The 72,089-nt window shown below is 36.9% G+C and overlaps 3 protein-coding genes across 3 annotated transcripts; 1 reads left to right on the forward strand and 2 right to left on the reverse strand.

Moving 5' to 3' along the window:
* The first annotated feature begins 5,408 nt into the window (after positions 1-5,408).
* Positions 5,409-13,799, forward strand: LOC109241127 (oxysterol-binding protein-related protein 1D). The gene is made up of 8 exons (XM_019407850.1): positions 5,409-6,519; positions 7,436-7,792; positions 8,704-8,788; positions 9,867-10,342; positions 11,143-11,298; positions 11,441-11,749; positions 12,158-12,502; positions 13,329-13,799. The coding sequence occupies exons 1-8, from the start codon at positions 6,004-6,006 to the stop codon at positions 13,512-13,514; spliced, it is 2,430 nt and encodes an 809-aa protein (XP_019263395.1). The 5' UTR covers positions 5,409-6,003; the 3' UTR covers positions 13,515-13,799.
* A 4,767-nt stretch (positions 13,800-18,566) lies between these two features.
* On the reverse strand, positions 18,567-48,645 carry LOC109241121 (probable LRR receptor-like serine/threonine-protein kinase At4g36180). The gene is made up of 4 exons (XM_019407843.1): positions 48,439-48,645; positions 22,601-22,651; positions 22,371-22,490; positions 18,567-18,944 (listed from the first exon to the last, which is right to left on the reverse strand). The coding sequence occupies exons 1-4, from the start codon at positions 48,643-48,645 to the stop codon at positions 18,567-18,569; spliced, it is 756 nt and encodes a 251-aa protein (XP_019263388.1).
* A 1,039-nt stretch (positions 48,646-49,684) lies between these two features.
* On the reverse strand, positions 49,685-57,677 carry LOC109241128 (2,3-dimethylmalate lyase). The gene is made up of 8 exons (XM_019407851.1): positions 57,236-57,677; positions 55,400-55,611; positions 53,466-53,747; positions 53,110-53,232; positions 52,058-52,208; positions 51,705-51,934; positions 50,234-50,270; positions 49,685-50,144 (listed from the first exon to the last, which is right to left on the reverse strand). The coding sequence occupies exons 1-8, from the start codon at positions 57,603-57,605 to the stop codon at positions 50,026-50,028; spliced, it is 1,524 nt and encodes a 507-aa protein (XP_019263396.1). The 5' UTR covers positions 57,606-57,677; the 3' UTR covers positions 49,685-50,025.
* Positions 57,678-72,089: the final 14,412 nt, after the last annotated feature.

A 72,089-nucleotide genomic window follows, 5' to 3' on the forward strand; every position in this document is an offset into this window, starting at 1 on the left:
TATAGACATATTTTTGATCTGGTTAAACAATAAAATTATGTCAAATATTAAAGGCACGGTAATAGAGCACTAGGAAGAAATATTAGGGGCGATTGAATTGAATGGCCTGCAAAGGAAAGACACTGTGCTTAACTGAAATGAGTACACTACAAATCACGGATATGCAAATCCAAAGCTGTCCATCTTTTTCACCGGTAAACTACAAAATTGTAGTTGAAAGAGAAAAACTATAAATTACAAAAGCATCCCCAAGTGGCCATCGCCGTCAACTTTCACTAAAACGAACACCTGCAAGGCCAACACTGTCATTTTCACTTACCTCTTCAGACCATCAAAAGGTTCACCCATCATAATTTTTGTCCACTATATCATTGTTTACGGCACAAATGTGTCTTTTATCCCTTTATCTTTCTTGTAACGGGTTTATCGAAAATGTCATCTCTATCTTCTTAATTGTCTTCTTAATGGTGAGCTTAAGACATGCGTACATAGTACACTCCTTAGACTTTACTTGTGGGACTACACTTGGTATGTTGTTGTTGTTGTTGTAAATATGTCTTTTATAAAACTTAATAACGACATAATAAGTTTAATTCAAAATAAAAAATGATCCAATATAAAATTTTCCACATTTTTTGCGATTATATGACGCATTTTTCAATTTTATTTATTTTTAGTTATCAACACTTAGTCCGTTTTTGTTTTTCTTGGCGAAGGACGCATTGACACGACACATTCAAGGGGAGGTGCCATGGTGTATGTTATTTGCAGATGATATAGTTCTGATTGACGAGACACGAGGAGGTGTTGACGACAGACTAGACGTTTGGACACAAACTCTTGAGTCTAAAGGTTTTGAGCTGAGCAGGACCAAGATAGGGTATTTGGAGTGCAAGTTCAGTGAAGTTACCTAGGAAGCGGACATGGGTGTAAGTCTTGATATACAAGAGAAAGTTTCAAGTACCTTGGATCTATAATAGAAGTTGACGGGAAGATTGATTAGGATGTCACACATCGTAACGGAGCAGGTTGGATGCATTGGATGCTCGCTTCCGATGTCTTTATCATAAGGAGCAAAGGATATGCGAGAGAGAGTTCAAATTTCTATTTGGAAAAAGATACGACAAAACGATCTAGCCCTCGATGTTGAAAAGAAAAGTGATTAGGTTACGGGTTTGTAGCTTACCATCAATTTTAGCAATTTACAATTTAAGTTGTCACTTTATGTTGCCTAAGAAAGTCCATACTTCTGTCTCAATGCAAGAAATTCTACATGGGCTAATTAATATGAAACATACTATTCTTAAAATATTAGTGTCAATCGTTTATATGATCTGAGACCGTTATAAGTGACATAATAAGAATGTCATTTAACTGATTGATGAAAGAGTAAAATGTAATGATCCAATAAAGATATAAGAACAACAATGCGGAGAGGATATCAAGAAAAATACATGTACGAAAAAACAATTTTCTTTATTTATGGAAAGATATTATAAGAGAGATGACAGATAAAATATAAATTATGATTTTCTTATTTCAGAAATTATTTAACATCTATTTAATTATTAATCATATCACAACACAGATAAGCTATCAAATGAGATAGAAAAGTACAAATACATACGCGGGCACTTTGACTTATGCGAATTTTTCATTTAGACACTTAAACTTCAGCTAATATCAATTGAACACCAAAACTCTTTCAAAAGTATTTCAATTGGACACATTTTGCTGAAATGGCAAAGTGTGTATTTCTCACTCTCTTAAAGCGAGTTTAGTATCTCAAAAAGCACCAAATTCATTTTTTTCTTTTTTCTTCCTCGTTCTCTTTTTTCATATATTTTTTCTTTTACTCTAGTTTTGCCTGAAGGCCGGCGTACCTTACCAGAAACTTTCATGGCCGGCAGTAAGCTCGCTTCTCCCTTCTCCACCAAGAACACTCCGAAAAAAGTTCAGATCTGGTTTTTCCAATCCCACCCAATTATAACACCACCATAACCAGCTACAGTTTTCCTTGTAAATTTGATAATAGAAAACCAGTGTCAAAAATCAATTGCTAGATATGTGTATTGAAATCAAAATTTTTTATTTGTTATGAGAGTTGGTGAGTCGATTAAGGTAACGAAAACTTAAAGATTTGAATTTGTCAAGCAGAAACTTATTTGAAATTCGGGACAGCTAAGTAGAGACATTTTTCTTATTTGTCTATCCTCTTTACTGATTTTATAAGCATTATTTTTCTTTGTTAATGGAGTTTCCACCTGGGTCAGTGGTGATTGCATCAAGATCTCCTCTATATCAATTCTAGTTCCCAATTCTGCTCAAGAACCCCGTTTTGACAATACAACTTTTTCATGTTTTAAGCTCATTGGTTTGTTTTGCCAGGTCAACCGTATTTGAAATGCACGTACTTTATTTTTTGGCTATCTCAACAAAATTAATAGACATTTGGAGGACTTTAGGTGTTCAATAGGTACTAGCCCGAGTTTAAGTGTTTAAATGAAAAACTCGGACAAATTTAGGTGTCCGCGTATGCATTTGGCCAAGTAAATATAAAGGAGTTCTCCATTTATTCCAATTTATAAACTCCACCATTCTATTTTGTTTGATATTTTTTTATTAGTCCGTTTCAAAAAGAATAAAATATTTTCATATTTTTATAATAAATTTATTTTTAACAACACATAATTTTTTTTATGCTTAAGGTTATAAGTTTTATAAGCACACAGATATTATATTATATTTAAGCTCATAAATTTTATAAATTTTTATTTTTATCCGTAAGTTATGTGCCAACTCAAACTGTGCCGAACAAATTAAAAGAAAAAGAGTAATACTTTTTAATCTTGTGACTTATCTTAAGTTAATTTATTTTGATACAAATTTCATATTTTAGATTTGACCAAATTGAAACAGTTAGAGAAATATTTTTTTATTTTATGACGTTTTATAATGGAGCTTTTTATTTATTTATCCCTCAAAACTCTTTTTTCCTAATTATTTGGGACCAAATTCCAGGTGTCTCTGTCTCATTGGTTTGTTTTGCCAGGTCAACCGCATTTGAAATGCACGTACTTTATTTTTTGGCTATCTCAGCAAAATGTGTCTAATTAATACACACTAGTATTAGTACCCGCGCGATGCGCGGACACAATTCATATCAAATTGTGATGTATGTTGTTTGAATCAAGTGTAGATAATCTTAAACTAAACCTCTCAGATAAAAATTATACAATCTTTAGATATTAATTAAGAAGCAGGATAAGAAATTATCGTTCAAATATCGCAGTCGACAACCTATTTTTCCTATATCTATAGCAACCTAACCCCTTGATTCAAGTATTTGTATTTCGTTTGCCTATCACTATTAAAGAATACAAACATATCATGTTGTGATCTATTTTGTTTGAGCACATAAGAACATATTATTTTAACAAAATTCTTACTATCACTTTGTTTTTATCTGAAAGTCAAATAAGTCTTATTCATCACATTATTTTTACGTAATTTTTTTTTTCTTTTTGTTCTTTACTTATAGTTATTGTATTATTTATTATTTAATATTATTATACTATTATATAATCTTTTATTAGCTTAACAGTTAACCTAATATCTTGCTTATTATCCTTTTAATAATCTTTAATAAATATAATTTTTTTATTCTTGGAATTTAATATATTTTATGCTTGTATCCTCTTACTCGGAATTCTCTAATCATTTAAATCTATCAATAATATTTTAAAGATAATTAGTTATTTAATTTATTTATTTTTAAATTAATTTAAAGTATAAGTCTATTATTTTTTTATTTATTCTCTTCCCTGCTATAAATTTAATTAGTTTTTATATTAATGTTTTACCTAACCAAAATAATATCATATTTTTATTTAAATTATAACTTTAAATTAATCTAAAAAATTGATACATAAGTTCTTTGATTATTATATTTTCACTGTCATTTTATTTCTTTACGTAATATTTCCAAAAATAAAAAAATTATGAAATAAAAAAAATCTCATCCCAAATTCAAATAATTCTTATCATTATATTTTCTAAATTAGACTGCATTTTTAAAGAATTATGTTATGCTTTCAAACTCAAACTAACTACACTCATTTAAATATAAATCATAGAAAATATTTATTTAATTGTTTGAAAAAATTATTCTAAGTGCTGTAGTAATATTTTCATTGTCATTTTTTTTGTTTATGTAAATTTTATTTCCTTTTTAATTTAAGATACAAATTTAATTTTTAATTTTTATTAGTAAAATTACCTATATTTGAATTTACTGTATTTCTAAAATTTAATTTCTTATAAGTTTTTTATATTTCATAAATAAGACTTCAATTTGTGGTATTATCCATAGTTTGAGCATTCTCATCATAATTTTAAGAACTTTCAAATCTCAAATTCAAATAGTCCTTCCCTTTCATTTCTAATAGTAACTTTTTAATAATTTTCTTTAATTTTGCTATTATTATCTAGTATATAGTCTTATTACGTTTTATATGACGTTTTATAATGGAGATTTTTATTTATTTATCCCTCAAAACTCTTTTTTCCTAATTATTTGGGACCAAATTTCAGGTGTCTCTGTCTCATTGGTTTGTTTTGTCAGGTCAACCGCATTTGAAATGCACGTACTTTATTTTTTGGCTATCTCAGCAAAATGTGTCTAATTAATACATATTTGGAGGACTTTATGTGTTAAATAGTTACTAGCCCGAGTTTAAGTGTTTAAATGAAAAACTCGGACAAATTTAGGTGCCCGCGTATGTATTTGGCCAAGTAAATATAAAGGAATTCTCCATTTATTCCAATTTATAAACTCCACCATTTTATTTTGTTTGATATTTTTTTATTAGTCCGTTTCAAAAAGTCATATTTTTATAACAAATTTTTTTTTAACAACACATAATTTTTTTTATGCTTAAGGTGATAAGTTTTATAAGCACAGAAAGATTATAATATATTTAAGTTCATAAATTTTATAAAATTTTATTTTTATCCGTAAGTTATGTGTCAACTCAAACTGCGCCGAATAAATTAAAAAAAAAGAGTAATACTTTTAAATCTTGTGACTTATCTTAAGTTAGTTTATTTTGATACAAATATTATATTTTAGATTTGACCAAATTGAAACGGTCAGAGAAATATTTTTTTATTTTATGACGTTTTATAGTATTTGAAATTAATTTTTTAAAAATAAAATTTCATACTTTATATTTGACTTGACACTACCTTTTCAATAATAATTTCAATATTTTCTTTAACACGTCCAATATTGTTTTATTCAAATCAACATACCATAATCTGTTCCTAGCCACGCCACACATAAGCATAAATGATACAGAAGAATAATAACATTGGCAGAAGATACTAGGGGGGAATTAAAATTGGGGCCCCGGTAATGTTACCACTGCGCATGTTAGCTGTCTTCACAATCATTACATCTACACTAAGCAGTCCAAAAACAAAAAGCCCCCCATGCATTTAAATCCTATCACTGCACACTCTGCTTAACCTACGCACCCCCACTCTCCCCCCTCCCCTACACTGTGCTTGCTTGTACTCTTCCCACTGACATTAATGGATCTGTTAAAAGCTAGCTCTTCAGCTATATACCTCCTTTATATCTATAGCTGCTTCACCTATACATATTTATAAATAAATATTATACACAATATTTGACAAATATATAGTATTAATTAATAATTCAAAAAAAGGACTATATTTGCTGTTACGTATCGGTTTTCGATCTTATGTCATATCATAACTGTTCCGGTTGTATCACCGATTCGATCTCCGATCGGTTGCTCTGCATCTCGTTTTCAAATAAGGAAGAGAATCAGATCGGCGATTTTCTTTCTCTGAATCGCCGATTTTTTGAGAGATCGTCGTTGTATTGTTCAGCATTGATGGATTTGCAATATGTGAGATGAATTGAGATATTTTTTTTCCTGTTTTTGAGTTTTATTTTTTGTTTTTTTTGAGGAGATGAATCCACTGTGTTGCATTGCACCGGTGTCGATCGATCGCGATAAAGGAAATCCGGCGGTGGTAAAGTCACAGTCCGTGACTCAAAGTCAGCTAGGGTTTGATAACAATGCGGCTGTGAAGCCATTGAGTTTCAGCTCGAGACAAAGCTTTTCTAATGCTCAGGTGAATGCTGATTCGGATTCGGGTTTGGCTCATGAAATCGAAGACAACTGGAATGATTCGAGAGAATGTAGTAATAAAGGTTACAGCTGTGGAAATGGAAGTGTTAGTGTAGCTGGAGTGTTATATAAATGGGTGAATTATGGGAAAGGATGGCGTGCGAGATGGTTTGTGCTTGAAGATGGGGTATTGTCCTATTATAAGGTTCATGGACCGGATAAAATTGCTATGAGTCCAGGGAAAGAAAAGGGGTTAAAGGTTATCGGGGATGAGTCTTGGAGGTATATGAGGAAGGCTAACAATCGACCGTATGGATCCAACAAGTGGAAACCATTTGGGGAAATACATTTGAAGGTAGGTGTGTGTATATGTGTGTGTGTGTGTGTGTGTGTTTGTGTTTGTGTGCACCACAAATACATACAGTGAATAAGTTAAAAACTACGGGAATGCACCTGATAAGCATATCCTTGTTTATTGTTTAGTTTTGTCTTAACTTTTAAGTTAGTTTGTTAGATACTTGTGAGTTAGCCTTTTCGAACACTTCTGGAATGTAATCTTGAAATTTAAGTTGTGCAACTTGGGCAATGCATCAATTTGTATGTTTTAAGGATTGCATTGAAGTTTATCTTAGAAATGTGAACTTTGATTTATCAGTCTGTAGACAGGAAATTAGTGTTAAAGAGTCTGGACCATTGGACGTGGATGCTCAGAAATGCACCATTAAGATAGAAATCAATAAAATTTGACTTAATTTTCTACTTCTGTTCCCATATATTGTAGCTTAGGTCATCAGAGCAGAAGACAAAAGTTTGTAAAATTTGTTGCATGCATATAACTATTGATCGAGGAACGTAAATCTTTTACTAGATAAAGCGTATGCTGAGTGAAGGAAATGAAGAATGATAACCTTAAGTGGAATAGTCCGATATCAAATGTCTAAATTGTTTATGTGTGAGGAAAGATAAGGCATGCTTTGTTTACTACCAGAGTATCTTATTGTCCAGCATATGACAAATGACTAAATCATCTCGTATTACTTTACTGGTTGCTGATCTGCCATATCTGCCCTGTGTCATAAGTTCCTACAGATTCTGGATCACTCTTCCATAGTTAATTCTTGTAATTTTCAACCATACTTAATGTGAATCATAAATTATCCTGTACAGATTCTGGAAGTATGCCTGTATCTGTCAAATTACCTCTACTTGTGGTAGGCTGTGGGTATATATATTCTGATCAACTAGCAAAACTACAACAATATGTCATACAGGTCTCCTCAGTCCGGGCGAGCAAGTCAGATGACAAGAGGCTTTCCATATTCACGGGAACAAAGACACTCCATTTGCGATGTCAATCGAGAGAGGATAGGACAGCGTGGATTGAGGCTCTTGGTGTTGCGAAAGATCAGTTCCCCAGGTTGTTGTCAAGTGGTGATTTTGCATCTTCCGAAGATTTTATCGTTTCAACAGAGCAGCTACGATCAAGATTGGTGCAAGAAGGGATTGGTGAGGCAGTTATAAAAGATTGTGAGTCTATCATGCTACATGAGGTCGCTGAGCTGCAAAATCAGTTGAAGGCTCTTCAACTTAAGCATATTATGCTGCTGGACACCTTAAGACAGTTAGAGGTAAAGTAAAAAAAATTTAAATTTTTTATCTTAAGAGAAGGAAACAAAGTCTTGGTACTAGTCTGTTTTTTTCTTTTTATGCATCAAATTTCCTTTACTGAGTTACTTTTCTTGTCATGTTAGTGTTTGTCTATTCTTTCTACTTTTTCTTCGAATTTCCTGGCGAGACCCCCTTGTTATTCAAATTTTCAAGCCTAGACTTCCCGAGTTCAAGTAAACATAAGAATGTCTTTAGGAGTCTGAGCTAAAACAAATTCTAACAATGGAGCCAGTGATGATTTTGAATTCCTTGGTCAATAAGGTATCTCTCCACTATTATGCCTCAACTTAGATGTCCAAAGCCAGAAAACTCGATTAGATATAACTGAGTTGAAAAAAAGAAAAGAAAAAAGGAATACTTAGGCTGATTCCAAGATGTATGATTGAATCAAAGTGATTTTTACTTCGTTCAAGCATTTTTTCTCCTGTCTCATCTCAATTAAGAGGGTTCATGGACAATTTGTCAATTGATTTAGTTGCTATTTCTCTGAGAAGGTATTGCACTGCTCCAAGTTTGTTGTTTGAGATGGAAGCTATTTTGTCATTTGTGTTGAAGCTAAGTGTCTGCTTATCTCTCCTCTACCCAACTTCTTTGATGCAAAAATAAAGATCCATGTGATTTATGAGGTAAAGAAGTAACAGATTTATTTTAGTGCCAAATTCGAAAGATGAATACAACTGTGAATATGAGATGGTTCCTTGATGTATGGGCTTGTCAAATATAGTTACATTAAGCTGATGTTTGAATTCATTTGCTGATGTCTTGTTTCGATCTCTGAGTTACAATATTGCTACTTAGTTTTCAGTGCACCGGGGACTTGATGCGTTTACAACTTGAAAATTAATGCACTACTTCTCACCCTTTCTTGCAGACAGAGAAAATTGAGCTGGAAACAACTGTTGTGGATGAAACAAAAGAACGAGATTCATGTTGTGGACAAGGTCGAAGATTTAGTGGTTGGTTCCTATCCTCTAAATCCTTTTATATGGAGTCAGAGATTTGTCCAGTTTTTCTGTATACCAAGCATGTTGAAAATTTTAAAGATCTGGTACAACATGTTCTCAGTAGCTTTTGATCGTTGGGTAATTGGCTTGTCTATATTGTTGGGAGCCTACATTTAATACATCAATGTTTATTGATTATCCTAGAACCCTTTTCCAAGAATATAAAGCACTTATGCACCTTGCCTAGTCCAAAAATTTATGCACCTACGGACACCATTCAATTTGTTGTTCAATTTCAGTGTTAATGTTCCATGTTATTACAGATGATCTTTTTGGGATCTGGAGTAAATTAAATTATATTCTTAGTTTATAACCAAGAAACATATTGTTAACTTGGTCTTTCTCATTTTGTAATCTTAAAACAACAGAGGGTTGGCCTATCGGAGGAGACCCTCTGCCTCCAACCATAAGATTGGAGGGCTTGAGTCACCAAGGAGGAAAGAAGTGAGAAAGCTACTTTTGGCCCCTCTTTGTTTTTTTTTTGGGGAAAGGGGGGGGGGGTTACCATATAAAACATGACTAGTTACTTTTGGCCGAGCGGACAAATATGACAAAAGCCCATTGGTTTTCTTGACAGGCAGCTATGGTAAAGACTCCTATTTAATCTCCGTTTCCCTTCTTAGGTTAAACGGTGGTAATCAAACTTCTTGTCTGTAAATGGTTAGATGTTTTCATTTGAAAATCAAAGGGCTTTTTACATTGTGCATTTCATCTTTTAGAAATGCCTTTCAAAAGTTTAGTCCCTATGAAAATCAAAGGGCCTTTTACAATGTAAAATGCAGCTTGCAGAAAACATTTCAAAATTTAGTCCTTGCCATAAATTATTAGGTGTGTCCGAGCAGTAGCAAAGAGGCTTTCATCTGTTACAGCTGAGGATGGTTTATGCAAGTTTGCTGTGAAAAGCAGTTAATAAAACCCTAGGTGGATTTCTTACATTTCCTTTCTAATAGATTGAAATTATAATTTGTTAGTTTAATATTTATTAGTTTAATAATAAGATGGGAGATTCAACAATTCATAAATGTTGCAGATTTCTATTCCATTATGTCTGAGGGCAGTGCTAGCGACTCTGATGCTGACAATGAAAGCCGATATGGAGTAGATGTTGAAACAGATGAAGAAGATTGTGCATTTTTTGATACTAATGACTTTATGTCTGCTGAATCTCTTAGAAGTGCTTCTTATCGCAGTAGAGAGGGTGCTGGTAATGCTTGTAGTTCATTAACCTTTGAGAATGAGAACCTCTCTGGTCATACAAGGGAAGTGGGGATAGAAGTAAAGGCAATCAAATATCCCTATATCGAAAGAAGGGATAGTCTGCCAGAACCAAAGGAAAAAGAGAAGCCAGTTGGTTTGTGGTCAATAATCAAGGATAATATTGGGAAAGACCTATCTGGTGTGTGTCTTCCAGTATACTTCAATGAGCCTCTATCTTCACTGCAGAAATGCTTTGAAGATTTGGAGTACTCACACCTGGTTGATCAGGCACTGGAGTGGGGAAAGCAGGTAACTTGTCAGCTCTCATTTTTTCTTCTTGTTTTTATAGTAGCAGATAGCTTGTTCAAAAAGCATGTAATGGTAATTCTGCTTGGCAGATGAATAGTTTCCTGCTATCTGTTTCATGTGGTTATTATCACTTGCCTTCCTATCTCTTATTTTCAAACATTGTGCACAATAACTATTGTTTGAACCTTTTGATGAACTGAGTATGCTGGTAGCAGGATGTAAGCCATCTAAGTGTAAAAAGTTTTGGATTTCGGTATGAGATTTGACTATTTCTTGGAGGAAATAGCTACAAGTTTGCCACATGAGGAGTTCTTTTGAGTAGCAAGCTTATTAATTGAGTCACTGGATCATTCCTGTAAAATAATGGGAACCCAACCCACTTTTTCATCTAAGTTGTTATATAAGATCCTATCGGAATTGTAAAATGGAAAAAGATAAGGCCTTTCTACAGCATATCTCGAATCCTCACCTTGATGGGTTCCTGATACTTGGCTGCCATCAGATGTTATAAATTCTGCTTGACCCTCATCTGTTGCCATTTTCTAATTTCATTTTGGTTAGCAAGTTCTAAATAGTTTCTGCTGTGAGTCATGATTATCACACTGCAATTGTCGTGAAACTAGTCTTGTCTATGCGGATATATTTTTATGTTTTTGTATTTAAAATTCTCACTAATATTTTGTCCATGAAATCGCTTGCGATACATGGTTATCAGTAGTTCTGCCTAGATCATATTTGTGTTGCATCTTCAGTAAGTTTTGATATAAAATAATTGACTCTCCCTAGTTAATTTTCTGCAGGGGAATGATTTGATGAGAATCCTTAAGATTGCAGCTTTTGCTGTATCTGGTTATGCATCGACTGAAGGCAGGCAATGCAAACCTTTTAATCCTCTACTTGGTGAAACCTACGAGGCAGATTATCCAGACAAGGGGCTACGCTTCTTTTCTGAAAAAGTAGGACTTTCTTCTGTGAAATGACTAAAGATTTGAACTGTAAAAAAATTCATGAAACTCTATTGCTCCTGTTTCGAACTATATGGCACAAATCTTTGTTGCCTGTCTCTTCAATAGCTGATCTTGTGTGCATGAATTTCAGGTTAGTCATCATCCCATGGTTGTTGCATGCCACTGTGAGGGCAGAGGGTGGAAATTCTGGGCAGATTCTAATCTTAAAGGGAAGTTCTGGGGACGTTCAATTCAGCTTGATCCTGTGGGGGTTCTAACCCTGCAGTTTGAAGATGGTGAGACATTTCAGTGGAGCAAAGTTACTACTTCTATTTACAATATAATAATTGGCAAAATCTACTGTGATCACTATGGCACTATGCGGATCAAAGGCAGTGGTAAATATTCTTGCAAGATCAAATTCAAGGAGCAGTCTATTATTGACCGAAATCCTCATCAGGTAATCTATGTTCACTTACTTTATCTGATCTTATAAAGTTTAGGGGGAAGCAAGTCCATATAAGCTATAAACTGAGTGAATCCAAAAAAGTAGTCAGATAGTCAATGTATAGAACTTCCTGTCTTTTCAGATTGTGGTAATAGCATCCCATGGATGAACTGGTATTACCAGAGCCTTGTTTGGACTTTGGAATAGTCATTCACTAAATAAGTGCTGATGAGATGCTCCTTTTCTGACTGCTGAATATTTGAACATCTTGTCTTTTCAGATCTTTTAAAATTATGTGAAATTAGTATCTTTCAAGTCATGAAAATTATGTCAACATCCATTTAAGTTTTGGATGGAGGAGCATATGTTTCTACTTGCAATCAAAATAAAAGATTAACACCTATGTTCTGTAAACAAAAGGTTCATGGATTTGTGCAAGACAACAGGACAGGAGAAAAAGTGGCCATGTTATTGGGGAAGTGGGATGAAGCAATGTATTACGTGTTGGGAGATCCAACTACAAAGCCAAAGGGTTATGATCCGATGACTGAAGCCATATTGTTGTGGGAGAGGGACAAATCTACTCCTAAAACAAGATACAACCTCACACCTTTTGCAATATCTTTAAATGAATTGACACCTGGCTTAAGAGAGAAGCTGCCACCAACCGACTCAAGGCTGAGGCCTGATCAGCGCCACTTAGAGAACGGAGAGTACGAGCTGGCTAATGCGGAGAAGCTCAGACTTGAACAGTTGCAGAGACAGGTACTCATTCATGTCTTTCAGTTGTAGTTGTTGTTTGGTTGTGCACTGCTTTAAGTGGTTTCATTTGAAACATAAAAATGGGATGAAGGAAAAGGTGGACATTCAGGCAACCATTGATTCCATAATGTAACTTCCCTCTAGCAAAACCCTGCTTATTTTGTATACATGGAATTACGGAAATAGTATGAATCATAGTATGATTTTCTTCTGTATACATCCAATCAATGTTCATGATATTGGTATCTATTCACTTTGGATCTTACTTGAAAGTTGAGATGTCATTGATACACATTTTGCTATCTGTTTGATCTTCTATTCTTATTTTGTCTTTGTTAAGAGCTCTTTGAAAAATTTACTTATCTATTTCGTCATAAACAAAGAGCTCTGTATAAAATCATGCTTCGGCTTAATCCCTTATAAGTTCTGTCATCTCAATTGGCTATGAAGAGCAGACAGAAGTAAGAAGCTAGAATGTCTTTGCCTTTTTGGATCTTTCAAGTCCCATAAGCTGCAACTACAATAGTACCTAAGGTTTTGAGGATGGTGTATGCCACATTTATCCACGTGGAGTGCTTTTTCCCTGGGGAGGAGAGAGAGAGAGGGGAAGGGAGGGAGGCACGTTAAAGAGTGAAGAGGAATTTCTACAGCTTTCCTTCTCAGAAAAAAAAGAGAGGAGATGCTACAACTTTAGAAGCTTCTTAAGAGTATTTTTAACTGAACAGAATGCACATCATTAATAGTATGTTACGTATGCAACCATATATCATGAATAGTCGATGGTGATTCTAAAGGTCACCGATTAACCAAATTATAATTGGTTCTGCAGGCAAGGAAACTACAGGAGAGAGGTTGGCGACCAAGATGGTTTTCCAAGGACGAGGATGGTTGTTATCACTATGGTGGTGGATACTGGGAAGCAAGGGAGAAAGATAACTGGGATGATATCTCTGATATATTTGGGCAGAGTGATCCTTCTCCAGTAATCGAGGAGAAATTGCCATTTGCCTGTTAAGCCTGCTCTTCATTTCTCATGGAGGTATATCTCATGTGGATTTCTACCAATTAGGATTTAAGTTTTGATATTCTTTTTTCATGATGAAACTGGCCAGTTTAAGCGATGTGTATAGCTCTCTTTAGGTGCTTGGTTCAAAGTTCAGCTTGACATTTTATCTCATGGAAAGTTGGAAATTATTCAGCTGAGACTTGGAACTGATATCTAAATTGTAGACAGTACAAATTAATTGTTCTTCAAAAAAGCTCTCTAGTTTACTCTCTAAAGCTCGATCAGTTTACACTAGAGACTTTGCAAACTTCAAAGCGATTCAACTATTCTTTTTCTTTTCCCTCCTCTTCCTCCCTCTCCTACTTGTTATTTTCTTATAATACTGCAATGTAGAAGATCTAGAGGACCCTAATTTGCCTTTAAAGTTACATTATTTAATTTTGAAATGAAATGGACGTGAATAAAATGTGGAGTAATAAATATGGATAAATTATATAATTGATTTTAACTTGGTATTGAGGCACGTTGATTGATTTAGTGATTGATACAATGAAGGAGATAATGTCAAACAGTTTTACTATCCTTCTATTGAGTGAAAGAAAAATGTCCTTTAATTTAGATTTAAGCAGCTGTAAATCTGTAAGAGAAGGGAAGATGATAGCAAAGAGACATTTAAGTAAAGTAGTGGAAGTTTATCACTGAGGGTTAGTGCGAGATGAATAAAATCCCTACATTTTCAATAAGAGGTCTAGAGTTCGAGCCTTAGAATTTAAAAAAAATATGGTATGGAGTGCTTTCCCTTTTAATAGACTTTACGAATGTGTAAATGAGGATTAGTCGGAATCCTAAAGTGCTTATTGAACGCTGGATGAGAAACCAAAAGAAAAGTACTAGAAGTGTGCTTCAATATCACGGAACCATGAGCTTATCATAACATATATTATATAGTTAAAACAATATTCCCCATATCATATTTCTAATAAAGGTGATTACATCCATTCTATACTCCATTTATCTTAGTTTAGCCGTTAAGGTTGTTTTAAACTTTGTGTTTATTTTACTGAAAATGAGAGTCTTCCATGCAATTATATAATTTTCTAATATCTTACAATTCCAATCAGGTATCGCCAGACTCCACTTATTATTAAAACAATGAAACTTTAACTTTGTATTATTGGCTTCAGATTTTTGAGAACATGGCCCATGATAGGAAGGTGTGAAGGTCGAGCATTAGGGTTGTAGGTTAGAACATAGTGGAGCATTTTTCTACTTCCTACCAGGTGTGAGGCTAGTCTGATAGGATTGTGTCTTAAACTACTAGCGGTTAATGTTGTGTCCACACTATTCTTCCGTTTTTCATAGTACCAAGCCTTATTTATTTGTTATTGTTATTGCTTTTCATCTATTATCTGGTCCTTATAATGATGTTATTATTTCTATGATTTCTGTTGATGGTACTGATATATTATCTCTTTTCGTCTACTTGAGCCGAGGGTCTATCGGAAACAACCTCTCTACTCCCTCGGGATAGAGGTAAGGTCTGCGTATACTTTACCATTCTTAGACCCCACTTGTGAAATTTTACCTGGGTTGTTGTTGTTGAAGTTGGTCTTGTTAATTATTTTTAATACAATTACCTCGATGTTTCATGTCAAATTAAGACACTCTATCTAATACACGCTATTACATTAATTTATCCATTATTATATTAATAATATCCATCCAGAGTCGGCATGGGCTGGCTAGGACAAACCATTTGCCACGTTTTTTTTTAAAACTCAGGAATAAATTAACAGAAGATTTGCACAAATAAGATTAGTTCAGGTTGCTATTTGACTGTTGTCCTTATTTAAGTTTTGCAAAAATAATAAATAATGACAAAATTACATAATAATGCACTCCATAAGTTGACCTTGCATTATTTTAGCCCACTTACAAGTTTGCAAATGTGTAACCAAATATCAATAAGCTTAGATCTGAATTTTTTTAGCCCACTTAGAGATGCCTTCCGATAAAACTTTTCAGAACTCCAAAGCATCCTGCACGATACAATCTGGGTGTGTGGGTAGGAAAAGGGCGGATTCAACAAACCCTTCCATACACAGGTCAAAAATATTTAATGGAGGTTATGAACATCCTGATAGCTTTCTCAGCTTACCTTCTTCACCTATTGAAATCTCCATTCTTAGCTAAGATATAAAGGTCATTGCCTCATCCTTAATATGTCTTTTCTTTATCCAAGGCAAAAAAAAATTCAACACTGTCTTCCTTCACTGCTAGAAATACGATCCAAACTTAAAAGGGATACCCTGTCCAAATAAGGTCGTCCAACTTATACTAAGATCTGCATTAATCCAATAGCATTGCATTAAAGTCTAGATGCTCATCCATATGGAAGCAATATGCTCATTCAATAATTATTGCAGAGAGCGATTTCTCGCATCAGATTTTAACCTATAAGATAAAAGGACATTACACATTATGGTCAGAAGTCAGAAAACAGCTCAAACAACAAAAATGAATCAAGACAACTACATCAAATACAATTGAGAAAATCCACAGTACTTATCTGCATTCTGCACAACTACATCAAGTATACTTTGCAAAGAGAAACAGATTCACTTATACAAGGCTGATACATTATTTACAGGATCCAAATATCAAAAATTACAAGTGAAAATCGTACAAAAAATTCGTCAGAAATGCTTATACACTTTTATACAATATTATACACTTTTATACAAAGAGGTATATTATATATATAGTTGTATAAAAGTGTATAAAAATGAAGAGGATGAGGAGGAGGAGGAGGAATAAGAAATGTATCAGCCTTGTATAAAATAATGTATAAGAGATGTTTATACACTATTATATGTTACTTATACAATATTATACACTATTATACACTATTATACAAATGAATCATATTAATGGAGCTTCACTGGTTCTTCTTCTTCTTTGGGCATCTTCTGAAATTCAACTCAAATCTACCTCAAATCTGCTCCAAATCACTTCAAATTTGAGTTTTGAACTCCCCTTGACGATCCCAATCAATTGGGCCAACACCCAATCCAAACAACTAACAAAATCGAAAAATCCAATTTTGAAATTGAAGCTTCGAATGACCTTTAATGATGACTCCAAAATAGTAATTCTCTTAAGTGGTATTTTTTCTTCTCATCTTAATAGTGATTATCAACTTTGAATATGGAAGGAGAATTGAAGAATATATATAATGGTAGAGAAACTTTGGGGTGCAAAGTCGTGAAAGAGGAAGAAGAAGAAGAACGAAGAAAAGAAAAAAATAGGGTGGGCTAACTGGTGAATTTTTTTTCCAGATTATATACAACCTGGGCTATATCAGGTAAGGGCTTCAAATGTGGGCCATTTTTTGATGGACTGTTAGGCCAAGTGACAAGGAGCGTAATTTCCCCTGCATAACTTGCTCAAAGTTATGCCGAGGTGGGGCAAAATAACTTTGAACTAGCCAAGAAGTTATCTTATATATGAGAACGAAACTTAAATACCAACCCTTAAAAGGGATACCAGGTGCAAATTCAAATTAATTAACAAGTCCAAATCAAGCATTATTCCCCCCTACAGGTTGGATAGAATACAAATAATCTCAATAAGGCATAAATTGTAGAATAATAAATTTTTCTGAAGTTTTGACGCTTCCTATGTTGTTCTGTAATGTTTTTGGGTATGAAATTGAAGGAATGCACCACCTCACCACGTAAATTTTATGGAAAAAAAAAAGGAATACTATCATGTTATAACTTTACATATCAATCATGATTGGTTAACTTTTAAAAATAGAAGAATGACTTATAATCAATTCAATTTTATTGATAATGTCAATATTCTTTACAGTTAGTGTACATAATTTAAACTCAAAGAATATCTAGACATAGGTATTTTTACATGCTTTCATTTTTTTTCACGCATTCATTTTTATTTTGGTTGATTTTTCAGCCGTGAATATCCATTCAATTGTGAATGTTACTTGAAACATCGATTTTTGGAGAAATTACAAAAAGATTCTTTTATAGAAAGTCTTCTAAAATAGAATAAAAGACAGATCAAGAGAGAAATACATAAATTTATTGACTTCTGTACATTTCGCACCTTTAACATATGCATCATGTTTTGACTTTCATGTCGGCGTCCTCTTATTTTTTGTGATTTGTCTCTTAGTTTATTTATTTCGTGGCACAATTACAGAAATGTTTATTTTGTAAGAAGTAAAATAGAAATAGCGAAATAAATAAAAGAAAATGCAGAAGAGGATATGGTGCAAATTGGAAAATAGTGTAAATATTAGGGATGCAAAATGCAAATAACCCAAATATATTACTTCTATTAATTACTAGTATACCTTTATTTAAAATGCTAATTCTGTGAGATTTTTCAAAATTTCCGTTTTCTTAAAAAGTAGGTTTATAATGGCTTTTGGGTTCACTTAGGGATCGTTTATTTACAAGGATAAGGGATTATAATTCTGAACTTACAAATGAAACTCTCTTATCCTATGTTTGATATAATTTTTTAATTTCAGAATTAGCAATCTCAGAATTATTTATATCATTTTTTTTATATCACACTCGATATGGGATAACTATCCTGGGATAAAACTAACAAAACAGCACATTTTTCTTTTTCCAAAACTCCTGTCTATGTTTTTTTAAAGGCAGAATAGCCTAAATTGCACCTGTACTTCATCCATCTTGTCATGCCGGTCTCCAAAGTTAGACATTTGCCAACTGAACACTTATACTCATTCAAAACGTGAATAATAAACGCTTATCCAACGTAGCTGCCAGTGCGTGTATGACAATCGCATACACGTAGGACGCCACATCAATAATTAGAAGACCACGCAGGCTCCAAGTCACACACCATGGCCAAATAGGATTAAAAATCGGCCCAAGATTATTTAATCCCCAAACCCACATTGCCCCTTATTTTATAATTAACCGCGTAGTTAGGGCTTAGATAGTATCGAACAATAGTGAGTGTCTCCTCTCTTCTCTCCTGCGATTTCTCTGATGAGGTTATTCTTCACTTTCCGACTTCAGTTCTTTCTCGATTACCAAACTGGCTGATAAAGACTCCCCAAACTTGCTGAAAATTACTCCCACTAAGAGACAACATTCTCAAGCTTGTCAAATTACCCAAAAACTTTGGAATCAAACCAGAAAACCTATTCCCACCAAGGTCAAGTATCCCCAATGAAGCAAGATTCATTATACTCTCAGGAACTTCACCAGTTAAGGTATTGTTAGCCAATCTAAACTCAATGATCCTAATAGCATGAGGAGCATTGACAGATGACCCATTACAGAAAAATAATGCAGGGACCACCCCAGATAGTTGATTTTGCGATAGCGAAATTACTTGTAAACTAGAAAGTGAACCAATTGTAGCGGGGATTAATCCCTGCAGATTATTATCACCAGTGCTTAAGTGTATTAATGAGGATATGTGGGCTTGAAATTGATTCTGGATGTTGTTAGAGATTACCTAGATCTGGAAACTTTGCACATTACAGCTGCGACAATTTTCTAATGGAGGTTTGAATTGGAATGGCGGCAGTAGCTTATTTGTTGGAGGAGAAGCAGAAAAAATCGACTTTCAAAACAAAAGGAGATGGCAAAAATTGATGGGCAACGAAGAATCACAGGAAAATAAAATTCTATTTTTTCACTGTTGAAGCTAACAAACAAAGAAGAAGGCATCGGATTTGCTAAATTTAGCTTCTATATTGTTCAACAATGGAGAATAAGGTAGAAAGAAGAAGATGGTTGTTAAATAGGCTAATTTATTACCTTTAGGGCTTTTTTAAATATCTTCACGCCCCTTACAAGCGTGCGAATCACGCACTGAAGCCACATAGGATAAGCCACGTTGGATAAGCGTTTATTATTCATGTTTTGAATGAGTATAAGTGTTCAGTTGACAAATGTCTAACTTTGGGGACCGGCATGACAAAGTGGGCGAAGTACAGGTGCCATTTAGGTTATTCTGCCTTTTTTAAAAGCCAAGATTATAAAGATAAAAGTTTATCTATAATTATTTAGTTAAAATCGAGGGTCTATAAAAGTTTATCTATAAAAGTTCTCTAGCCGAGGGTTTATCAGAAATAACCTCTCTGTCCTTCAAGGGGTAGGGGTAAGGCTGAGTACATCTTACCCTCCCCAAACCACACTTGTGGGAAACTACTGGGTTTATTATTGTTGTTGTTGTTGTTATTGTTGTTGTTGTTGTTGTATTTAGTTAAAATCAAATATTTTTCTAAATTATGGTATTTACTATGAATGTCCACTACTCCTACTACTCTTTTTCATGATGTAATTAACCCCTACTATCCCTTACTTTTATGCTTATACCTCCAACACCTCTATACCCTCTTCCATGATCTTTTTCCATGATCCCAATGGTTAATGCCATGTTTAAAGCAACTTTTTTTTGTAAGCCTCTATATACTAGTATAAATAGAGGCATGAGATATGATTATGACACACTTGGAGTCTAGAACCAAATATTTTCATTTGGACTCAAGAGACAAAAATAAGTGCAAAAAATAATTGATGACATTTTTATATATAGCGCATGTTTTTAATGCGCTATTGTCACGACCCTAAAACTGACCCGGTCGTGATGGCGCCTATCGTGAAACTAGACCAGCCGACACAACTTCTGAATTACCCATTTAATCAATAACAATCACTTTTAAGCCTTTAATTAATCAGATATATATATATATATATATATATATATATATATATATCGTAATGTAAGTCTAAAAGAACAGTGCGGAATAAATACACAAGCCCGACATCGGGGTGTCACAAGTCACGAGCATCTACTAAGGTCTGAATACAACTAAGAGTCTAAAAATGTACTAAATACAGTCTAAGGAAGACAAGAGGGAGAAAAACAGTGCTGTGAACGCCGGGCAGCTACCTTGCTAACTCCGATGACTCTGCCACTGAGCAATCAACACCCGCTACCGGGTTCAAAATAATACCTGAATCTGCACACAAGGTGCATGGAGTAGTGTGAGTACGCCAACTCAGTAAGTACTAAAAGTAAATGAAAGCTGAGCAATAAGAAAACACGAAAGCCACGTCATAACGCTACAGCAAATGCAATACATTTCCAAAACAGTACAGAAATCATTTACTTCGTAAATCATGCTCAATTTCAGTAAAAACCTTTTTAAAACAACTTTCAATAGTTTCAAACGAGTGATAAAAATAGTGAGTAAAAATGATAGAAACGTAAACAGCCCCTCGGGCAAAACATGTACCATAAACCGCCCCTCGGGCATAATATCAACAGAACCAGCCCCTCGGGTTACCTCACAATCACTTGTAATCAGCCCCTCGGGCATAACATGAATCAAGAACCGCCCCTCGGGCAACATAGATCAAGAACAACCCCTCGGGCTTTAATATGAACAACAACAGTCCCTCGGGCTACAACACATCACACACACTGGGTACCCGCGCTCACTGGGGGTGTACAGACTCCGGGAGGGGCCCCTTACGACCCAAACACAATATCAAGCCATCTCGTGGCATAATCAAACAGGATCTCGGCCTCATATCAATCATAAGCCACATCGTGGCATAATAAATCAGGCCCTCGGCCTCTCATATATCACAATCCGGTACCACATGCTGCGGCGCGCAGCCCGATCCCATAGTATCCTCACAACACAGGCCCTCGGCCTCTCATATATTATAATCGGTACCACATGCTGCGGCGCACAGCTCGATCCCATAGTATCCTCACAACACAGGGCCTCGGCCTCACTCAGTCAGATCTCACTCAAGCCCCTCGGGATGACAGTAAAACAAGTACTCAGCTCAAAATCATTTATGAAATCAAAAGGAGTGAATAAAACTGAGTTATGAAAACAGTAAGAACATAGCATGATTGAGCGTAAACATTAAGCCAAAACAGTAAGGTGAAACAGTAGTAAAAGCCCCTAAGGGTCCAAACAATCGGCACAAGGACTAGACATGGCATTTAGCCCCAAACACAATAATATTTTCCAAAATATAACAATATCAAATAGTTTTCGAGTAAAATATGCGACTTAATAGTTGTACGGGATGGACCAAGTCACAATCCCCCAACGGTGCACGACCCCACGCTCGTCATCTAGCGTGTGCGTCACCTCAAGTAGCACAACGATGTGAAATTCGGGGTTTCATACCCTCAGAACCGTATTTACAATCATTACTTACCTCAATCAGGTCCAAACTCTAGCCCGCGATTCCTTTGCCTCTTGAATCGGCCTCCGGATGCTCCAAATCTATCCAAAAACAGGTTTATGCCATCAAAATATGCTAAGGGAACAAAGCCCATTCGAAAATATCCAATTTATATCAAAAATCCCGAAATTGGCCAAACCCTGCCCCTGGGCCCACGTCTCGGAATCCGATAAAATCACACCAATTGTATCCTTACCCTCTCACGAGTTCGTACATACCAAGAACATCAAAATTGGACCTCAAATGGCCCCTCAAATCCTCAATTTACACTCAAAATTCAAGCCCTAATTCCCCAATTTTAGGCTTTAAATTCCATATATATCATGTTTAAACAAGTAAGAATCAACATAGGATCAATATTAAGTCCGAAATTCTTACCTCCAAGAAGTTCTCTTTGATTCCCTCTTCAATCTCCCTCAACGAGCTCCAAAACCGAGTCAAAAATGGTGAACTTAGGCCAAAAGTCGCGAAAATGGCCTTTTAAACATTCTGCCCAGCGATTTCACTTCCTTCTTCGCGAACACGGTCAAAACCTCGCGTTCGCGAAGCACAAAATTCCGTTGACCAAAAATCCTCTTACGCGAACACGACCTCTAGCACGCGAACGCGAAGCTTCAGCTTCCCAGACCATCGCGAATGCGTCTCCTAGCTCGCGAACGCGAAGCACAATCGAACCTGGACCCAGCTGCTCCCATTTACTCTACGCGAACGCGGGAGACACATCGCGTTCGCGGTGAACACTGGACCAAACCCTTCGCTAACGCAGGATCAACATCACGAACACGAAGGCCAAATTTCCAGCCTCATTACCCATCCCTTCGTGAACGCGAGAGCCCTCTCGCGAACGCGAAGGCCAAAGTTCTACAACACACACAACAAAAAATCTGCAACTTCTCCAAACAAGATTTGATCCGTTTAACCACCCGAAACTCACCCGAGGCCCTCGGGACCTCAACCAAATATGCCAACATATCCCATATCATCATTCAAACTTGTTCCAACCTTCGGAACGCTCAAAACAACATCAAAACACCAAGATCACATCGGATTCAAGCCTAGGAATTCCAAATGCTTCCAAATTCCACTTTAGATCAAAAAGTCTATCAAACCTCGTCCGAATGACCTGAAATTTTGCACACACGTCACAAATGACTCAACGGACCTACTTCAACTTCCGGAATTCCATTCCGACCCCTATGTCAAAATCTCACCTATCAACCGGAAATCGCCAAAATTCCAATTTCGCCAATTCAAGCCTAAATCTACTCCGGACCTCCAAAACACATTCCGATCACGCTCCTAAGTCCCAAATCATCTAACGGAGCTAACCAAATCATAAAAATTCCAATCCGAGATCATATACCAACAAGTCAAAACTTGGTCAAATCTTTCAAACTTTAAGCTTCTAGCTGAGAATCATCCTTCCATATCTATTCCGATTAACTCGAAATCCAAAACCAACGATTTACATTAGTCAAAATACATAATACGGGGCTAGTCATGCCCGAGAACTGGCGAGTGGAGTGCAAAAGCTCAAAACGACCGGTCAGATCGTTACATCTTCCCCCATTTAAACATACGTTCGTCCTCGAACGTGCCTATAGTTGTTCCAAAAGCCAACGAGTCGCTGTATAACCTTACCATGCAGATACCTGGAGGTGATCCCACGTCACCCTATCTCATATAGGTCCGATAACACAATGTAACTGAAATTTCGCAATCCAACCTAGCCCATAAACCTTAGAACCATATTTCCACTTCTGAAATCATCTACAAGATTAGAATCTCACATTTATACTCTGAATAAGCCCGAACAAGCTGTAATAAACCATACCTGCAACCTCAGATGCAATTACATGATATACCACATAACTCAAACACTCGTAGCGATAACTTCTAATCACAGCAGTTGCTCAAAACATCCAAATCTCAATAATAAGCCTCTTATCAAATGAAACCTCATTCCAACACTTCCATATACTGCCAATGATAAAAGAAACACGTAGAAAGCCATAACCATTCCTCAGATCAACCATTCGTGAAGCCACTTCTCCCTTGGTAAGGACCATAGCAAGTTTCTGAGCCGTACATCGATATTATCCTTCCAGCATGCTGAAACTGAATCCGTTTGTATTCATTCTAGATCCCAACGATCTCATCTAATCCAACACGACTACTTTGGTGACATGACACATCAATACAATCTAAAGCCACAACTCGTGCAATCCGCGCACCAATAAGTAACAACCCGAACGTACTCAAATCATGAAAAATGACTCAAATGAGAAGGCTGTACCGCAAGCTCTCCAGTACCCCCACACACAATGCTGAGAACCCGTCACACATCGTAGAAACAGAACACACGAATCTAACTCGAACGGTCGTACCTTCACATGACTTTGCTGCAATGGGCGACCCTATCCAAACACTGGTCAACATGAAACACCTCAAGTCACTATGCTCAAAATCAACAACCGCGCGCAATTTGATGTTTAGAACCAAAGCAAATCATCATAACCACGGTGAAGCAATTGACATAACATTACACAGATCCGAAAGGACACAACCGATACGCCATACACCGAGCAATACCCAATACTCTTCCCGCTCGAATTCCACTCAGAGACCCCAATAAAACCGCACCACATGTGCCTATAACCAACAAATCCTAACGCCTCGCATCACGGAAAGATAACTCATAGATCTCCCCAGGTCACTAATAAGCTCAATAACAATCTGTCGACGCCCCTTTTTTCTCGTGAAATCGGGTTTACGACATTCGGGAAGACAACTCTATTCCCGTTTGGGAATTGGGTTTTTGGAATTGAAGAGTCGCCACCTAATGATTGAGTGCATTAGGACACTAAGAAGGGTTTTTGAGTTGGAAAACCAGAGTTCGAGTAAGGGCAAGAAATTGTCTCAAGGAGAAGGTGTTAGGCACCCCTCAAGATCCACTAGTGTGGTTCCCGGCCATGCTATGTTGTGACTTTAATGCAAATAGATACACAAAGGATTTTACACATAAGGGTTGCAAATAAATACGTGACAAGTGTGAGCACGTGATTTTTGCCCTATATGAATTACTCCCATAAATTCAAAACAAAATCATTTTTCCAGGGATTGTAATTTTGTGGATTTTGTGGCATTTTTGCATTTGTCTGCGCATTTTATGTTGTTTAAATTGATGAGAAATACACAAAATATAGGTTGCATTTGCATGTAGGATTTAATTTTACAATTCTTGAGTTAAGTAGTAAATTAGTTGTTCTATAGAAAAGGAAAATCACAAAAATAGTTTAATTGGCACCTTTGCATTTTGATTTTGATTTTGAGTAATTTTTCTCTTTAATTTGTTTTTAATTAAATTGTGATAATTTTCATTAGATTTAGTTAGGTTTGTGTTTAAGTTAATTAGGGTATTAATTTAGGTATTTTATTTTAATTTTTAGTAAAAAAGTAAGAAAAGGTAAAAATTAGAAAAGTAAAGTAGAAGCAAATGGGCTGATCCTGGGCCAATTTCAGCATGAGTCCCGAATTGAATTTTTCCCTCCCAAAGTACCCACATTTTGATCCCATGCAACCCACCCAAAGACCGGTCAGCCCGCACCCAAACCCAAAATCCGGTCCTAAATGGGGTAATGACCAATAACGACACCGGTTTTAGCTCACTCATAGAGTCTCATGGGCCGTTTCAACAATCCACCATCCCAACGGTCAAAATTCGACACTCTCACCAACTACATCTAATAATGTCCAAACCCTAAACCTAGACTTGTTTGTCATCCTCGCCTCTTACCACCGTCCAGCCGCCACCGGGAAATCGCCGAGGCGGCGGAGACATCCAATCACATAACTTTACGACTCAGCATCACTTTCTCACGGCTCTCAATAACAAATTCGCCCTGGCATCGTCAATTTCGAATTTGTGGTAGAGTCTCCTCGAATATCAAAATTGAAGCATGTACAACCCTATGCCGTCGAAAGTCTCACCGGAGGCGGCGCACCCATTCATAATCCCAAGCTTTCCATGAACCATGCCCTTCCTTTAAAGCCATCGACCACCATTTCTCCCCAAATCGTCACCAATTGGGTTCGTGTGCTGATTGAAATTAAAGAAAGCGAATCACGTTCAAGGTTTTTCAAGTTTGTCTGCGAAGTGATAGGGTTTGGAAAAGGTTATTAACCATTTGTTGTTCCGGTCATAAAACTACGGTTAATTATTGTTTTTGAATCATTTATATGGAAGGTTGTCAAGGGTTTACCAGCTTGTTCTTATGACTGTCAGAGGTATCCATTTCTTCATCTTTGGTATTCCTCGTTCGCTTCACTCTCCCTGATTTCTTCTCAATCTCGTGTTCTTCTTTGTGTTATACTTATATCGTTTTTCTTTTTGTGTTTTCTTGCTCAGTTGGTTTAATTCGCATAGCAGTTAGGTTTGCTTGAGCTTTAACTCGTCGTTCGATTTATGTTGAAAGAGTTGGCAAATCTCATAAGTTAGAAGTATTCATAATTGTAAGTAGTGTGTTTGAGGTGTTTTGATTTTTATTTGTTTAGTTCATAATTTGTTGAATAAGGAGTGAACCTGTTATTTCATTTCGATGGAATCGCCGAGTGTCTTGTGACTTCAGTAACTTTGAGCCCTTTTTTGGTTGTTGCATTATATTGCCGTTGATTTAATATGCTCGAGTATCTTGGCTTATCCATTGTAGCCGTATGTGACCTTTTGGAACAATTCGGGGGCTTCAAAGGAGTCCAGGAGTCTAGGGCTTTGGAACTTTCGTATGCAAGTTAGGTCAGCTAACCTCATAGGTCGTATGTAACAGCTAGGAGCCCTTTGGTGGATTAATGCTGAAAGAAAGCATCGAGGGGTAAGTTGGTTTGACTAGAGATCTGTATAACCAAGAAATTTCTAAGATAGAAGCTACTAGCAGGGATATTTATGTTTAATTTTCTGACACTATTATTTGGGACACAGTCACCAAAAATAGGCGGGAGTAAACTGCAATCTAAAAACCTGAAGATTAACCTAATGCTTAATGCCTAATAAAGGCCATGTTGTTCTGTATGCCTTGAAAGGCATGCTTTTTAACTATTCTGTAAATCTGAGAGAATTATAAGAGTTGCCAATACAAGAGAAATTAACTTGAAGTAGGGGGAAAGAGAGATTATATGAGAGAAAGAAGATAAAAAGACAAGTGATAGAGTTCACTGTCTTATAAGAAGTTCTGAGAAGATAAAATGTTCAAGAAAGAAATAAAAAAAAAAAACTAGGAATTCTGAGATATTAAACCTGTGTTTTCTTTTTTTATTGAAATCTGTTTGGTGATGATCTTTTGGAGATTTTTCTGACTTCTGAAAGTAGTTTTGATTGCTGAATTCACAAGGGCTTGAAAGATTGAGGTTGAGTTTAATATTGCCTAGGAGATTTGGTTATTCAAAACGGGTTTCAGACAATCGTAGTACATCATTCTGGGCTATTAAATTGGTGCGGTTCCTCTTTTTGGCTCTGTTTGCTGTATCTGTGTTAAAATTCTGATCTAATGCTTGATTTGCTGAAGTACTGTCATGTTGCCTAGCGGTATCTGTTCCTACTCGTTTGTATTCTCCTTGTTACCTCCAGGTATTATATTTGAGCTCCTATCAAACGATGTGTGAAGATCAAGCAATGTATGATAAGAGTATGAATTGTAAGATGGATGATCGAAATGTGCTCAAGTCAGACTTGCTTCGTTTATTTCGAAATTGTATTGTTAGTATCTTCATTTCTTAGTTAGTTTTTTTTTGTGATTTTGAAGGGATTATTCGACCATCATGGCTGTAGATAAGAGTTATTATTAATGACATGAAAGGCATGTCTGTGTTTGAGCGTCTGCTGAGAAACGTGATGTGTTACTGATCCGTGATAATTCCAATGTAAAAATGTGGATACAGATGAATCATGTGAGACTTGTCGAGCGTGAGAACTGTTAGCGGAGGCATCAATTTTCATTTCCTGATTTGGCTTTTTCCATTAGATTCGAGTCATGATAAGAGATTAGCTGCGTTTCCATGATGAGATTGTTAGTAAGTCGATTCCGTATGTATTGATGATAGTGCTGGAAAAATGCATTTAGTGTAAGGTGAATTAGGCTCTTTAGTGTGTTTACTACGATATCAGTTCGCAATAAATTCGTTATTGTGATTAGTTTCAGAGTTTTTCGTGGCTTCGGATTGTTCCCATCCTCTATTGAAGCAATTAATTTTGGGAAGCAAAGTGACGAGACTATTGTGTATTATTTTCCTAGATTTAATATTGATTGATTGACATACTGGTGTGTAGGATTTCTGGGTTATATTGAGCTAGATTAGAGTAGTTCGTGGTCGTTTGAATAAGTTTGGGCTAAGTCTGTTGTTTTAGAATCAACTGGGATTGTAGTCAAACTATTTAGTGCTTGGGTGCATGCTGTTTGAGCAACAGCGAGGATTCGCATCCTAGTGTTTTGCTATCATGGCCAGCCTAATAATTGAGAGACTTGGGCCCGAGTTTTATACAAAGTCTCTTATTTAGCCTATATGAGCATTAAAGTTAAAAAGGCTAAGGATCTAGAATCAATTAAGCGAGGTGTGCCACATTTAGCAAATGTAGTTATGGCCCTCAACAATGTAGTTTGAAATTTCCTTTAAAATCAGAATAGAGGTGCGCCAAGCCTAACAAAATTTCAAATGCTTGGCCCTCTTTAATTATTTGTTCAAATCCTTAGAATTCGAGGCGTGCCATTAGCGAACTTTCCATGGCCCTCGCAGAGATGATAACACGCTAGCTACTTTAGGCGCATATTTTAAATAATTATACCTTCATAAATACGGGTGCACATTTATGTGACCCAAATCTAAATCCCAACGAAGTCGAAATGTGTCAAAAATCGCGGGTGCATTTATGTGACGCGGTTCGAGACGTGTTTTCACGACGTTGCAATTCTCTTAAACTAATAATAATAAAAGTGGTTCAAAGTTAAAAGCACATAGATTAAAACATGTTCTAAAATCAGAATTCAATTAGATATAGCAGTTGAGCGACCGTTCTAGAACCACGGAACTCGGGAGTGCCTAACACCTTCTCCCGGGTTAACAGAATTCCTTACTCGGATTTCTGGTTCGCGAACTGTTAACAGAGTCATAATTTCCTCGGTTCGGGATTCAACCGGTGACTTGGGACACCATTAATCTCCCAAGTGGCGATTCTGAATTTTAATAATAAATCCCGTTCCGATTGTCCTTTAAGTGGAAAAACTCCTTTATATACTACCTTTCGGGGTGGTGTGTAAAAAAGGAGTTGTGACAGCTCTGGCGACTCTGCTGGGGACAAGAACCCAGAACGTTTTTTTCAGGGTTCAGAATTCGAGCTCAGAATAATTGTTATGTTTGGCTTTATCTGATTTTCCTACATGTTTCCATGCCTTATGTGCTAAATGCTTTACCGCTTTGATATTATTTGAACTATATATATAAACTGTGCCGAAACCCTTCTCTTCTCACCTCCGGGGATGTGCTTACTGGTTGAGACTCCCTATTCTGTTATTGTCATACCTTGAAATAAGAAAGAGGCCGGACAAGCTACTAAGCCGGACGATCCCGCGGGTCCCCGGTACGTAGCCCCCTCCTTGATTCGAGTTGTCCGCTCGGGTACACAGTCTAGAACCTATACCCAGGTTTTGAACTTAGAATAACTTGACCTCATGCCGAATCCCTAGTAGGAACGCTTATTTGCATCACGTGCATTTTGACTTAGGGGACTCAACACAGGGGTTGGGTCCGTCTAGGACAGGTGTACCCGGAATAATGGACCATCCTGATGCATCCTACTTGTGCATTTATTTGTTTTGGACTCGCATGCTGACCGGCTTTGAATATCTGGGAAAAATTGAAAACGAAAAAGAGAAAAAGAGAAGATAACAGTGTAGAGAGTTAATTACCTATATTAGAAAAACCAATGTCCAGGTAGTGCCGAAATGCTGCCGGATTTTTGAGAAAAATGAAAGAAAAGAAGAAAAGTTTTTAGTTAGTTTGTTTTGTTTGCCAATGGAAAAGAAAAACCAAAAAGAGTTTTATTTTCAAATTAGGTTGTTTATTTGCCACTGAAAAAAGAAAATATAAAAAAAAAGAATTTTGCATTCAGAAAAAGTGCCAACAAAAACATAAAAAAAGAGTCTTGTTTTCAAAAATAGTTAGGTTTATTTGCCCGAACTACGCAGGTTTGATTCTCACCGGATGTGAGATACGTAGGCAACCCTCATCGGGTCCAACTTCCCCTTTTCAAAAATAGCCAAAAATGCCAAAATTTTTAATTTCGTCACGAATAAGTCGGGTGCCGCCATTCTTGTTTAAAATAAGCCGAATATCCCCAAAAAGGGCGCCGGAAGGCTGTTTTTGCATGAACAGCCACCCTGAGTCAGTTTCAACGGTTAGCAGGCACAACCTTAAAATCTTCTCCCCGAAGTGCTGAAAGGCCGTAACGCAAAACCGGCCGTTTGTTTTAAAATTGGAAATTTGAACAAAAAATAGTGTCAGTTTTTTTCCTTTTAGGTCAAAATAAGTGATTAAATCACCTTAATAAATGTGCAGGATGAACACGATTCAAAATAAGGGGGAACTTGCATATAGGCCCGCGGCGAGACGGAACGATGTCCCGCGGGCACCAGGAGCTTTAATGTATTCATGATTGTCTTTTGAGTCTATATTTCCTTTTCCACCAGAGTTTGTCTTTTGAGTCTGTATTTCCTTTTCTACTAGAGTTGGTCATTTGAGTCTGTATTTCCTTTTCTACTGGAGTCTGTATTTCCTTTTCGTTAAAAGTCAGTCAGTTGATTGAGTCTGTATTTTCGTTTAAAATGGAATAGGGATGGTGGAGTCTGTAGTTCTTTTCTGCATTAGAGTCTGTTAGTTGTTTAATCTGTCAGTTTTGAGTCTTTGTAATAGACGTATTTGCTATCAATAAAATTGAAAATCTCAAAAAAAATATTTTGCTTTACATTTATTCTGCAAGAACTACGCTTGGTCTGATTCACGCGGGGTCGTGATACGTAGGCAATCTCCATAGGATTCGACCGTAACTAAATGAAAAAGGAAAAAACAAGGAAAAAATGAAAGGAAAGAGGTGAAAAACAAGAAAGGAAAGAAAAACTAAAGAGGGAAAAAGAAAGACAGAAGAAAATAGGAAACCAAACAAAAGCAAACAAGAGAAAATAAAAAGGGAGCAAAGGAAAGAAAAGAGCGGAAAAACAATTTTGAGGAAAGGAGCGAATAGGAACGAGGAAAAACCAAGGCACAAGAAAAAGAAAAGAGGGAAAAAATAAGAGAGAAGAGCAAAAGAAAAGAGGAAAAGGCAAGAAACAAACAATGGAAAACACGAGGGAAGAATGAGAGGAAAGGCTTGGCAAATCAAGGAAAATGAAAAGGCCGGGATGACGCATGCGACCGATCAAAAGCATAATAGGAACTGTTAACTGCCTAGGTGCATCCACTTCTCAAATGTGCGGGTACAATATGTTATTTGCCCTAACGCTAACGTGATGGTTTCATTTTGTCATGTCATTCTAGAAAAGGTGGTTGGTTTGTGGTTTGAAAGTGGTAACTCTTTTTTAGAACACAAGGACAAAAGGCAATGGCAAACAACAAGAGAACTGAGTTGGTTGATACTGGTGCTCGACAACAGTTGGTTGAACGGGATAATGGGCTAGTTGAAGAGGTGCGGATGCTGAGACAACACATGACAGAGATGTATCAAGCCTGGATGACTGGAAAGGCGCCACCCCCGCCACCACCAATTTTCCCGGACATTACCCTTACCCAAACTCCCAACATAATAACAGATGATCCTCCATATTCTCCAGATACACCCGCTTATCACACTCTCCCCAACTACCCTAGTGGCTCCATCGCTCATCCTTCAGTCACTTCTCCCCAATATTGCCCTCCTGTCATATCCGTTACTCCAGACAATGAATACCCACCCAAAGCGCGTAATGCTCGATTTCACACTCCAGAGGTTGCCCACAGGGTCCTTGATCCATACAAAAAGAGCTCCCGGGATGAGCAGATTCATGGTAGAAATGAAAAGGTTACGGGAAGAGCAAGGCGAGATGAGGTACCCAGGAAGTTGACAAGCACAGAACAGCCCTTAAGGGACAAGCGAAGAGTGGGAGGTCAGGGTAGCATGACTTGCAAAGGACTGATTGTGCCACATGACACCCGCCTGCCCACAGGATTCAAAGTACCAAAGTTTAACTTGTATGATGGGCGTGGAGATCTGGTAGCCCACCTGAGGGTCTACTACAACGAAATAGGATTGTTGGAGAGAAAGATGACGTGATGATGGCATATTTCAGTGAAAGCCTAACTGGGGCAACTTTGGACTGGCATGGTCGTCAAAAAATCGATGAGTGGCTTACATTGGGTGACATGGCTCAAGACTTTGTCCGATACTTTCAATGCAAATCGAGGGTTACCTCAGACCTCTCCTCGCTATCTAAGATGGAAAAGAGGGCGAAGGAAAGCTTTAATGAGTTTGGGCTCAGATGGAGGGAGCAAGCTGCTCGAGTCAGTCCCCAGATCAGCGAAGAAGAAATGGTTAAGCTTTTCCTACAGGCCCAGGGACCCACCTACTACAGTCATTTGATCCCGGCCCTGGGAAAGCCTTTCAATGATGTGTTAAAAATGGGGGAGCTAGTGGAAGAAGGAATCAAGTCAGGCAAAATCGTGAGTTGTTCAAAAGCCATTCAGAATGTACCAGTAAGCTTGGTTGGAAGAAAGAGGAACAGAAAAGACGATCCGATAGGTTTTCCTGATTAACACTTCCAGCCTCGACATCGTCCCCGTAGTTATCCTTGTGCATTAGATGACCCTCCCCGACGCTACTTCTCTCCACAGAACTCCCAAAGTCGCCCATCATATTCCCAGTACCCAGTCCTCGAAATGCCCATCTACCCCCGCGAGCTTACCAAAAACACCCCAGATCAGGTTTTCGGCCCAACCTAGCATTTAAGAATGAGAGGTTATGAAAGAAGAAAGCCTTCACTCCATTGGGAGAATCATACGCAGTCTGTTTCAGCGGTTAAGGACACTGGACATGTTGAAGCCGATTCAGATAAAAGCGTCGAACCCTCCTCCAAAGAAGTTCGATCCTTCTCAAAAGTGCGCATACTGCTCAGGTGCCCTGGGGCACGACATAGAGAAATGTTGGAATCTGAAGAATGCAATTCAAAAGCTTATTGATACAGGCAACATCGTCATGCAAAATCCAGATGCAACAAACACTGGCCAAGATCCATCTCCTGTGCACAATGAGACGCATATGGTAGGTATGATTGATCGTGAGAATGAGCCGGCAGAAGAAACCCAGAAGCAGTTTGCTCAGAGCAACGTGATGAAGACTTGTGAAAATTCCAGCAATCTTGGTGTGAAATTCAGTGGCTAAGACGCCGTGCTTGGTAATTGGGGAGACGCTCCATCTCTTGGAGTTTTGGTGTTTATTTTGTTGTCATTTCTGTTGTCCGGGTTATTTCAGGGTTGTAATCCGGATATTGTCTTGTGACTCAAACCCTTCTATCCTTTCACTTTGTCTTGTTTGTCTCGTCGTAGTAGCTTGTGTAGTGCTGTTTAGGTTTGTTCAAGGGTTGTAACTCTAGTCTAGTTTGCTTGTTTCGTTGTTTAAACCCTTTCACCGTCAGTCTAATGCAATTCTCTGTTTCCCGCCATTTCTAGTCATTTTATCTAGTTCCTTTCTCCTTTTGCAATTCTTTTCATGCTGGTTCTGGTGACATGACATGCACGCATAATTCTCAGCCTGGTTTTAAAAGTCAGTTTAAGAAGTCAGTAAGGACAGTCGAGGGATTTTGAGATCACTTCGAGCCCAAATTGTGTGAAACTGGGGCAGACAAAACATAAAGAAATACTGTTGAAATGCATCATGCCGCATCGGTTTGAAGCCAAGGGCAAGTTTGCCCCAAGTCTACAGGGGCCGTTCGTGGTACCGAGATTGTTGTCCAATGGTGTTGGGTAATTGACAAATGTAGAAGGCAAATGTGTGGATATGGTTAGTAATTTTGGTGCAATCAAAAGATGTTACGTATGTTTTCCTCATGTTTATTTAATTTAGTAGTTTGTACTTGGCATGTTTTGGAGAATGGAATGACGAAGGCATTTTGTTCTGCTATCCAAACACTTTATCCTTTGTTACCCCTTTGAGCCTCGGTTATTTTCTTGCATACCCCTCTTTCGGAATCGATAATAAAACTCAGAAGCCCGAGCGGGGAAAATAAGCAGAGTAACAAGAGGAAAACAGTCCAAAAGAAGAGAGAAGGGAAAAGAAGAAGGAGAAGGAAAAGAAAAAAAGAAGAGAAAAGAAAAGAAAAGAGAAAAAAGAGAAAAGAAAAAGAAAAGAAAAGAAAAGAGAAGAGAAAAAAAAAGAAAAGAAAAGAAAAAGAAAAGAGAAGAAAAGAGAAAGAAAAGAAATGAAAAGAAAGAAAAGGAGAAGTGGAAGAAAGGAAAGATCGCAACAACGAAGAAATTTCATGAACTGAACTACCTTTGACTTGATCCCGAAAGGGTACGTAGGCAACCTCTCTCTGAGGTTCAGTCACACCGAAATAAAAGTCCAAAAGTCCCCAAGAAAGAAACTGGGGCAGAAGTTGTGGTTGTTGTGAGAAATCTGTTTCCGAAAGTTGTAATTTTAAACCCATGTTAAATTGTTTTGAGCCTTTGACACCCTTTCTTTCTAACCGTATCCAAAAGCCTACATTACGGTCTAAAGAAAGACCTTCTGATCAGTCTTCAAGAAGTTCCAAGACGAGCAAGTAGAGGTGAACCATATCAAGGGCAATACTCCGGTCCAAACAAGGGAAATGAAGAATGAGAGAGTCTTGAGGATGAATGCCCTCACGGGTACCACAAGGCGATGAAAGCTGAGAGAAATAAAAAATGAGAGAGTCTTATTGGTGAAAACCTTCACGGGCACCATAAGGCGACAATGCGATGAGAGAAAGACCCAAAATGAGAGAGGCTTGATGTGAAAACCCTTCGGGCACTACAAGTCGAAAAAGGATTGTGATTCAAATTGGATAAGCGGAGCATTGAAGCCCAGTTTCACGGCGAAAAGGTACAACAAGAGCTGAACATCAGATTTGCTTAACAAAATAGGCTGCAGATGCATGTCAAGGTCATCAGAGTTGGTATCCACATCCGATAGGTTTCTACGTTGTAGTTTTCTTGTTAGGAATCATCTCTTTCCATTGTCCTCTACTCTGTTCCTTTCATCTTGATTCTTCCTTGTCCTGAGTCAATTCGGTCATAACAAGTGAGAAATGACTTCAAAATCTGCCACCAGCTTTCCAATTGAACAAAACAGGATCTGGCCAGCATATCAAATCGTCATAAGTCAGGAAAAACAGCATGCACACTGAGTTGGCAACAATCTACATGCCTTGGGATCCTTGTGAAATGCAAGGGCTTGGTATTTGTCAATTCATGAATAACGCAACAAATAAAGGGTTTGGGGTGAATGGATCAAAGGTATATTCATTGAAACATGAAAGGTTTGGTACATATCAGATGGAGGGTGTTTGGGGAACGGATCAGAGGTATTTTCTGCGCTAAGGAAAGTGGTTAGCAAGGTCTCCAAGTGAGGATCAGTTATCAAGGCGGTTGAAGGAACAATAAACTTCAAGGCCGAGGCCAGTGGTTAAATCAAGAAAGAACATCATGTACACGAAGTAGGAGCAATAGACGTGCTTTTGGATTCATATGAGACATAAACGTTGGGGGAATGCCAGTTCATGCAATGCAACAAGTAGAGGATATCGGGAACAAGCAAGGTCTTCGGGTGGAAATCAGTCATCTTGGTAAATGCGGAAGCAGCCACCTTCAAAGTTCAAGGCCACAAACTAACCACCACATTTTAAACTCACAAGTTTTCTTTGTTTAAAACAGGAACAAAGCAGTGCAAGAAAGTTGGTTCAATAACAAAAAAAAAAAGAAAAGGAAGAAGAGGAGAGCCGACAAAAGGGAAGTTTCTCAAATCTTCGCCCTTGCCTGTCTTGTTAGCATGCATAAAATGCTGCCATTGCTTTTCACATTTTTTCCTCCTAGGATGAGAAGTCCTAGTCTGATGAATTTTTCTCCTAAGATAGACGACCTAGTCCGATGACCTTTCTCCTAGGATCAGAATCTTAGTCTGATGAATTGTTATCCTAAGATTGAAGACCTAGTCTAGTGGGCTTTCTCCTAGGATCAAAATCTTAGTCTGAGGAATCTTTCTCTTAAGATAGAAGAAGACCTAGTCTGATGAATTTGCTAGTCAAATGTCCTTGGTTTTACTCACAGGATCGTGCATTCCAGTCAAGTCTTTAGTTTTACTCTCATCATCAATAGCTTAGGTGATCTACATTTTGCTAACAAACTCACAAATCTTCCTGGTGCAAAACTGGGGCAGAAAATTTTCTTTGTCTATTTTGTTGCAGTCAGGAGCCCACCTGGAGAACAAGGGAATACTTTTCAAGTTCAGCAATCAGGAGCCCACCTGGAGAACAAGGGAATACTTTTCGAGTTTCAGCAATCAGGTGCCCACCTGGAGAACAAGGGAAGTACAATTCCAATTTTAGCTTTTAATTTTTAATATTTGATAACATGTTGTACCCAGTCACCAAACTGGGGCAGAAAATTTTCTTTGTTGTTTATTTTGTTGCAGTCAGGAGCCCACCTGGAGAACAAGGGAATACTTTTCAAGCTTCAGCAATCAGGCGCCCACCTGGAGAACAAGGGAAGTACAATTCAAATTTTAGCTTTTAATTTTTAATATTTGGTAACATGCTGTACCCAGTCACCAAACTGGGGCAGAAAATTTTCTTTGTTTGTTTATTTTGTTGCAGTCAGGAGCCCACCTGGAGAACAAGGGAATACTTTTCAAGTTCAGCAATCAGGAGCCCACCTGGAGAACAAGGGAATACTTTTCGAGTTTCAGCAATCGGGCGCCCACCTGGAGAACAAGGGAAGTACAATTCAAATTTTAGCTTTTAATTTTTAATATTTGGTAACATGCTGTACCCAGTCACCAAACTGGGGCAGAAAATTTTCTTTGTTTGTTTATTTTGTTGCAGTCAGGAGCCCACCTGGAAAACAAGGGAATACTTTTCAAGTTCAGCAATCAGGAGCCCACCTGGAGAACAAGGGAATACTTTTCAAGCTTCAGCAATCAGGCGCCCACCTGGAGAACAAGGGAAGTACAATTCAAATTTTAGCTTTTAATTTTTAATATTTGATAACATGCTGTACCCAGTCACCAAACTGGGGCAGAAAATTTTCTTTGTTGTTTATTTTGGGAGCCCACCTGGAGAACAAGGGAATACTTTTCACGTTCAGCAATCAGGAGCCCACCTGGAGAACAAGGGAATACTTTTCAAGCGTCAGCAATCAGGAGCCCGCCTGGAGAATAGAGGCACATATTTCAAACTTCAGCAGTCCAGCATCACTCGGAGGAGTGGCGAAACATCTCCAATCACAATGTAAGGCAACAACGCAAGAATTCGGGAAGGCAACACAAGAGCAAGTTAGAAGACATAGATAGGACCCTTTTGTAATTCATAGATCATAGCTTAGGCTAGCTTCTTTTTATTTTAACATGGTGTAATAAGGAGGTCAGCGAGCAGTAGCAACAGCAACACGAGACGAGCCTCGCCAAATACAATGCAAAATTGCGGGGCCCTCGATAAATGGTTACATTAAAGAACTTAGAATTCGGGACGGGCCGTCTAGCGAATTTCACGGCCCTCCCCAAAGATAATCACGCGCTAGTCACTTTAGGTGCGCTATTAATAATTTACCTTCTTAAACTCGGGTGACACATTTATGTGACCCAAAATCCAAAATCTCAACGAAGTTGAAATGTATCAAAAATCACGGGTGCACTGGTGCAACGTGGTTCGAGACACATTTTCACGACGTTGCAATTCTCTAAAAATAATAATAATAAAAGCGTTTCAAAGTTAAAAGGCACATAGATTAAAACATGTACTAAAATCAAACAAATAAGCCAAATATGACAGTTGAGCGACCGTGCTAGAACCACGGAACCCGGGAATGCCTAACACCTTCTCCCGGGTTAACAGAATTCCTTACTCGGATTTCTGGTTCGCTGACTGTTAACAGAGTCATAATTTCCTCGGTTCGGGATTCAACCGGTGACTTGGGACACCATTAATCTCCCAAGTGGCGATTCTGAATTTTAATAATAAATCCCGTTCCGATTGTCCTTTAAGTGGAAAAACTCCTATACACCCTTTGCGGGGTGTAGTAAATAAAAAGGAGGTGTGACAGCTCTGGCGACTCTGCTGGGGAACGAACCCAGAAACCCTTTGGCTTTATCTGATTTTCTTACATGTTTCATGCTTAACGTGCTAAATGTTTACCTCTTTGATATTATCTGAACTGTATATATAAACTGTGCCGAAACCCTTCTCTTCTCACCTCCGGGGATGTGCTTACTGGTTGAGACTCCCTATTCTGTAGTGTCATACCTTGAAATAAGAAAGAGGCCGGACAAGTTACTAAGCCGGACGATCCCGCGGGTCCCCGGTACGTAGCCCCCTCCTCGACTTGAGTTGTCCGCTCGGGTACACAGTCTAGAACACATACCCAGGTTTTGAACCTAGAAGAACTTGACTCCATGCCGGATCCCTAGTAGGAACGCTTATCTGCATCACGTGCATTTTGACTTACGGGACTCAACACAGGGGTTGGGTCCGTCTAGGACCGGTGTACCCGGAATAATGGACCATCCTGATGCATCCTACTTGTGCATTTATTTGTTTTGGACTCGCATGCTGACCGGCTTTGAATATCTGGGAAAAATTGAAAACGAAAAAGAGAAAAAAGAGAAAGAAGAAGAGTAAGCGNCGAGCAGTAGCAACAGCAACAACAGTGAAATCACAGTCCCTGGTAGTCCCAGCGACCAGACCTTCCTGAACTACACTGACCTGATTCCTTTTTAGCCAAGGATATGTAGGCAAACTCCGAAGCAGGGTGCGGTCAACTCTTTCAAAAATGCTTCACACGGAATATTCAAACGGGCAAAAATCGCTCGTATTTGCTCACTTATCTTTGCTCGAGAACTCTGCGTGTTCCCGAGCAAAGAGGGGCAGCAGTGAGCACGTGATTTTTGCCCTATATATGAATTATTCCCAAAAATTCAAACAAAATAATTTTTCTTTCATTATTTTACACTTTTGTGAATTTTGTGTTATTTTCTGTTAATTGTTTGCATTTTATTTGTGCATTTTAATTCATATGAAAAATATAAAAATACGCATGACATTTGCATTTAGGATCTAATTTCATATTTTAGGATTATTTAGTGGTTAAGTTGTTTTTAGAACAAAATTTAAAGAAAATAACAAAAATAGTCCATTTTTGTATTTTTAATTGTTAATTGTTGAATTTGCCATGAAATAGTTTTTAAACAATTTTAGGAATTAATTAGTTTAACTTTGAAATATATTAGGTCTTTATTTTTGTATTTTTATAAAGTCAAAAAATATAAAAAAATATAAACAAATGAAAAAAAAAAGAAATAAAAGAAAACAATTGAAATCAAAAGGTGGTCTTAGTAGTGACCAAATTGGGGCCACTTTCTGAATTAATCCAGCCCAAAGTGACCCCAGTCCGAGCCCACACCCATCCCCCAACCCGGTCCGACTCTATAACCATCAAAACGACGCCGTTTAGTGCCAAGCAAATCTGGACCGTCGAGGTACAATAGATCAACGGCTCTTAACTGTGGGTCATTTAACATATAACGGTCGGAGCCCCCCCCCCACCCCAACTCATCATCTCTCTCACCCCCCAAAAGAAACCCTCACCGGCTCCGTCGAGAACCGCCACCGGAAATCGCCTCACGGTGGCGGGCGGCGTCCAAATCATCCCAAATTAATACCATGGAACCTCCTCACCCCCCCCCCCCCCGTTCCAAATATCCAAGTAATTTCCCTCAAACATCAACCAATCTCTTCGAATCTTAGTTCGAAATTTTCTGGCCAAGACACTACCTCGCCCAAATCGGTCCAAATTAACACCCTGGGTTCCTTTCCCCTTCCCCTATCCAAATCCTCGGTTAGTTTTTCTCGAATCAGCCTCGAACTGTTCGAATTTTAATTTGATCGTTCTCCAGCTAAACCCTAGTTCTCCCAAACTCCACTAAATTTATACCATATCATCACCTCACCCCCTTCATGATGAATTCAACGTCATTGGCCCTCGAACTTCGTTAGAGTCAGTCGAGTTTCGAATCTGAAAATTGGTTGGTAAGTTTCTTTAGGTTCTTAGTGTTTCTTTTAATTAATTAGTAGTTTTGAGTCTAGTTTAATTTTTTTTTTATTCTTCTGTGTTATTTTTGATATTTAGTTTGGTCAATTCTGATCTAATCCTCGTTTCACTTCTGTTAGTTTAAATGTTCAAATAACAAGTTTATTAGTTCAAGTGATTAATTGTTAGTTTAATTGGATTCAATTCAGTTTAGATTTAGCTGCTTTTCTTCTGATAATAACAATGTGTTCATTGGGTTGCAATTTAATTAGGAACAGTTAGTCTTTTAATAATTGATTTCGTGTTTCAAACCAGCAGTTGTTTAGTAGCTGTTCAGTAATTGGTAATTAGTAGCTGTTTGAATTGGTTAAGTATTTAAGTTAAATTCTTTTGATGTATGATTTTGTTTTTAAATTCAATGTTTGTTTTCAAGTAGTTATGAGGATTAGTTTAGTTAATCTGGTTATAGCTGATAGTTCAACTAGTGTTAGTAATTTTAGGTTGAATTCAAGGGTAGCTTAGACATTTAGGATTGGATAGCACATGATAGTTGAAACTAGAATCTTCTAGGACCTTCCAAAGTAGGACTTTAGTGTAACTTCAGTAATTGTATTGTATTAACTTGTGACACAAGTCAGAAAATAAGGGGTTAAATGAGTAAATAAAGAAGGACTAAAAAAAAACTGAAAATCTGATAAGGCCTCATGTGTGCCTATAAAAGGGCATACCCTTGCCTTCATTTGCAAGTTTTGGACCCCAAAAAATTTCCCCCAAAACCTCTCCTACAGATCTGAGCCTCTAATTTGAATTTCAAACCAAAGGGAAAGGAAATCTGACTTCTGATATTGGAAACTCTCACCTAAATCGTAGTTTTCTGAAGAAAAACCAAAAACAAGCAAAATCCAGTAGAAAATCTCCAAAAAAAAAAACACATAGAAGTTATAGAAAATCAAAACAATACTGTTACATTGCATTTTAGGTGGAATTTGAGTGCTAGACATTGATTCTCACTTCTTCTGGTTGCTGAAAATGTTTGGTAGTCTACTGAGTCTGCTCTTGGGTGTATTCGAGTTCAATTGAGTCTGTCTTTGGTTGTTGTTGTTGTTGTTGATGTCATTCATCAAGTGTGTTAATTTGCTGGGTCATTGCTGGGTTACATTGGTGCTGTTTGGTTTTGAAATCTTCCTGGATTGCTGATTTTGTTATTCTGAGTGGTTTGCTGCTACTGACCTCTCGTGCCTTTTGTTCTATTTCAAATTCAGGTACACATTTGAATCTCTGCTGTAATTCCGAGTTTGAAAAATGGAATAAAACTGTCCGCTTGTTTGATCATGAAATACGCCTGCTGGACTGTTATACACTAGTAGTTAAACAGATATTGGATGTCATTGTTTAAGTGTTGAGTTGTATGTGTATGAACTTTGGACTGTTTTTGTAGCTTGTGGACTGCAGGACTGATAAATGGCCTTGTATTAATTTGAATTGCCCAGGACTGTTTCCTGCTTTTGTATTTAGTTAATGATAATGTGAATTGCTTAAGTAGAATCGATTTAGCTAAAATCAATTGTTTACTTAGTTTTAATTAGTGCCATGAATGCATCTTGCCAATCAAGTATGAAGTATGTTCCATTTTGAACGTAGTAGCACTAGAGCTTGTTCTTTTTTTTTTTTTTACAGTTTGAGCAGGGAGTGTTTAATCATAACATTTGGTATATTATCTAAGCCACAACTCACAGGTCTTCATTTTATTTGTATCAATCTGGGAGAATTACGAATCAGTTCGATAACCACAGCTAAAATGAACCTTAATGAGTTTCAATATTAAGATCTAGCATATCAATTTGTTGGACATTATTTGAATAAAGTAAGTGGTGTTATATTTTGGCAAAATAGCTGGTAGGCCCATCAGGCGATTTGGCAAAGTGGTTGGGCCGTTCAAATTGTCAGCAGCCCATAGCTGGGCGTTCTTTGTTCATCTCCCTGGGTCCATTTTGGGATCCTAACGTGAGGGCTTAAGTCCGGGCCCAAATTTGTTCAAAAGAGGCATTCCGCCAGAAGATATTTGTTCGCATTCCTTTATATCGAATTGGTTCTGGGATTTAAAAAATGCTGAAGCTTCGAAATCGTGTTAAAATCATTAGATTTAATCCATAACATAAAACGTGGGCGTTCAAGTAGGTAGCGGGTCCAAATTAATTAGGCTTTCGTTAGAGACAAATTAAGTAGAAAATTGTAGTTTGCTTTAGGTTTGCCCTTAAATAATAAAATGAGATGGGTCTCGCTAAACAAAACAAATAAATTGCGGGGCCCTCGATAGATGTTATACTAAAAATACCTAGACTTCGGGATGGGCCGTTTAGCGAATTTCACGGCCTTCCCCAAAGATAGTAACACGCTTGCTACTTTAGGCGCGTATTTTAAATAATTTTACCTTCCTAAATACGGGTGCACATTTATGTAACCCAAATCCAAATCCCAACGAAGTCGAAATGTGTCAAAAATCGCGGGTGCATTTATGTGACGCGGTTCGAGACGTGTTTTCACGACGTTGCAATTCTCTTAAAATAATAATAATAAAAGCAGTTCAAAGTTAAAAGCACATAGATTAAAACATGTACTAAAATCAAACAAATAAGCCAAATATGACAGTTGAGCACCGTGTTAGAACCACGGAACCCGGGAATACCTAACACCTTCTCCCGGGTTAACAGAATTCCTTACTCGGATTTCTGGATCGCGGACTGTTAAACAGAGTCATAATTTCCTCGATTCGGGATTCTAAACTGGTGACTCTGGACACTATAAATCTCCCAAGTGGCGACTCTGAATCTCTTAATAAATGAATCCCGTTTCGATTGTCCTTTAATTGGAAAAAAACTCCTTTATTATACCCTTTGCGGGGTGTAGTGAAAAAGGAGGTGTGACAAGAGGCACCTAGGTCTTCTTCTTAAGAGGTAAGATTCTATCACCAAAATTCTTAATATCAACATGCAACTAGAATGGGCCACTAGAAAGGTAATTCGTGGGGATGGGAGTGATTGTCTTGCGTGCATGCGTTACAAAAGAGTGTAGGGAGATTGTGGGCTAAAAATGGTAAAGAATGGGGTGTGGGATGATGGAATTTTTCACAAAAAGGTCTTAAGAATATAATGCACACCTAGTGTTTGATAATGTGCTCAAATGAGCTAGAATCTTGATTATCCTTCTAATTTTTGATTCAACTTGTTATACTCCTAAAATAGATTGAAGGTGCTACGGGTTCCGAAATTATTGTAGAAATTAAGAAAAGCTCAATCGAGGTATGTATGGCTAAAAACCCCTCTTCTTAGAATTGAACCCCTTGGTGTTCATGAAATCGGTGTAAGTCCCAAATTGATTGTATAGAACTTGCTATTCCAAATGTGCAATATGTGTTCATGTGCTTTCATCATGTTATCTTATCAGTTGGGAATGTGTTAAAGATAAGGAATATGTGCTACAAATGCTTAGACTTCAAGCCAAATCCGAATAAAGATTATTATGTCAAATTGTGTGAAAAGCCTCTATGTGCTCTAGAATCTAAATTGCTCTCATGTGTAAGCAAGTCTTGAATGAAAAACCTTGTTGCTATTGATATGATAATAATGTTGAATGTGTAAAAAGGGAAACTTGAATTGTGAAATATGTCCAAGTGCCAATAACGACTTAATAAATGAGGCCACTCGTGCCAACGCATTGAAAGATGGGAAAGAAATGTGAAGTGAGATGATTGATTGAAAGGATGATGTCTCAAATGAGATGGCCTAGCCGATCGGGTCGTGATCGGACGATATGCCGCACACATAGTGGTAATTGTCCTGGAAATGACGATTGAAATTATGGATATGGTTGATGTCTCAAATGAGATGACCTAGCCGATCGGGACGAGATCGGACTCCGTGTAAGAACACGGTGGTATTGTGGATCGTGGCACATGGCACTAAAAGATTATGAATCTAATAAGACGGAAATTGACTTGAGAACTTATGTGATCCTTACTTGATGTTTTAGTATTGTTTGAAGCTCTTATTGTACATCATGACTGTTCCCCTTTGTTTCATTGTTCATTCTATTAAGATAGTGTTTTAGCTTTACATACTAGTACTATTCGACAATGCTAACGTCCTTTTTGCCGGGGGTGCTACATCTTTAAATGGATGTAGGTGTTTCCATAGCAGACAGTGTTGATCGCAGCTAGTGGTACATCATCATCATCTTCCCAGCAAACTTGGTGAGCCCCATTTCATCCCGGGGTCATGTAGTGCAACTTCTATTTATATGTTTGCTACATTTTGAGGTATAGCCGGAGCCTTGTTGCCAGCATTATCATAACTGTTTTTTGTATCTTTAGAGGCTCCGTAGAAATTTATGTGGGTTGTGTATGGGTGCTAGAAAGGTCAGGTGGATTACGATGTGTTTTGGACTCTTGTCCCACTAGATTGTAAAGTGTATGTATTTTGGAAACTTAACAATGATGTAGTAAAATGAAATGAATTAGTAATGTTGTAAATATATGATCCTTCTACTATTTAAACTAATGAAAACACACCTTCTCTTGGTCCTAAGCGGGTTGGGTAGAAATTGTCTAACAAGCTTGCTCGATCGGGTTCACTCGGTTAAGCGCCGGTCGCGTTCCCAGGGTTGGGGCGTGACATTCCACTCCTTATTTGGCTGCCCTTCATAGTCCCAGCCTTGCTAGAAAACTTGACCCCTCTATTTGGTGCATTGTCTAAGTCCGATAGAGTGCCATAACTTTGTAACTCGCCATCCTTTTCAACTATGTCCGCCCAACTTTTCTTGCTACCACCATGCTCCATTTGCATGGCGCCAAGATAGGCTTTGGAATCCCCTACTTTCGGCTTAGATTCCAAACGTATACCCCCAATGTAGACGATTTCTCCTGTGTCACCCTTATGTGCCTAAGCAAAGTTCCCGATCATTGCAGCAAGCTTCCCCAATTCTTTTTTAAAAAAGTAGCATCCTCCCTTAGGCACATACTTGCTACCTTTTTCGGCCCCTTGCCGTTTCTCTTGGACCCTTGTCCGTTATGGGATGGCCCCTTGCCATTGCCCTTGTATACCTCGGCTATGTATTTCTCGTTGTCCTTGTCATGATCTCCCCCATCCCTCTCGGCGTTGCCTTTTTTTGGACTTGGTAGGCTCTATATTGAAGTCAACGAGCGACTCGGCTACCGCTATGGCCTCGTCCACGTTAGCTACTTGATGTCTTAACTCCGGCTTTACCCAATTTTGCAACCCATCCATGAAGTAGAAAAGGGAATCTTCCTTGGACAACGACGGGATTTGCAGCATTAAGGAAGTGAACTCGCGCACATACTCTCGAATTGTGGCAATCTATCGGAGCTCCCATAGCTTCCGCCTAGGCTCGTACACCACATTCATCGGGTAGAATTGCTTCTTCAAATCCTTCTTGAACTGCTCCCACGTTTCAATCTTACATAGCCCCTTCTCCATGTCAGCACACTTTCGACGCCGCCATAGGCAACCTCGGTCAAGTAAATTGAGTCGTTGCATCGCTTAGGGACCTTCACATTGGTACCTTTTGCAAGAAGCACACCCTTGGTAATTTCGACTGTGGTTCCCTACAAAGCTTGCTTCTAGCATTCTCTTGTATTCTTTCTAACATTCCTTTGGTCAGTCATAAATTTTGCTTTGATACCACATTGTCACGTCCTTAGTCTTCAACTAAGCGCACGTGTGGCACTTGACAACTTACTCACAATTTTGCACAACTTGCTCACGTTCTTGATATGCCAAGTCAGCCTTACTACACTAAAGATCGCTAAGAGAATGTTAGAACACAAGAGCATTGCCAAAGGAAGCATTTGTATTAGAGAGAATTTGATTGTTTTGCTTGGTGAATTTACAAATGAATGGCCCATTTATATATTAGTCTCGTAGGGGCTAGTGTGTAAATATTAATTGTTATACAGGTCCCTTATTATTTACAAGTAAGACCCTCTCTAGAATTCTCAACATAACTAGAATGAACTTTCCTAGCAAATCCATAGGGCTCTATGGTCTTCCTATGGAAACCTATATATTTCTTTAGATCTTTCCTATAAGTTCTAGCCTCTTTCCTATATAAGCTTTTCATATAGCAAAAATATATAACAAGTGAAACCTAAATAGTATGATGATGTGGCGAGCCATGACAATCTCCTCCTCTCTCCCCGTCATATTCCAATCTCAACAAATAAGAGAAAGCCCTAGAACTGGCTACGATGATAACGGCAATGGCAGTTAGCAATGGCATTGTCACGTGAAATTCGAACCCGAAGGGAAAAGCAAAATCCCATACCTTAAGACGAGATATAAGGAAAAGTACCATAAATTGATCATATTATCCCCAACATCAGTATTCAAATTAACTCATATTTCTATTTATTACTAGTTCACAATTCCTTTAGCACACTAAACTTTAAACCTGTTTTTTCTCCCCTCTTTTCTTCCTTTTTTTTTAAAAAAAAAATTAAAAAAATAGTTCTGCTTCCCATCTAACATCTATATTTATGTATATCCACAAGAAATTATGTGTTATACATTAAGATATACAACGAAGGAAAATAAACTTTTGATATATATATTTTAATATACAAAGAAAGGAAAAACAAATTTTTGATATACATAGGAAGGAAAATAAACTTGTGACATATATTTTGGAATTCACGTTATTTGATGCATTAAACACTGTAATATACAAACAATATAATTATTTTTATTGTGAGATACATTTATATAGAGACAATAATAAATTTTAAATAATTATATTTATAATTTTATATTTTAGATATACAAAAAAGAAGTTTTAATACATTTTGGTACATACAAAAAAAAGAAAAATAAAGTTATGAATACGTTTTGATATATACATTATTGTTAGGATATACTTTATTGGCTACTTGTGCCAATATCCATAACTAGGATTATTTTCTGCTAATTATGTAGGTATATTGTCATATCGTGCCAAAATCACGAGTCAATATGTTTTGCATATTTTTGATATACCTTTAAAAATAACATATCACTAAAATTGTTGAGTAAAAAAGTGCATATTTCGGAGAAAATGATCAAAATACCGGGTTGCTTGAATCATATTATAGGAATATTTATTGGAAGTTACCCAATGTTAAATCCTGGAATTTAGTTGTTGCTAATTAATCATTTTATATTAATCTTGACATTAGTTGTGCTGCAATTGACATATTGGTTTATTCCCAAAATTAATGTAGAATAACATTATGATGATACGGGCATAGGCTGTTTCACATACTCATTATGTGGGTATTATAACGAGAAATTGTTAAGCATTGATTAATAATAGAGGGATATATCATTGTTATACATAAAAAATTTAAAATAATAGTTCTGTCTTTAAATAATTTAAATCTCACACTGCTACTACATGTATCCTTATACAACTTTGGTTGTCCACGAGCAATTTATGTTGAATTAACTCCTCCTGTGAATTGATATCTAATTTCTTATAAAACCATCATAGTATACTAGGTGGTCTGATGGAAATGTGAAATTTAAACATTGAATAAATCATGAATCTTTTATGGAACGTTATCAGCTAGAGTTTGGACTTTTAAAGTTGAGAGAAAGGCTCTTTTGAAGGTAAAATATGCTAATTATTGCATCTTTTGTACAAAGAGGGATATATCAAGTGGTCCACTGTCACTTAGCCAAAGTATTCGGGGACTCAGAAAAGCTGCTGAAAAAACCTTGTCTCTCTAGCCAGTCTCTCTTGGAGACTCTTCAATAATTCTAGTTCTATATGAGCCAAAACGCTTATTAATAAATACAGCCATAAGAGAAACCCCACCTCCCGCTCTTTCATTTGGAATAACATTCTAACAGGTTGGAAAATCTGTAACCAAGGTCTTCAATGGATAATTGGTCCAGGAAACATTAATTGTTGGTCCTCCGCATGATTTCCGGGTCTCCCACCCTTAAATACCATCACTCAGGGGCCAATGAACCAAAATGATCACGCCTTCAAAGTCAAGGATCTTTGGACGGCGGACAATTGGGACCTCTCAAAACTATCCTTATTCTGCCCACAGAAATAAGGAACAAAATCCTCTCCATTAATCTTGACACCATCAATAACGCTAGAGATATTCCCACTTGAGCCTATACATCAAACGGTATCTTTTCCACAAACTCTACTTATAAACTAATCTCCACGTCACCTACCAATTCCTATAAGTTTCATTGGATCTGGAAGCAAAACACGCTCCATAAGATAAAATACCTCATTTGGCAATGTTCACATACCGGCTCCCCACCAAAAATTATCTGCATCAAAGTGGCCTTAACATTGACATTACCTGCTCTGTATGTAAAGGGGCTGAGGAGACAATTACTCATGTTTTCTTCGAATGCCCCATAGCCATCAAAATTTGGAGCGATGCGCACCTCAACTTCCTCCCCCTTCACCAAAAACTCTGAGCATTGGTTCACTAAATTAAAAGACTCTAACATTGCATTGGATCATCGAGGTATCTCATGGGACGATTTCTTTTCATTTGCTATTTGGAATCTATGGCTCAATAGAAATAACAACTCTTTTAATAACAAATGCAGCCAGCTACCGCTTACATGGTTATCATGCGCTGCAAAGAATTTAAGTATTGCACTAACTCCCCTAACTTCACCCCTCCAACTACTACCATCTCTATAAAATGGCTCCCGCCAACAAATTTCTCCTTAAAACTCAACATCAATGGTGCCTTCAAAGGTAAATATAAGAAAGGAGGCATTGGCGGAATCTTTAGGAATAGCTATGGGAATTGGATTTTAGGTTACTACAACTCAGCTATTGCCTATACACCTGCTTATATGGAGCTCTTAGCGCTCAAGACAGGGCTGCAACTAGCCTATGAAAAAAATATGTTTAATTTAGAGATTGAAATTGATGCTACAGATATACTTCACCTACTTATAGTTTTTCAATATATTCTAACTTGGTTACTGAGTGCAGGTCATTACTGAAGAAACTGGAGAATCCGCCGATCCGGCATAACTTCAGGGAGGGAAACAAAGTTGCTCACTTTTTGGCTACCCAAGGATCCAACAAGCAAACAATAGCCCTCTTTCTCTTTTGGAACAAACCCCGAATGTACTTTTGAAAACAGTCCATGATGATAAGATTGACTGTATTAAATCTAGGCTTGTATCTACTGCTGTATCTGCTAAGTTAGTTGAACTTAGGAACCTTTTTGTAACTTGCAATCCTAATATAAACAGTACGGTGACAGTACCTACGAATGAGCCCAATGGGACTCTTGCTTTATGTAATAGAATTAGTTAATGAATGATAAGTTCGTATTTCTACCCAAAAAAAAAAAAAAGGGATATGTAACTCTCCCCAGAAGCTATTTTAATTGGTTTGTTTAGATTATAAAGGAAATGGGAGAGTATACATATCTAAACAGAAAGTTCTATTTTTATATTTGTCTTTTCTACTTTCCTTGCCTTCACTATCTATACCCAAGTCGAATAACTTTGAATTTAAACGGAATAACGAAGAAAAATTCGTTCATTTCTCTTCAAATCGTGGGATATGACAAGGTGAGTAAAATAGTCGTACAATTGTTATGTATCTACACCCAACGTATTTGTTTGTCACCATACATCAGTCTTTGATCACATTGAGTCAACAAATCAAGACACTTGAGATATAGGATTCAGCTTCGTCACTGATAAGACACCACCTTTCCTCCTTTCACTTCTTTTAGGTGAAACAAATATATGGGAGCTCGTACAAGCTAAACTAGGGATATACATTAAAATCACCAAATTATTTTTGATTGTCCAAGATTTATTTATCAAAATGCATTTCGTTGAAACACAAAAGATCCATTACTCCAAAAAAACTTGAATTCTGTCCCCCATTGTATCCTGAAAATCCAACAACTGTTTCCCTCCCTCTTCTAAAGTTGCATCATCCAACAGAGCCTTGATGTTTACACCTACCAATGCTGTGTAGAAAAAATACATGCTAAACTTTTCAGCAATACTTTCATAAATGATTGGCTTTCAAAAAGCATTGCCAACCGATTAAACATACCTGGAACTATGTTTGTGATTCCTTCCAAAAATCCAGCCTGAGGAAATGAGATAAGTGGTCAAAATTTTAGAAAACCATTGATCTTGATGCAACAAATAATGACTATACGCTTCCATGCTCCATAATTGATCATGTATATAGATGAACCTTAAGAAACCACATAATGCTGAGGAGAACACAAACATAAAGCTAAATAAAAAAGGTACCTCATATGTTCTCTTGTAGATACCTCCCACAAGAATGACAATATTAGTGAAACAAAGAAAAGGTTCCTAAGTTAAAACACATGAGTTCGATCTTCTTTAGTTAAGAAATGGCTCTGATGCACTCCTTAGGAGCTCATAACTGCTTTTGTGCAAGTGATTATAACACCCGGCTTGCCACCCCCCCACCCCAAAAATAATAATAATAATAATAATAATAATAAAGATGATAATGATAAAACAAGTATGGATCCAACAAAATGGTTGGAGCACGGTTTGTCGCCAATATCAGTTATTTAAAACGAAGGTATTATTGTCTCTTAAAAATTAAAATCTTCATACTTGCAGTAAAACCTGGAATCCAAAACTTCTTGGACATATTTACTTGCAAAAAATTCTTTTCACACCATATTTGATATCAAAGGCAAGGAGTCTTTTCACATAGCTTATAATGTAGATAAAATGGCATCCCTTATACTCAAAGCATTTTCTTTATTTATTGGCCTACCAAAGAGAACCACTCTAACCTGTTACAGGCATAAAGCACGTCACGATTCTATAGCCAAACTAATAACCCATTTTATTATTACATTTGCTGATACTCTGGGGATAAAACCCCCCCCCCCCCCTAAATGAGTTCACTGCCACCCAGTTTGGTGTTTCAAACTACTTCGGAAAAAAAAAAAAAAAAAACAGATCTTACGGTTTAGCTGGTCCACAAAGCTCGAGTATAATGCTTGAATCCATGCAGCAGAACAATTTCAGTGGGCAGAATAGACATGTTAGCATTACAAGGTTTAAATCAACAAATCTTCAAAGTGATTTACCTAACTGATCTCTCTTGAAAAGTCATTGTCAAATTGTCTTATTCTTTTTCTTTTTTGGTACGACAATATCAATTATGCTAATGCTAGTGTGTGCCCTTTAGGCATGCATCATAAACCGTAAATATTCTCTTAAACATTAATAGCTTTTGAGTTAACTAATTTCATATACTTAATAGCTTAAAATAAAACAAAAAAGCATATCATTCTCATTAAAAGGGCAGCCCGGTTTACTAAGCTCCCGCTATGCTCGGGGTCCGGGGAAGGGCCGGACCACAAAGGTCTGTTGTACGCAGCCTTACCCTGTATTTCTGCAAGAGGCTGTTTTCACAGCTCGACGGTGACCTCATGGTCACATGGAGCAACTTTACCAGTCACGCCAAGGCTCCCCTTATCATTCTCATTCTCATTCTCAAAAACAATTAGCATAAGAGAATAACTTACAGGAATTCTGATATCTAGCTTTTCGGATCCATCTCTTCCAGTAATTTTCACTCTTAATTTCCGAGACCAGATCCCTGAGAAATTTCCTTTTGCACCCTCTCCAGAAAATTTGTCATATACCTCAGGAATCAGTACCTCAACAGGGTTCTGTGGTATTTGACCCCTCTGTTCTGTATCAGCTGGGATGCCAGGTTGAACACCATACTCGTTGCTTCTTGATGAGAAATCGCCTGATATTTAAATGTGGAAACGAGGTAAATAAATGTCTTCGGATCAGTACTAAGAGGATCTGCACAAGACCTGAATCCAAATTGACTTTTCAAATACTTAGCCTATTTGACAACTTTGCTCACCTTTCGGAGAAGGAAGTTGGCTGCTTGTTGTTGCATAACGCTTCTCTTCTTCATAGTAGGTATTGAAACCTAGGATTTCTTTTAGCTCTTCAAATGAAGGCATGCTTCCAGGTGAAGGTATCCGGCCTCCTTTAATGGCAGACAGTGCATCCTGAAGATGTCAGTAACTAGTTAACAGAGCAACTCCTTTTTTTAAACTGTCGTGCAGCAGAAATTTTTCTAGGTCAGCTGTCATGGGGTCTATAACTCAAGCCAGTCGTTGGCAAAGGATTAATTTTTTCCACTTAAAAGCTAATTGTGCGGGGAGAAATGCAGCTATTTTTGTTTCAAGTTTTGTTTTATCGACATCCAGGAGAAATTGCAGGATGAAAAAACAAAGAATTAGAAACAATATAAAGAAAACCAATGACTGACTTCTTACGCATGATGACTTACTCAGTGAAGCCCTTCCAAGCCTCAGAAGGATATGCTAGATTTAATGGAAGAACAGCAAGCTAAATGCATCTTGTTGTCTATATAAAGAGATCTCTAGAGAAAGCCATTTCTTCGCATGTTGCCTAAATACTTCTTCCGAGGTAGAGAAATCGGGGAAGGGTATTTTGATTGTTTGCTCAACACTCTAAACCACAAACTACATAAACATTTACTATAGCTTTATTGCCTCTCACTGCATAGTTCTCTGCTGCTTATGTACCTTGTTCTCAATGCTTGCTCCACATTGTCCAAAAAGTGCAACTTCTCACAGTATAAGAAACTTGAGATGACTAAATCTAAATTAAAAAAAAAAAAAGAGAAAAAGAAAGAAGAAAATATATTCCTCAAGTAGGGAAGCAGAAGGGGCAGTTTGGTAAGTGATTTCCGTCCTCAGAAGTTATTCTCATGGGGCCACCATCATACTTGCTTTGAGGGTGGAAAAGGAAATTCTGGGTTGGTTTGATCTATAGCCCGTGTATTGTTTTTATGTGTATGCTCCAGGATGCACCTAACTGTAAAACCTGAATGAATAAGCAAAAATGCTGTAAGAAAAGATAATATGAAGTACAAAATCTAACCTGCATTGCACATATTGATACCCCCATCAAGGAAAGTGGATATGCCACAATTTTGTATCCAAGTTCCTCAAGTTCAATAGGAGTGAGTATTGGCGTTTTACCACCACCTTCAAGCATATTTGCCTGGATGCAATTGTATAAGCCTTATCAGAAATGTTTGAACCAAATGGATTGGAAGTTCCTCCAGTATAACAAGACTCAAAGCCCTGACCATGAGAAAGATTGATCACAACTACTTCATTCTGAGACGGGCATACGGACACCACCAAGTAGAATAGATATCTTACAGTGGAACTTTCTATATTAGAACAATATAAACATGCTACCCAAGGCAAAATCTGGGAAAGAAGGCATACCATCTTCGGAACCAGCGGATAGACATCACAGAAAGCTTTCATCTCTTCTACAGAAGCAAGAGCATCAATGAACAGAACATCAGCTCCAGCATCAGCAAGAGCACGTGCCCGCCAAAGTGCTTCCTCAAAAGAGACTGCTTGACGAGAATCAGTACGTGCCACAATCACAATGTCAGATCCACTTTCCTTTCGAGCATCAACAGCTGCTTTTATTCTCATTATTGCTTCCTCTCTAGAGACGACCTTCCTGCCACGTGTATGACCGCATGCTTTGGGAGAAACCTACAGAAACAGCATCATACACGATTAGGTCCAAAAACAAGGTTGAGGTGGGAAACGGGGATTCACAAAAAAACACGAATTTTCAGGCTTTCAGCTATATGCTGTAAATTTAACTTTTGACATAAGTATTAATTAAGCCAAAAATACACAAAGCAGGGAGAAAGTACAACTTTTTGGACGAATAAAAGTATTAGATAAAGCCGGGAGAAGTATAATACATGAAGTTTGAATGTTATAAATTACAATCCAGTAAATTGCAATTCTGCTCATTGCTCAGAAAGTTCTGCCTAAATAAAGAAAAAGAACTGAAAATAAGTCAAACACCCCTTAAATTGAAACCAAGACAGTTAGCCATATGTGACATGACGATAAATACTACTAAAGAGATGCAGCCAGACCTCCATTTGTTGACCAAAACTGTGTTGCAAAACAAACTATTAAAGACTAAAAATCTATTGACATGTTAAGTTAAATGCTTCTCCTTAATTTGAGTCCTAAACAAGGGAAAGTGGCCATCTCTAATAGCATGTACAACAGCTAAAAGTCAACCACAGAAACGTTAAGTTTGGCAAGAAGGGCGTTCTATGCTACAGTAGTTTTTGTGTATATAGGTCTTATAAATTATAATCTGTACTATGAAACCTAAAACATTTACATCCTGGAGCGCTAGCTTAGATTTATAATCAAAATCCGAAATATTGCAGTTTGTGAGATGACTCATTAGAAATCTTTGGAGATAAGCCCATGAAAATCAGTATATTTAATATCTATAACCCAGTTATCTAAAGTCGATTGACTTCTTTGACTTGATTACTGGACATTTCTAAATAAGAAGGTACAACTGTTATTTACATGAATGGTAAGAGAGAGAAAAAAGAAAGGAAGAGGATGAAAACTTATTCATGATACTAACTCAACAACCAAAAAGATTCAGCAAGAGGTACGGCAGAAAGAGGAAATGACAATGGTGGAGGGTGTGAAATATATACATATCTTTCTGTTGTTTGGATTGAATAAAAGATGGGGAAGGAGGAAGTTTAAACTCATTTGCTTTCTGATTCAACTAAATAAGTGTGTCCAGTAGAAGTTACATTCTTTGACACAATGTTCCTTGCAAAGCATACACGAGAAAGGAAAATTCTGAAATTTCAGGTTCCTTTCTACTACCCCCTCTCAAATCAAAGTGTAAAGAAACAAGACCATTACGTGAAGCTAAGCATGCTGAGTCGATCTCTCTCTCATGGAATTCCAAAAAATTGCCTAAGCAGTAGAAATTTCTTGGAGAGTTGGAGTCAGAAGTTCAGATTTTATGGAAAAGGGAGGGAGACATGAACACGAAGTCTCTCACAAAATGGAAAATGCACATAAGAGATACAATCAAATAGACAAGCTGAAATTTAAATGGCACTTCTATTGACAACCCAGTGGAAATCAAGGACCTTGTCAATTTCTACAAGAACTTTCGTAGAGAAGAGGAAAAATGGAGTCCAGCCTTCAAAAGAGACAGCATTTACAGATTAATTGAGGAGGAAAATGAACTTCTGCCAACACCATTTCAAGAGGAGGAAATAGAAAAAATCATAAAGAGTTGTGAAATGAAACAAGAATACTCAGGCAAAAGTAGAGGGTAAAAAATCTAGACCGACACAAACCTGATCTTCGAGGATTATTCCTCCAAAACCTGCTCTAATATATCCTTTCACAGTTCTCTTGACATTCATGGCGTTACCATATCCATTATCTCCATCTCCAATTACTGGTATGGACACTGCTTGTGTGATCTCTTGACCTTGAGCCACCATCTCTCCATAAGAAATTAGTCCTGTATCTGGCACTCCTAATCGTGTGGCAGATATTCCAAAACCTGACAGATGTTCTACAGATATTAGCTAAGAAAGAACATATTATAAGTATTTGGCCAACTCACAATAAATCCATGCTTAGTTAAAGAAGAAGATTCAAACACTAATGCAGTGAATCTTCTAATACCGCACTTTACTTAATTTCCAGTACCTACAGTCTGTAGAGACTAGACACACCTCAACGCCTCTACGAGCTGCCCCAACAGCAGAATGGTTGGAGCTGAGATTCCGAGGTATTGGATGGACAAACTAGCAACACTATGAAGCCATTAACCAGGTAGCATGTATAAACCTAGCAAGAACTACAAAAGATGCTTAAAATTTCTTGTAATTCCACAATTAACTTAAGAGCAAAAAAGTCTCACTCTAGGCTTATCTCGTGACTTCATATTTTACTAGCTAATTAAAAGAAAGAAACTTTTGCTACACGACAAGATCCAGTTATATGGGCTTGGGCATTTTATTTTCACATGAGAGAGGTAGTTTTTAGACAGAGAAGAAAGAATGGACAGTTTAGCAAGGAAGCTACTCTTTTCACACCCTGCATTACCATTTTAAGATTTTTTATATGAGTTGCTTGAGCATTTTTGGTATTTTTTTCGAACTAGCCATAAGTTGCTTGAGCATTGACAAGTAGTTTGAGCTCTTCCTTACTGGAGAAACTTCCATCAAAATAAACAAATTAAAAATAAGTTCCCATATAGATAAAGAAAATATGCCACAAAATTTTTCATGAAACTCAATAGGGAGGACGAATTCTGAAGGAAAGTTCTGACTTTCCCTTGGTATTTGCTCGTCACTATCATGAGAAATTCATATCAACTCCTGAAAGATATCAGAAAATCACTCTGCAGCCAAGAGGTTAATGGCTCTATCTATTGTCTTCAATATCCATAATACTATTTTCATAGTGGTCCGAACAAGAGAGTCATTTTAACATCAACATTTCCAGCACATACAATAGGCTGATAACATCAAATCCATTACTTTTAGGATTTCCATGCAAACGAGATCACAAGTATCCCATCTGACACAACATGACATCTCCTCCTTTGTCATCTTCAGCTTCACACAAAACAAACCTGCAACTCTATCCTGCTTTTGTCAAGTTCAGAGATGGTGAAAATCCAAATTGTCTTTTACACCTTAATATACCCAGCACTCTAAATTCAGCTGATCACACTGGTGTCGAGAATTTCCCAAGCAAATGAAACTCTCAACATCATTTCCAATAATCAAAGTAATACTAATGCATGTCAAAATAATCAGAAATCCTAAATTGAAGAACTCCCTCAACAATCAATGATGCTCATTCTTTTGCTTTTTTATCAAAGTTTTCTCATCAGAATTCCCCTGATGAGAGCTCCACAAGTATAGCTACTCCCAAGCCCGAATAAAGTTGAACCATTGCAATACGGCAACTGCTAGCTTAAAAATAGTCAAATTACCATGACTCCTCTGAATTAACTAGAGATTTTTATAGCTGATGCCAAATAGTTTGAGACTGGAGCGCATTCCATTAAGTGATACTCCTCAAAACGAGAAATTAAATCGAGACAACCAAATAAGTAAAAACATAAAAATGATTTAAACATAGTAAAAAATATTTTTTTTAAAAAGACATACCAGTTGTAAAGCAGACATCAAAGCCGGCTCTCTCGACAAGCTTAGCACTGAGAGCATCAAAACAAGCAGGGCCTTGATGAATTCCCGGCGATTCTAGAAGTTTCCGGAGTGCTTTCGCTGGAGAAGTATACTCATTAGAACCAACTGAATCTGATTCCTTATCTCCATAACTAGCGGAGATTGTGTAGCAAACAGATGTTTTACTTCTGGCTTTACTAATGCTACCTACTTTTTTTGGGAGTGAAGCGCCTGGCTTCGGCAGTAAAAGGAGCCGCTCGGCTACGCGCCGGTGAGCTGAGCTTGGAGTTTGGCTTGATGGAAGATTCGAGAAACTTCTGAAGTCTGTGCTGGAAATTGCTGCGGATTTCATTGCTGCTGTTGAGTTTTTTCTCTGAAACTTTAGCTGTGGTTGTTGGTGGAAGATGAAAGAATGTTTGTTTAAGTACAGCTTGGACTGAATAGTGAATGCACTTTTTTTTTTTCTTTTGAAAAAGAAAATGAATATATTGGAAATAATGAAAATATTGTTATAAATAGAATTTTATTTATGGTGAATGTCTATATTTAGAGAGATTCTAGTGATTTTTACTTGGTGACTAAGTCACTCTTTCCCTATAAATAGAGGGTTCTATTCCATTGTAATTCGCCCCATATCAATAATAATTCTCTCTCTCTACTTTGCTCTTCAATACTCTTCTTCTTCTTTTATTGTTCATAACACGTTATCAGCACGAGACTCTAACCAATTGAGTAGAAGCTTTGGGATTGAGCATAATGATTGTCAATTATTCCATGAACTTCCTTCATGATTAAATTCTGGATTTAAGGTAAGTATTTTACCGTATTTTTCTCTTTTATTCTATACTTTGATTTTAAATACAAGCAAAGACAACAAAGTTTGATTATAACTCTAATGGAGTTTGTAAGAAATTATAACCACCTGAAGTGGTAAAATTTCTATGCCTCGCCATGATCAAATTCATGTATGATTGTGGGCAAAGAATTGAAAACTCGTCCCATTGAATTTGCTCCATTCTCATTCCCTTAAGAGAATGTGATAGCAGTATGTGATAAGTCTGAAAGAAGACAAAATTATTACTATGAATGTATCAATGGATATGGATCATTTGTGGTAATGAGAACAATAAAGATTCTCAAAATAATCTTTCACTCTGCGAAAAATATTTGTCATCGATTTGACATGAGATTTTGTAAAGCACATATAGATGATTATGGTCCATTCATGATGTGAATGTGACAACATCTGATTTATGAATACATATTCATTCTTCAAAGAATATGAACGTGCTAATGGTAGTGAATATACCGCACTCACCTCTAAAAGGAGGTTTGAGATGATATAAGAAAATAATATCATTATTATGGCATGAATGGTCATTGGTCACGTACTTATTGTACGCCAAAATATTTTGGCATTGTGATTGTTAAAAGACAACGGTAATGCAAGAAACAGATCTTGCATATAATTCTGACCATAACCATAATGGTATAACTTTCTCTTTAAAAGAGATATTCACCATATAAGTATTGATGAATATGTGGTACTACAAAATTAATTGAGAACTCTGCAAGAGCCAATTATACTATTTTGGAGAAACACAATTAATTACCAATAAGGTATCGTGTTGTAGTAAGTCTCAAAGAAACTTATTCAGTTTCCAAAGTATACACGAAAGCGGTTGATTATATTGAGACTATAAATAAAGGAAAGATTTAATATCTTCTATTACTACAACTTGTAGCGGGGTAATATGTATGTGAAAAGCTACCCGCTTTATTCTCCAATTTGTACTACATAAACAAAAGAATACCACAATGAAGTGGATATTTATTGATATAAAAACTCATATCATAATAAACTTGGAGTTTATTCATAATTTCACACATCATGGTGTAAACCTGAAGTTTATCAATATTGATAATTTATCCAGTTGGCATAATTGGTTTAGCCATGTTAATTCAAGTATGATGTTAAAAAAGAATTCACATGGGTAAATATTAAAGAACTAGAAAGTTCTTTACGAATTCTCTTACATTGCTTGTTCTCATTAATTAATAGACCAATTAAAATTGGGATTGAATCCCATGAATGCTGGAAATATCAAAGGTGAATATGGGCCCATTCACCTGCCATGTATACCACATAAGATGCATCTATGAGATGGTTACATGTGAGATTATTATTAACCCGCAACATGGTGTTTGCGAGGTGACTTGCTCAATAATTTAATTTAGAGCATAATTTCCAGATTTTCTATTCAAGAAAGTTTATCTTGATAAGTTGGTTTACATCACAGTTGGTTTAGCAAAATAATTTATTGAGTGCACTTAATAGCTAAATTGTTGCTGATGAGAACAAAGTTATCTATATCAGTTTGATATACGTTATATACGAAAGTATATTATTTTCTCCCCTCACAAGTGGTTTAGGGTCAGGAACCAAATAATTTCATCTTATTATTATTGATGTGCGGTGTATATTTTGATTAACACCATAACAGACAAAGGTGAATTTCCAAAATTGAGGAAGAAAGTTAGTTTTTCTAACATGAGGGGGAGACATGATAAACAGTTGAGAAAACGTTACGTGGAATGAATTATCATTTGTACATCTAGATCCTCAATAAGATAATATGAACTTGAAGTTCATAAAAGGATAATTCGTTTGCAATATATTGCAAAGAATGTCAGACGCATTTGCTGGCCCAAAGAAAGTAACTATATTCTCATTGCAAATGCTCCTATTAAGTCCTAGAAGGACAAAGTCTATGGTACGCTTGAAGCGTATAGACAAATCGGTTTCAAATAAACTACTTGATAAAAAAGATGAGCAAATGATCTAAATGATCATAATAAAGGAGGCAAGTGATCTAGAAGATCACATGACATAACACTTCATAAAATCTCAGGAGAGATTTAGGTACCTGAAAATATAAATGAAGAGATCTCTATGTTATGTATTTATGAAAAATAAGGAGGTTGGAACCGATATAAAATTTTTGTCGACGACATTGATTATAGCACTAAATATATATGAGGATCTTAAGTCTGAAGAAACAATTCGAATAGAATTGGTTTCATATGAAAGACATGTAGTTTTAAACATGTAGTTCAAACACTTGAAAGTATAAAGTCAATGGTATGTGCAATCAGTTTTCGATATCTTATATGTCTAGCATGACATGAAAACTTGATATGCATCTAAAGTCTATTATATGGCTTATATGACTTAAAAATCCTTGAAGGATTTAAATTGCTTAAAGCATATAGAATTCATGGTCATGAAATACTACATCCTCAGTGCAATTTGTGCACAAATGTATCTTGCTATAACTATATGCATGATAATATGATTGCAAGAGTTTTCACCTCTATGTGAAGATATTGAACTGACGATTCCAACAAGATCATATGAAGACAATTCATCTCTATCAAGAATAATGATTTCAAGGTGCAATATATTCATTCAAGTTAATATGGCTGATTTGTTCATCAAATCTCTACCAAAGATCTTTTGAAGATGGTGCACAAGATTGGAATGCAAATGATTAAGGATGTGAATTGATGCTCTCATCAGGGTAGTTAATACGCGTTGTACTCTTTTTCCCTTATAAGGTTTTGTCCCACTGGGTTTTCCTTGCAAGGTTTTTAACGAGGCAACCAAAAGGCGTATTGTTAGATATGTGTACTCTTTTTCCTACTGGGTTTTATTTTAGTTAAGGTTTTAACGAGACACATTATCTGGTTGAATAGACATTCAAGGGGGAGTGTTATAAATAGAATTTTATTTATGGTGAATGTCTATATTTAGAGAGATTCTAGGGATTTTTACTTGGTGGCTAAGTCACTCTTTCCCTATAAATAGATGGTTCTATTCCATTGTAATTCACCCATATCAATAAGAATTCCCTCTCTCTACTTTGCTCTGCAATATTCTTCTTCTTCTTTTATTGTTCATAACTAATATACAATTAATTTCAGGTAATTTTTTGGCAGCACCCCTTTTTTGACGTTTTATAGGTCTTTGAAAAAATCCATAGACCATAGTATACAAGTGGTAAATTAAGTAAAGAAATTATATAAAAAAGATATGCTGCTCCATAAATGACGCTCAATTAGCTATGGTAATTGAAGCTCACAAGTGCATCCTCAAAATTAACATGGAACGAAAGGGTACTCCTTCAACTAAGCCAATCCACGAGACCACCTTAAGGTCAATATGATTATCGCGTACTAGTGAACAAAAAGAAAGAATTTCATTCCATTTAACTAATACCAGTCTCTTCTGAAAAAAAGAAAAAAATTACTCAACCTAATATTAATAATGATTAACATATCTTTTATAGAGCGCAATCCTTTAAGAACAATTGAACAAAGAGTAGTCGAGCTTCTTTTTAAGCTTTTCAATTACTCTCATGTTTCTTCCCTTCTAACGTACTTGTTGGGTTTTTAAGCTATTAATGCTTAAAATAGAGTGAATGGGAAATGGAGAAAAAAATGAAATATTTGAGTTTCCCCCCTTGATTGTCCCATATGGGAAGAGGAAAATGTTTTTGATAGGTATATAAGCAATTGCTCTTCTTCTAGCTCATAAAGAGTTGAAAAGAAGGCAAGCCTCGCGCCGTCGTCGTCGCTCGGCTTCGGATTTGGTCAAATGATCGATTAATTAATTTTTGGATCAAATTTATTTGTTAATAGTAAATATTGACAGAAATGTTAATAAATATTTGGTTTAATAATAAAATATTAATATTAAAATAAATATTAATATTAAATCCAATTCAGTTATCCAATTTTCAGTTTTCTGTTTTTGTAACAGAAAATTAACTACCCTTCAATTTTCCCTCTTTATTGTTGAGTAAATAGCCATTTATGTTATGGCATTTATTCTTTGGCCGTTTTGCAAAAACAGCCATTCTGAAGAGTTGCACCTCTTTATATTTCAGCCCAATTGGCTATAAATACAAGTCCGTTCTCTCAGATTTTTCATACGAATTTTCTGAGTTCTTCTCCTTTCTTCTGCATATTTTAACTTCAAAGACAGCAACAGTAAGTGTGATTTGCTACCGAACTTTGTGTTCGCTGAAACACTGGGGTTTGAAGTACCACTACACCAGTGTGTAATTCGTTCTATCCTAGGAGGAAATAATCCATAACCTTGGGTACTAGGAGGGGATTAAATTCCTTAAGGAAACACTGTGAATTCAGTGGGCTCGAATTGGTTTTTTTTTTATTTCATTTACATTACTGTTTATGTTATTTTATTTTCTCCAGAACCGTTTTATAAATACAGATTACTAACAAGCTTAAGAAATTTAATATATTTTCTGTATTTGTGTTATACTCACTGTTTCTGGAGAGTAAAACCTTTGTGGTTTTGTACTCTATTTGAGATTAAAATCTACGTGATTTTAACGTCTGTATCATTCTTTTACAAAATGACGAATGACAACGGAAACCAAGCTGTTCCGATGGTAATTGCTAATGCCTCAACGAGCCGAACAACACCGGCAGCATTGGCACCGGCGGAGAAACCCGAAAAATTTTTCGGGATTGATTTCAAGCGCTGGCAGCAAAAGATGTTCTTCTACTTGACTACTCTAAGTCTCCAGAAGTTCATCAAGGAAGATGTTCCTGTGTTGTCCGATGAAACTCCAGAGACTGAACGCTTTCTCGTGATTGAGGCGTGGAAGCATTCAGATTTTTTGTGCAAGAATTATATTCTAAGCGGGCTGGAGGATGCTTTGTATAACGTCTAAAGTGGCGTGGAAACGTCAAAAGAACTGTGGATTGCGCTTGAAAAGAAATACAAAACTGAAGATGTCGGGTTGAAGAAGTTCGTTGCTGCAAAGTTTTTGGACTACAAAATGGTAGATAGCAAGTCTGTTATTACCCAAGTCCAGGAATTGCAAGTGCTTATTCACGATCTCCTTGCTGAAGATATAAGTAGAATTAATACTAGTGTTGGTAGTATTAATTTTATTATGTTTACTAATAGAATTTTCATTGAAAGTCTTGTTATCAATGAAACATTCCAAGTAGCAGCGATGATTGAGAAGTTGCCTCTGTTGTGGAAGGACTTCAAAAATTATTTGAAACACAAACGCAAGGAGATGTCCCTTGAAGATCTCATCGTTCGATTGAGAATCGAAGAGGACAATAAAGCTGCTGACAAAACTCAACAATAATGGGAGCAAATATTGTTGAAGAGAACAAAAAGAGGAAGAAGGCTTCTGGACCGAAATACAACCCAAGCAAGAAGCGGTTCAGTGGAAATTGCTACAACTGTGGAAAAGCCGGACACAAATCTACAGAGTGTCGTGCTCCGAAGAAAGACAAGAAGAAGGGTCAAGCAAACATGGTTGAAAAGCATGATGATGTTGATGACTTGTGTGTCATGCTTTCCGAATGCAACTTGGTGGGCAGTCCTAAAGAGTGGTGGATTGATTCTGGAGCCACTCGCCATATTTGTGCTGTTAGAGAAGCTTTTGCTACTTATGCTCCTGTTGGACCCGATGAGACGCTTTCTATGGGAAATGCTGCAAAGGCCAATATTGAAGGATGTGGGAAGATATTTCTCAAAATGACTTCCGGCAAAGTGGTGACTTTGAACAACGTCATTCATGTTCCCAAGATTAGGAAGAATTTAGTCTCTGCTGGACTTCTTGTTAAGAATGGTTTTAAATGTGTATTTGTATCCGAAAAGGTTGTAATAAGTAAGAACGAGATGTTTGTAGGAAAAGGTTACCTCACCGAGGGCCTTTGCAAGCTGAATGTAATGGTTGTTGAAAATAATAATAAAATTTCAGTTTCGTCTTACTTACTTGAGTCAAATGAATTATGGCATATATGTTTGGGTCATGTCAATTATAAAACCTTGCGGAAAATGGTTAACTTGGAAGTATTGCGTAAGTTTGAATGCGATAAACCAAAATGTCAAATATGCGTGGAATCTAAGTATATTAAACATCCTTATAAGTCAGTTGAAAGGAATTCAGATCCTTTAGACTTAATTCACACAGATATTTGCGATATGAAGTCAATACCATCTCGCGGTGGAAAGAAGTTTTTCATAACTTTTATTGACGATAGTACTCAATATTGCTATGTTTACTTACTTAATAGTAAAGATGAAGCAATAGACGCATTTAAGTAATACAAAAATGAAGTTGAAACGCAACTTAACAAGAAAATCAAAATGATAAGAAGTGATAGGGGTGGTGAATATGAATCTCCTTTTGAACAAATATGTTTAGAATATGAAATTATTTATCAAACAACGGCCCCTTACACGCCCCAATCCAATGGGATTACAGAAAGAAAGAATCGTTCATTAAAGGAGATGATGAACGCACTATTGATAAGTTCTGGTTTGCCACAGAACTTGTGGGGGAAGCCGTTCTTACGGCTAACCGAATACTAAATCGAGTACCCCATAGCAAAATACAATCCATTCCTTATGAAAAATGGAAAGGAAGGAAGCCCAACTTGAATTATTTTAAAGTGTGGAGGTGTTTGGCAAAAGTGCAAGTTCCTAAACCCAAAAGGGTAAAAATAGTACCGAAAACCGTTGATTGTAGTTTCATAGGATATGCGACCAATAGTAAAGCATATCGATTTCTGGTTCATAAATCAGAAAATCTCGACATTCATAATAATACGATTATAGAATCAGATTATGCTGAGTTCTTTAAAAATATATATCCGTATAAAAAGGAATGTGAGTCGATTGGTGAAGGATCTAAACGACCTCGAGAAGAAACAAAAGAAAGTACATTTAATCAGGAGGATCCAAGATGTAGTAAACGTCAAAGAACGCCTACTTCATTTGGACCAGATTTTGTGACTTTCTTATTGGAGAATGAGCCTCAAACATTTAAAGAAGCTATGTCTTCTTCGGAATTATTATTTTGGAAAGAGGCAGTCAATAGTGAAATAGAATCCTTATTCAACAACCATACATGGGAATTGGTTGATCTTCCTCCTGGAAATAAACCGTTGGGTTCTAAATGGATCTTTAAGAGAAAAATGAAAGATAATGGCACTATTGACAAATATAAGGCATGACTTGTGGTCAAAGGGTATAGACAAAGAGAAGGTCTTGACTATTTTGATACATACTCTCTAGTTACAAGAATTACGTCCATACGAACGTTAGTAGCATTAGCTGCAGTTTATGGTCTTGAAATTCATCAAATGGATGTTAAGACGACCTTCTTAAATGGAGAGTTGGAGGAATAAATCTACATGGAACAACCTGAAGGGTTTGTGGTTCCAGGTAAAGAAAAGAAGGTATGTAGACTTGTTAAGTCCCTTTACGGACTAAAACAAGCACCCAAATAATGGCATGCGAAATTTGACCAAACAATATTGTCAAATGGTTTTAAAATAAATAAATGTAATAAATGTGTGTACATTAAAAATGTTCCTAACCACATAGTCATTGTTTGCTTATATGTGGATGATATGCTCATAATGAGTAATGACATTGCCAACATAAATGCGACTAAGCGGATGCTAACTGTCAAGTTTGATATGAAGGACTTGGGAGTTGCTGATTTAATTCTAGCAATTAAGATCCATGAGACTTCTCAAGGTCTAGCATTGTCACAATCTCATTATATTAAGACAGTACTTGAAAAATTCAAGCACTTGGGCTTTAAAGTTGCAAAGACTCCAATTGACGTAAATCTTGCATTAGCAAAGAACAAAGGCCAAAGCATATCATAATTGGATTATGCTCCTGTGTTGGGATGCTTAATGTACATCATGAATTGTACACGACCAGATATAGCTTGTGCTATAAGTAAATTGAGTCGATACATGAGCAATCCAGGTCAATCTCATTGGATGGCAATGAAACGAGTTTTGGGATATTTAGAACATACCCAGGGCTTTGCTTTGCACTACAGTAAATATCCTGCGGTGATCGAGGGATACTGTGATGCAAATTGGATCACCGGTTCAGCCGATTCGAAGTCCACAAGTGGATATGTATTCACTATTGGTGGAGGAGCGGTATCTTGGAAGTCGTCCAAACAAACTTGTATTGCCCGCTCTACAATGGAGGCTGAGTTCATAGCCTTAAATAAAGCCGGTGAAGAAGCTGAATGGCTTCGGAATTTCTTGGAAGACATTCCATTTTGGCCCAAACCGTTGACACCAATATGCATACATTGTGATAGTCAAGCGGCAATTGGAAGGGCTGGGAGCGTTATGTATAACGGTAAATCTCGTCATATACGACGAAGACATAAACCGTTAGGTAATTACTCTCTAGAGGAATTATCACGATTGACTATGTAAAGTCAAGTGATAATGTGTCGGATCCACTTACAAAAGGCCTAACTAGAGAGGTAGTTGAGAAATCATCAAGGGGAATGGGACCATGGCCGAGAACAAGTCATAGTGGCGGTAACTCTACCTAGAAGACTGGAGATCCCAAGATTTAGGTTCAAGGAGATCAAACAAAGTCATTAATGACGGTTCAACATTGTCAACTAAACTTTTGGTCCATTCTCGTGATGAGACAATGTTCAGTACCAAGGATAAAGCATTAAGGCTTTTTAATGATTTCTAAATTTGATACAGGGTATATCAAATAGTGTATCTACAGGATGACACGTATAGGAATCACCTATGTAAGTGTGAAGTGTTAGCCGCTTCAAGGAGAACTTTGTAAGGCCAGTTCTCTACGCACTTATGAAACCAGGCGGTGTTCATGGCTCAAACGAACACAACAATGAGAACCAAAGACGGTTAAGGGTTGGTTGTGTGACTTATGGTTGTCTAGGTATACACTAAAGTTCGACGGTTCAAAAATATCAAATCTACCGATTGATCGAGTATATCCGACATAAGTTCACTACGGAAAGTTCAAAGGGAAACCTACTTATCCAGACGCAATTAATCCTTGCTTGCGAATCACACAGTTTTTCATGCATAATTCCGTGATATAGCCATTCCCCATTCATGTGGGGGATTGTTGGGGTTTTAAGCTATTAATGCTTAAAATAGGGTGAATGGAAAATGGAGGAAAAAATGAAATATTTGAGTTTCCCTCCTTGATTGTCCATATGGGAAGAGGAAAAGGTTTTTGATGGGTATATAAGCAATTGCTCTTCTTCTAACTCATAAAAAGTTGAAAAGAAGGCAAGCCTCGCGTCGTCGTCGTCGTCGTCGTCGTCGCTCGCTCGCTCGGCTCGGCTTCGGCTTCGGATTCGGATTCGGATTCGGTCAAATGATCGATCGATTGATTAATTTTTGGACCAAATTTATTTGTTAATAGTAAATATTGATAGAAATGTTATTAAATATTTGGTTTAATAACAAAATATTAATATTAAAATAAATATTAATATTAAATTCAATTTTCAGTTTTCTGTTTTTGTAACCGAAAATTAACTACCCTTCAATTTTCCCTCTTTATTGTTGAGTAAATAGCCATTTAAGTTATGGCATTTATTCTTTGGCCATTTTGCAAAAACAGCTATTTTTAAGAGTTGCACCTCTTCAGATTTCAGCCCAACTTTGGCTATAAATACAAGTCCATTCTCTCAGATTTTCCATACGAATTTTCTGATTTCTTCTCTTTTCTTCTGCATATTTTAACTTCAAAGAAAGCAACAGTAAGTGTGATTTGCTACCGAACTTTGTGTTCGCTGAAACACTAGGGTTTGAAGTACCACTACACCAGTGTGTAATTCGTTCTATCCTGGGAGGAAATAATCCATAACCTTGGGTACTAGGAGGGGATTAAATTCCTTAAGGAAACACTGTGAATTCAGTAGGCTCGAATTAGTTTTTTTATTTCATTTACATATCTGTTTATGTTATTTTATTTTCTCCAGAATTATTTTACAAATACAGATTACTAACATTACTCACATAAATACTAAGTACATTTTGTTTTGAATAAAATCACATGTTTGTCCACCATAGTAGGCAGTGCAACATTTACAACATAATACCTTTGGCATAGTTTAAGGAAAAAATTAATCTTTCTACTAGTAGGGGCAACAATGCTATCAAAATTGTCTCATATTTTATCTTTTTACCCAATTTAACCATTTTATATATAACTTGAAATTCTTTTTTATTCTTTAGCCCAACATTAAAGACCTACTTCTACTATTTTTTTTTCTTTTCTTCCTTCTTCTCCTCTTCACACAAAAAATAATGATAATAATAATGGTGTAGTTTATCAAATGCTGATTCCAAATAATCAAACAAGCATTGTAGCCTCAATTACCCGGTCATATTCAAAAATCAAAACGACACAAAATAATATGGGTATGTTGCTATAACACTAGACACTAACCATATTTATATGTGTGGCCATCTTTATACTCATTTTTTCCAATTGAAACGAGCAAAATTTTCAACAATTGTCCACAAACATTAAATTTAACTTATGTGTAATTAAGTTTTCGTTACACCAATAACATTCTATATTTGTCATGATTGGTGACAAATTACGTGATGGCACACACTTTCTGTTCCTCACTGTTTTATATGCGTGTTTATTTTCAAAATTGATTTTAATTTTAACTTTTTAAAGACGTTTGGATTGGGTATTGTTTTAAACACAAGAAGAGTTTATAATTTAAATTTAATGTGATTTGAAGTATAATTGAGTTATTAAATTTCATATTTGAGTCTTTTGGTTTGTTAGTTGTTTGGATTGGGTATTGTTCCAACTTCCAATCGATTGAAAACATCAAGCGGTGTTCAAAAATTAATTTTTAAAGTGATTTAGAGTAAATTTGAACTAAATTTGAGTTAAATTTCAGAAGAGAATCAATGAAGAAGATGATCTCAATTTGTATAACAGTCAGTAATATAATAAAATAGGAAGGTTGATGAGGGTGTCACACATCGTATTAGAGTAGGGTAGATAAAATGGGGGCTTGAGTTTGTTGTCTTGTGCGATAAGAATGTGCCGCTAAAAGTTAAATGTAAGTTCTTTAAAGTGCTAGTTAAACCAACTACGTTGTATGGAGTAGAGTGTTGGCCAGTCAAAAACTCTCATGTCCAGAAGATGAAACTAGCTGAAATGAATATGTTGACATGGATATACGGACATACGAGGCTAGATAAGATTAGGAATAAAGATATTCGAAAAAAGGTGTGAGCAGGCCCGGCGGATGATAAGGTGCAGGAGACGAGACTGAGATGGTTCGGACATATAAAGAGGAGAAGCACATATGCCCCAATTAGGAGGTGTAAAAGATTGACCTTGGTAGGTATAAGGAGAGATGGAGAGCCATGACCCCAATTTTCCTCCGTATGATGTCGTGATGGCATCTACTCTCTAAGACTAGGTAAACCTAACAACATGCGGAATATAACTGAAATAACAATAAACTCTCAAATACTCAACAACCATATAAAATATACTCCGCTGCTCAACATATACAATTTTTCCGAAACCTGGTGATACCGAGTCACAAGCTCTACAACGGTATAATAGTCATCCCTATACAACTGTAACTAGTATAAAAGAAGGAAAATATAAAAGTAGATAGAGGGTGACTCCGAGGCCTGCAGATGCTGGCAGGTGTACCTTGAAGTCTCCACGTACAAGCTCAACTCACTGATGCCTGAACTGGTAGGAGGTATCTAGATCTGCACAAAAAATATGCAGAAGAATAACATGAGTATACCACAACGGTACCCAGTAAGTGTCAAGCCTAACCTCGGTAAAGTAGTGACGAGGACAGGTCAAGGCCCTACTAGAATAAATAAGAAAAGAAACTGAACAGGTGTAGGGCAGTGTAGTAATGAAAGCAATGAAATTGACACAGCAAATAGCATATCAAGGATAGCTACACGAAACTAAAGGAATTAATGCAACACGGAGAAAAACAAGGAAAAAACATGCTAAGAAAAACAAACAACCGAAGACAAGTGCAGCAATAGAGAAATACCAACATGAGTCATTATCGAGGTACCACCTCGTAGTCTCAAATCACAAGAAAAATTCACAATCTTTCCTTATATCATCGCGGGAGCCTAGCATCTAGTTTTGTAAATTATTTTCCCGAAATAGGATCCCGCATTTTAGCCCACCCTATCACACCGCATGGCTTCTAGTAGTTTCCCTACTAGCCACGCGTATCAAGCCCACCTTATCTCACCGCATGCGTTTTAACCCCAAAATCTTACACCACCGCATGTGTATCAAATATCACAAAGTATCACAAATCGCACCTCAAGTGCCCAGTATCACAATCTTGCCAAGAAACCAACAACAATAGTATTTTCACAACAAGTAGCCCATAACTCAACTACAAGGTGTACAAGAGTATCAACAATGACAACCGAAAATGTATAACTCAACGAGAACGGTATTTCATAACTTAACACTTTGCCTCAATGCGAATTACGACCCTTATAACTCAATACCAATTTCAACAACAAGACATTCTAAGAATAACAACTTCAAGTAAAGAGTTCAACGGTTAAATCATGAATATAGAATAAAGGAAACAAGAACTTCAACTAAACATGTAGAGCAATTAGCAAGTAAAAGATAAGGCAAGTAGAACATGTGAAATTTGACGAATGATGATGGATATGACATGTTAAGTTAACTCAATTAAGGCATGAAAGGAATCTACATAAAAAAAACTGGTAAATTTTCACATTTAGCCCATTTAGACACTCGTCACCTTGCGTACACGGCTTCCACACATCACAATTATCACGATAACAACACCAATCCTAAGGGGTAATTCCCCCACACAAAGTTAGGCAAGACACTTACCTCAAAACATGCTAACTCAATCCACTAATAGGCCTTTCCCTCGATTATCCAACTCCGAACAGTTCGAATCTAGCCAAGACAACTTCATACCATAAATATAAACTATAGGAAACTAAATCGAGTAATAAAGTTATGATCTTTACAAAGAAATAAAAAGTCAACTCAAAAGTTCAACATGGGTCCGCGTCTCAGAACTCGACCAAAGTTACAAAATCCAAACACTCATTCGATAACGAGTCCAACCATATAAGTACTCAAATACGGCCTCAAATCGCCTTTCAAAACTCAAAAATTTAGTCTAGGAAGTTCTAACAATTTCCCCCAAATTTCCAACTCAAATCCCTAATTAGATGATGAAAATAGCAATAGATTCATGAAATATGGTCCATTCCGGGTTAGATTCACTAACCACAACAATTTCCTTGAAGAACCCTCGATAATCGCCTCACACCGAGCTCTCTAGGCCCAAAATATGAAAAATGAGATGAACCCTCATTTTTGAACTCTAAATTCTGCCCAGGTGTTAATCTTCTTCGCGATCGCGTATAAGGAAACCAGTAGCAGCAGATTCATTGGTTTTTAAGGTTCCGAAATGCGCAGAACATGATTCGAATTACACTCGAGGCCCCCGGGACCTCATCCAAACATACCAACAAGTCCTAAAACATCATACGAACATGATCGAAGCGTCAAATCACATCAAACAACACTAGAACCACGAATCGCGCATCAATTCAAGCCTAAGGAACTTATGAACTTCCGAATTTCAAAACTAAAGCCCATTCATACCAAAACAACCCCAATTGACTTCAAATTTTGCACACAAGTTATAAATGACATGACAGACCTATTCTAATTTCCGGAATCGGAACCCGACCCCGACATAATAAAGTCAACTCCCGGTCAAACTTTTCAAACTTCTAAATCTTCAACTTTCTAACTTCCGCCAATTCACGCCGAGACGGACTATGGACCTCCAAATCAACATTCGAACATGCTCCTAAGTCTAAAATTTCTATACGGAGCTTTGGAACCATCAAAACTCCATTCCGGAGTCATCTACAC

Source organism: Nicotiana attenuata, unplaced genomic scaffold (assembly GCF_001879085.1).
Source record: "Nicotiana attenuata strain UT unplaced genomic scaffold, NIATTr2, whole genome shotgun sequence".
NCBI lineage: Eukaryota > Viridiplantae > Streptophyta > Magnoliopsida > Solanales > Solanaceae > Nicotiana > Nicotiana attenuata.

What these genes read in the sequence shown, in the direction of transcription:
- LOC109241127 (XM_019407850.1), top strand. Translation starts at nt 6,004, where the DNA reads ATGAATCCACTGTGTTGCATTGCACCGGTGTCGATCGATCGCGATAAA. An exon ending in TTGGGGAAATACATTTGAAG is followed by an intron (nt 6,520 to 7,435) that starts GTAGGTGTGTGT and finishes TATGTCATACAG; the next exon opens with GTCTCCTCAGTCCGGGCGAG. An exon ending in TTGACCGAAATCCTCATCAG is followed by an intron (nt 11,750 to 12,157) that starts GTAATCTATGTT and finishes TGTAAACAAAAG; the next exon opens with GTTCATGGATTTGTGCAAGA.
- LOC109241121 (XM_019407843.1), bottom strand. Translation starts at nt 48,645, where the DNA reads ATGTTAGAGTCTTTTAATTTAGTGAACCAATGCTCAGAGTTTTTGGTG. An exon ending in TAATTTTTGGTGGGGAGCCG is followed by an intron (nt 22,652 to 48,438) that starts GTATGTGAACAT and finishes TGTGTGTTGTAG; the next exon opens with AACTTTGGCCTTCGCGTTCG. An exon ending in TCGCGTTCACGAAGGGATGG is followed by an intron (nt 22,491 to 22,600) that starts GTAATGAGGCTG and finishes GCGTTCGCGTAG; the next exon opens with AGTAAATGGGAGCAGCTGGG.
- LOC109241128 (XM_019407851.1), bottom strand. Translation starts at nt 57,605, where the DNA reads ATGAAATCCGCAGCAATTTCCAGCACAGACTTCAGAAGTTTCTCGAAT. An exon ending in TGATGTCTGCTTTACAACTG is followed by an intron (nt 55,612 to 57,235) that starts GTATGTCTTTTT and finishes AACATCTGTCAG; the next exon opens with GTTTTGGAATATCTGCCACA. An exon ending in AATCACAAACATAGTTCCAG is followed by an intron (nt 50,145 to 50,233) that starts GTATGTTTAATC and finishes TTTTCTACACAG; the next exon opens with CATTGGTAGGTGTAAACATC.